The sequence below is a fragment of the Triticum urartu genome, chromosome 5, assembly GCF_003073215.2.
Source record: "Triticum urartu cultivar G1812 chromosome 5, Tu2.1, whole genome shotgun sequence".
Lineage (NCBI taxonomy): Eukaryota > Viridiplantae > Streptophyta > Magnoliopsida > Poales > Poaceae > Triticum > Triticum urartu.
Window position 1 is genome coordinate 63,363,930 of NC_053026.1, and position 72,089 is coordinate 63,436,018.

The 72,089-nt window shown below is 46.5% G+C and overlaps 1 long non-coding RNA gene across 4 annotated transcripts; it reads left to right on the top strand.

Moving 5' to 3' along the window:
* Positions 1–34,875: 34,875 nt before the first annotated feature.
* LOC125507907 lies at positions 34,876–38,165 on the top strand. Of its 4 annotated transcripts, none has more exons than XR_007283112.1 (7): positions 34,876–35,354; positions 35,596–35,705; positions 35,909–36,081; positions 36,707–36,765; positions 37,115–37,374; positions 37,611–37,768; positions 37,890–38,165. It is a non-coding gene; the product is annotated as an uncharacterized LOC125507907 (long non-coding RNA). The 4 variants fall into 4 exon arrangements; XR_007283111.1 differs by having other exon boundaries at positions 34,877–35,307; XR_007283113.1 differs by having other exon boundaries at positions 34,877–35,307; positions 37,115–37,211.
* Positions 38,166–72,089: the final 33,924 nt, after the last annotated feature.

Below are 72,089 nucleotides of genomic sequence, written 5' to 3' on the forward strand. Positions count from 1 at the left end.
AGAAGGAGGAGAAAAAAAAGAAGAGGAAGAAGAAGAAAAAAAAAGAGGACAAGAAGAAGAATAGAGGAGAAGAAGAAAAAATAGAATAATATTATTCTATTTTTCCCTCTTCTCCTCTTTTTTTTCTTCTTTTTTTCTTCTTCTCCTCTATTCCTTCTTCTTCTCCTCTTTTTTTCTTTTTCTTCCTCTTCTTATTTTTTATCGGGTATATCGTTATCGATATACCCCTCCCCGATAACTTCGACATGAGGGGGGGGGGGTCGATATACCCCCTCCCCGGTAACATTTTTTCCATGTATGTATGTCGTCATTGTGGATATACCCCCTCCCCGATAACTTCGACATGAGGGGCGTCGATATACCCCCTCCCCGATAAGATTTTTTTCCATGTATGTATCGCCGAGGGTTCGAGGGTCGAGGGGTCGAGGGTCACCGAGGGGTCAAGGGTCGCCGAGGGTTCGAGGGTCGAGGGTCGTCGAGGGGTCGAGGGTCGAGGATCATCGAGGGGTCGAGAGGTTGCCTTCTGTCAAAGTATTGAAGAAATCCATTGCTTCATCATTTGCCGGAAGTAACCGTGCCACGATGGTGCAAAGTTCTCCAAAATTATTTTGGAACGGAGTCCCGGATAGGATAATTTGCCTTTTGGTACGAATTTCACCAAAGGCCTTCCAAATAGCGATATTCGGAAGGCTCTTGCTGAACTTTGTACCAGAAAGCGAATTATCCTATCTGGGACTCCGTTCCAAAATAACTTTGGAGAGCTTCCTTCCATCATGCACCTGTTACATTCGCCTAATGATGAAGGCATGGTTTTCTTGAATCCTTTGGCACTAGACAAACGTGACATATAGAAGGTGTTGGGGAACGTAGCAGAATTTAAAATTTCCTACGCATCACCAAGATCAATCTATGGAGTCTTCTAGCAACGAGAGGAAAGGAGTGCATCTACATACCCTTGTAGATCGCGAGCGGAAGCATTCAAGTGAACGGGGTTGATGGAGTCGTACTCGTCGTGATCCAAATCACCGATGATCCTAGCGCCAAACGGATGGCACCTCCACGTTCAGCACATGTACGGTTGGGGAAGACGTCTCCTCCTTCTTGATCCAGCAAGGGGGAAGGAGAGGTTGATGGAGATCCAGCAGCACGACGGCGTGGTGGTGGATGCAGCAGGGTCTCGGCAGGGCTTCGCCAAGCACCAACGAGAGGGAGAGGTGTTGCGGGAGGGAGAGGGAGGCGCCAGGGGCTTGGGTGCGCAGCCCTCCCTCCCCCTTCTTTATATAGGGGCCCTGGGGGGCGCCGTCCCCTCTAGATCCCATCTAGAGGGGGCAGCCAAGGGGGTGCCTTGCCCCCCAAGCCAAGTGGGGCGCCCCCCACCCCTAGGGTTTCCAACCCTAGGCGCAGGGGGAGGCCCAAGGGGGGTGCACCAGCCCACCAGGGGCTGGTTCCCCTCCCACTTTAGCCCATGGGGCCCTCCGGGATAGGTGGCCCCACACGGTGGACCCTGGGACCCTTCCGGTGGTCCCGGTACAATACCGGTGACCCCCGAAACCTTCCTGGTGGCCAAAACTTGACTTCCTATATATAAATCTTTACCTTCGGACCATTCCAGAACTCCTCGTGATGTCCGGGATCTCATCCGGGACTCCGAAAAACTTTCGGGTTACTGCATACTAATATCTCTACAACCCTAGCGTCACCGAACCTTAAGTGTGTAGACCCTACGGGTTCGGGAGACATGCAGACATGACCGAGATGACTCTCTGGTCAATAACCAATAGCGGGATCTGGATACCCATGTTGGCTCCCACATGCTCCTCGATGATCTCATCGGATGAACCACGATGTCGAGGATTCAATCAATCCCGTATACAATTCCCTTTGTCAGTCAGTACGTTACTTGCCCGAGATTCGATCGTCGGTATCCCAATACTTTGTTCAATCTCGTTACCGGCAAGTCAGTTTACTCGTACCGTAATGCAAGATCCCGTGACCAACCCCTTTGTCACATTGAGCTCATTATGATGATGCATTACCGAGTGGGCCCAGAGATACCTCTCCGTCATACGGAGTGACAAATCCCAGTCTCAATTCGTGCCAACCCAACAGACACTTTCAGAGATACCCGTAGTGCACCTTTATAGTCACCCAGTTACGTTGTGACGTTTGGCACACCCAAAGCACTCCTACGATATCCGGGAGTTACACAATCTCATGGTCTAAGGAAATGATACTTGACATTGGAAAAGCTCTAGCAAATGAACTACACGATCTTTTGTGCTATGCTTAAGATTGGGTCTTGTCCTTCACATCATTCTCCTAATGATGTGATCCCGTTATCAATGACATCCAATGTCCATAGTCAGGAAACCATGACTATATGTTGATCAACGAGCTAGTCCACTAGAGGCTCACTAGGGGCGTGTTGTGGTCTATGTATTCACACATGTATTACGATTTCCGGATAACACAATTATAGCATGAATAATAGACAATTATCATGAAAAAATATAATAATGACCATTTTATTATTGCCTCTAGGGTATATTTCCAACAGTCTCCCACTTGCACTAGAGTCACTAATCTAGTTACATTGTGATGAATCGAACACCCATAGAGTTCTGGTGTTGATCATGTTTTGCTCTAGGGAGAGGTTTAGTCAATGGATCTACTACATTCAGGTCCGTATGCACTTTACAAATATCCATGTCTCCATTTTGAACACTTTCACGAATGGAGTTGAAGCGACGCTTGATATGCCTGGTCTTCTTGTGAAACCTGGGCTCCTTGGCAAGGGCAATAGCTCCAGTGTTGTCACAAAAGAGAGTGATCGGCCCCGATGCATTGGGTATGACTCCTAGGTCGGTGATGAACTCCTTCATCCAGATTGCTTCATGCGCTGCCTCCGTGGCTGCCATGTACTCTGCTTCACATGTAGATCCCGCCACGACGCTTTGCTTGCAACCGCACCAGCTTACTGCCCCACCATTCAAAACATACACGTATCCGGTTTGTGACTTAGAGTCATCCGGATCTGTGTCGAAGCTAGCATCGTTGTAACCCTTTACGATGAGCTCTTCGTCACCTCCATAAACGAGAAACATATCCTTAGTCCTCTTCAGGTACTTTAGGATATTCTTGACCGCTGTCCAGTGTTCCATGCCGGGATTACTTTGGTATCTTCCTACCAAACTTACGGCAAGGTTTACATCAGGTCTGGTGCACTGCATGGCATACATAATAGACCCTATGGCCGAGGCATAGGGGACGACACTCATCTTTTCTCTATCTTCTGCCGTGGTCGGGCATTGAGCCGTGCTCAATTGCACACCTTGCAATATAGGCAAGAATGCCTTCTTGGACTGATCCATATTGAACTTATTCAATATCTTGTCAAGGTATGTACTTTGTGAAAGACCAATGAGGCGCCTCGATCTATCTCTATAGATCTTGATGCCTAATATATAAGCAGCTTCTCCAAGGTCCTTCATTGAAAAACACTTGTTCAAATAGGCCTTTATGCTTTCCAAGAATTCTATATCATTTCCCATCAACAGTATGTCATCCACATATAATATGAGAAATGCTACAGAGCTCCCACTCACTTTCTTGTAAACACAGGCTTCTCCATAAGTCTGTGTAAACCCAAACGCTTTGATCATCTCAGCAAATCGAATGTTCCAACTCCGAGATGCTTGCACCAGCCCATAGATTGAGCATTGGAGCTTGCACACCTTTTTAGCATTCTTAGGATCGACAAAACCTTCCAGCTGCATCATATACAATTCTTCCTTAAGAAAACCGTTAAGGAATGCCATTTTGACGTCCATTTGCCATATCTCATAATCATAGAATGCGGCAATTGCTAACAAGATTCGGACGGACTTCAGCTTCGCTACGGGTGAGAAAGTCTCATCGTAGTCAACCCCTTGAACTTGTCGATAACCCTTAGCGACAAGTCGAGCCTTGTAGATGGTCACATTACCATCCACGTCTGTCTTCTTCTTAAAGATCCATTTATTTTCTATGGCTCACCGATCATCGGGCAAGTCAGTCAAAGTCCATACTTCGTTTTCATACACGGATCCTATCTCGGATTTCATGGCTTCTAGCCATTTGTCGGAATCTGGGCCCGCCATCGCTTCTTCATAGTTTGAAGGTTCATCGTTGTCTAACGACATGATTTCCAGGACAGGGTTACCATACCACTCTGGTGCGGAACGTGTCCTTGTGGACCTACGAAGTTCAGTAGGAGCTTGCTCTGAAGTATCTTGATCATCATCATTAACTTCCTCTCTAATCGGTGCAGGCACCACAGGAACATCTTCCTGAGCTGCGCTACTCTCCACTTCAAGAGGTAATACTTCATCAAGTTCTACTTTCCTCCCACTTATTTCTTTCGAGAAAAACTCTTTCTCTAGAAAGGACCCGTTCTTAGCAACAAAGATCTTGCCTTCGGATCTGAGGTAGAAGGTATACCCAATGGTTTCCTTAGGGTATCCTATGAAGACGCATTTTTCCGACTTGGGTTCGAGCTTTTCAGGTTGAAGTTTCTTGACATAAGCATCGCATCCCCAAACTTTTAGAAACGACAGCTTAGGTTTCTTCCCAAACCATAATTCATACGGTGTCGTCTCAACGGATTTCGACGGAGCCCTATTTAAAGTGAATGCGGCAGTCTCTAAAGCATAGCCCCAAAATGAGAGCGGTAGATCGGTAAGAGACATCATAGATCGCACCATATCCAATAGAGTGCGATTATGACGTTTGGACACACCATTTCGCTCAGGTGTTCCAGGCGGCGTGAGTTATGAAACGATTCCACATTTCCTTAAGTGTGTACCAAATTCGTGACTTAAGTATTCTCCCCCATGATCTGATCGTAAGAATTTTATCTTTCAGTCACGTTGATTCTCAACCTCATTCTGAAATTCCTTGAACTTTTCAAAGGTCTCAGACTTGTGTTTCATTAAGTAGACATACCCATATCTACTCAAGTCATCAGTGAGAGTGAGAACATAATGATAGCCACCGCGAGCCTCAACACTCATTGGACCGCACACATCAGTATGTATGATTTCCAACAAGTTGGTTGCTCGCTCCATTGTTCCGGAGAACGGAGTCTTGGTCATTTTACCCATGAGGCATGGTTCACACGTGTCAAATGATTCGTAATCAAGAGACTCCAAAAGTCCATCTGCATGGAGTTTCTTCATGCGTTTGACCCCTATGTGACCAAGGCGGCAATGCCACAAGTATGTGGGACTATCATTATCAACCTTACATCTTTTGGTATTCACACTATGAACATGTGTAACATTACGCTCGAGATTCATTAAGAATAAACCATTCACCAGCGGGGCATGACCATAAAACATATCTCTCATATAAATAGAACAACCATTATTCTCGGATTTAAATGAGTAGCCATCTCGAATTAAACGAGATCCTGATACAATGTTCATGCTCAAAGCTGGAACTAAATAACAATTATTGAGGTTTAAAACTAATCCCGTAGGTAAATGTAGAGGTAGCATGCCGACGGCGATCACATCGACCTTGGAACCATTCCCGACGCGCATCGTCACCTCGTCCTTCGCCAGTCTCCGCTTATTCCGCAGCTCCTGCTTTGAGTTACAAATATGAGCAACCGCACCGGTATCAAATACCCAGGAGCTACTACGAGTACTGGTAAGGTACACATCAATTACATGTATATCACATATACCTTTAGTGTTGCCGGCCTTCTTGTCCGCTAAGTATTTGGGGCAGTTCCGCTTCTAGTGTCCCTTCCCATTGCAATAAAAGCACTCAGTCTCAGGTTTGGGTCCATTCTTTGGCTTCTTCCCGGCAACTGGCTTACTGGGTGCGGCAACCTCCTTGTCGTCCTTCTTGAAGTTCTTCTTACCCTTGCCTTTCTTAAACTTAGTGGTTTTATTCACCATCAACACTTGATGTTCATTTTTGATCTCCACCTCCGCTGATTTCAGCATTGAATGTACCTCAGGAATGGTCTTTTCCATCCCCTGCATATTGAAGTTCATCACAATGCTCTTATAGCTCGGTGGAAGCGACTGAAGGATTCTGTCAATACCGCGTCATCTGGAGATTAACTCCCAGCTGAGTCAAGCGGTTGTGCAACCCAGACATTTTGAGTATGTGTTCACTGACAGATCTATTTTCCTCCATCTTACAACTGAAGAACTTATCGGAGACTTCATATCTCTCGACTCGGGCATGAGCTTGGAAAACCATTTTCAGCTCCTCGAACATCTCATATGCTCCGTGTTGCTCAAAACGCTTTTGGAGCCCCGGTTCTAAGTTGTAAAGCATGCCGCACTGAACGAGGGAGTAATCATCAGCACGCTGCTACCAAGCGTTCATAACGTCTTGGTTCTCTGGGATGGGTGCGTCACCTAGTGGTGCTTCTAGGACATAATCTTTCTTGGCTGCTATGAGGATGATCCTCAGGTTCCGGACCCAGTCCGTATAGTTGCTGCCATCATCTTTCAGCTTGGTTTTCTCTAGGAACGCGTTGAAGTTGAGGGCAACATTAGCATGGGCCATTTGATCTACAAGACATATTGTAAAGATTTTAGACTAAGTTCATGATAATTAAGTTCATCTAATCAAATTATTCAATGAACTCCCACTCAGATAGACATCCCTCTAGTTATCTAAGTGAAACATGATCCGAGTCAACTAGGTCGTGTCCGATCATCACGTGAGACGGACTAGTCAACATCGGTGAACATCATCCTGTTGATCGTATCTTCTATACGACTCATGCTCGAACTTTCGGTCTTCCGTGTTCCGAGGCCATGTCTGTACATGCTAGGCTCGTCAAGTCAACCTAAGTGTATTGCGTGTGTAAATCTGGCTTACACCCGTTGTATTCGAACGTTAGAATCTATCACACCCGATCATCACGTGGTGCTTCGAAACAATGAACCTTCGCAACGGTGCACAGTTAGGGGGAACACTTTCCTGAAATTAATGCGAGGGATCATCTTATTTAAGCTACCGTCGTTCTAAGCAAATAAGATGTAAAACATGATAAACATCACATGCAATAAAATAGTGACATGATCTGGCCAATATCATTTTTCTCCTTTGATCTCCATCTTCGGGGCACCATGATCATCGTCGTCACCGGCATGACACCATGATCTCCATCATCGTGTCTTCATGAAGTTGTCTCGTCATCTTTTACTTCTACTACTATGGCTAACGGTTTAGAAATAAAGTAAAGAAATTACATGACGTTACATGTTGACACGCAGGTCATAAATAAATTAAGACAACTCCTATGGCTCCTACCGGTTGTCATACTCATCGACATGCAAGTCGTGATTCCTATTACAAGAACATGATCAATCTCATGCATCACATATATCATTCATCACATCCTTTTGGCCATATCACATCACATAGCACATGCTGCAAAAACAAGTTAGACGTCCTCTAATTGTTGTTGCATGTTTTTACGTGGCTGCTATAGGTTTCTAAACAAGATCGTTTCTTACCTACGCCAAAACCACAACGTGATATGCCAATTTCTATGTACCCTTCATAAGGACCCTTTTCATCGAATCCGATCCGACTAAAGTGGGAGAGACAGACACCCGCCAGCCACCTTATGCAACTAGTGCATGTCAGTCGGTGGAACCAGTCTCACATAAGCGTACGTGTAAGGTCGGTCCGGTCCGCTTCATCCCACAATGCCGCTGAATCAAGATAAGACTAGTAATGACAAGATAATTGACAATATCGACGCCCACAACTGCTTTGTGTTCTACTCGTGCATAGAAACTACTCATAGACCTAGCTCATGATGCCACTGTTGGGGAACGTAGCAGAATTTAAAATTTTCTATGCATCACCAAGAGCAATCTATGGAGTCTTCTAGCAACGAGAGGAAAGGAGTGCATCTACATACCCTTGTAGATCACGAGCGGAAGCGTTCAAGTGAACGGGGTTGATGGAGTCGTACTCGTCGTGATCCAAATCACCGACGATCCTAGCGCCGAACGGATGGCACCTCCGCGTTCAACACACGTACGGTTGGGGAAGACGTCTCCTCCTTGATCCAGCAAGCGGGAAGGAGAGGTTGACGGAGATCCAGCAGCACGACGGCGTGGTGGTGGATGCAGCAGGGTCTCGGCAGGGCTTCACCAAGCACCAACGAGAGGGAGAGGTGTTACGGGAGGGAGAGGGAGGCGCCAGGGGCTTGGGTGCGCAGCCCTCCCTCCCCCCTTCTTTATATAGGGGCCCTGGGGGGCGCTGGCCCCTCTAGATCCCATTTAGAGGGGGGGCGGCGGCCAAGGGGGTGCCTTGCCCCCCAAGCCAAGTGGGGCGCCCCCCATTCCTAGGGTTTCCAACCCTAGGCGCAGGGGGAGGCCCAAGGGGGGTGCACCAGCCCACCAGGGGCTGGTTCCCCTCCCACTTCAGCCCATGGGGCCCTCTGGGATAGGTGGCCCCACCCGGTGGACCCCCGGGACCCTTCCGGTGGTCCCGGTACAATACCGGTGACCCTCGAAACCGTCCCGGTGGCCGAAACTTGACTTCCTATATATAAATCTTTACCTCCGGAGCATTCCGGAACTCCTCGTGACGTCTGGGATCTCATCCGGGACTCCGACCAACTTTCGGGTTACTGCATACTAATATCTCTACAACCCTAGCGTCACCAAACCTTAAGTGTGTAGACCCTACGGGTTCGAGAGACATGCAGACATGACCGAGATGACTCTCCAGTCAATAACCAACAGAGGGATCTGGATACCCAGGTTGGCTCCCACATGCTCCTCAATGATCTCATCGAATGAACCACGATGTCGAGGATTCAATCAATCCCGTATACAACTCCCTTTGTCAGTCGGTACGTTACTTGCCCGAGATTCGATCGTCGGTATCCCAATACCTTGTTCAATCTCGTTACCGGAAAGTCACTTTACTCGTACCATAATGCATGATCCCGTGACCAACCCCTTGGTCTCATTGAGCTCATTATGATGATGCATTACCGAGTGGGCCCAGAGATACCTCTCCGTCATACGGAGTGACAAATCCCAGTCTCGATTCGTGTCAACACAACAGACACTTTCGGAGATACCCGTAGTGCACCTTTATAGTCACCCAGTTACGTTGTGATGTTTGGCACACCCAAAGCACTCCTAAGGTATCCGAGAGTTGCACAATCTCATGGTCTAAGGAAATGATACTTGACATTGGAAAAGCTCTAGCAAACAAACTACATGATCTTTTGTGCTATGCTTAAGATTGGGTCTTGTCCATCACATCATTCTCCTAATGACGTGATCTCGTTATCAATGACATCCAATGTCCATAGTCAGGAAACCATGACTATCTGTTGATCAATGAGCTAGTCAACTAGAGGCTCACTAGGGACGTGTTGTGGTCTATGTATTCACACATGTATTACAATTTCCAGATAACACAATTATAGCATGAATAATAGACAATTATCATGAACAAATATAATAATAACCATTTTATTATTGCCTCTAGGGCATATTTCCAACAGAAGGGTAGATGTGATCAGGAAAAATAGGGACCATTTTATGCACATCCACAATGGCACCATTTTGTTAAATCCCTTGTCGGTCCGAACGTCGGACATTCATGAGAGAGGCGGTCCGGCCCAAACCATAGAAAAAACATTGTCGGTCTCATACCCCCTCCCGCCCCTACCCAACAACTCTCTCAAGATTTATAAGAGATTTATCAAGAATGCCCCCATTATGGATGTGCATAATTAAGTAGATCCATATTTTTCCTGATCTCATCTACCATTCTATATTTGCATGTTCTCTTGTGTCAAAGTATTGAAGAAATCCATGGTTTCATAATTGGCCGGAAGTAACAGGCGCATGATGGTATGAAGTTGTCCAAAAATATTTTGGAATAGAGTCCCGATAGGATAATTCGCCTTTTGGTATGAAGTTCAGCAAAGGCCATCCAAATAGCGATATTCGAAAGGCTCTTGCTAAACTTCGTACCAAGAAGCGAATTATCCTATCAGTACTCCGTTCCAAAATAATTTTGGAGAGCTTCATACCATCATGCGCTTGTTACTTCCAGCTAATGATGAAGCCATGGTTTTCTTGAATCCTTTAACACTAGACAACGTGACATATAGAAGGGACCATTTTCTGCACATCTAGAATGGCGTCAGTTTGTTAAATCCCTTGTCGGTCCGGACGTCGGACATTCATGAGAGAGGCGGTCCCGCCCAAACCCTAGAAGCATTGCCAAGGCCACCCCAAACCCTACAAGCGTTGTCGAGGCCACCCCAAACCCTAGAAATGTGGTCAAGGACACCCCAAACTGTAGAAGCGTCGAGCTAGCCAGGTCTACATTTTCCACTAATATATCCATCTGTCATGTTTGTATATTAATTGCCATGTTGTAATATTTGCAGAAACTATGGAGCACTGAGACATCGAAGCAGAATAGTTGTTGGGGGACATAATCCTCGGTGGAGGTGATGTCTTGTCATGTCTCAACGACACCGATGGTCTAGAAGGAGAGGGTGAAGCAAGCTCCGGTGATTGAACAATGGAGGTGGAAGGACATGATTACGATGGCTCCGGTGACGGAATGGCGGTGGAAGAAGGAGATCGAGATGACGGCTCCGGTGAGCGAACGGAGGAAGGAGCTGTTGCAAAGTCCGGCGAGGTATATATATTAATTAAGACTATGCAAACTAGCTAATTAATGCATTAATTCTTTTGGTATGTACACATATTAACTCTCTTCTTTCTTCTTTTCTAGCCCTCCGGATCGAGCCAAACTTTGGTAACGAGACGAGGCCCGAACAAAAGGTTGTGCCATGATGAAAGGTTCACGAGCACAGCAATCAAGGGCGATGGCCAACTGATTGAACCCAGCTGGACCAAGGAAGCATTTTTTGCTCAGTGCAGGGTTCTTGTTAGGGACAAGATCCCGATCAGCATCCACCAAAGGAATAAGCCTAAGAGCGAAGACCCTCAAGTGTCTTTTGTCAACGATAGACAAAAAGATGATCTTTGGACCGCGCTGAAGGCAAATTTCATCCTACCGCCAGAGGAGGATCCGGATAAGCTAGTTATAGAGCCATTGGTAAAGGGTCATGCTCTTAAGAAGATGGCAGATCTATTCGGGAGGTGGAAGAATGAGATGAAACCAATGTTTGTTGACAAAGGGAAGACTCAAGAATTCACCGGACGATTTGAGAAGATAAGAGATCACTGGCCCGCATCTGTGGCCCACAAGACATCGGAGAAGAGTAAGAAGATGTCAGCGACAAACAAGATAAATGCTGCAAAGAAGGAGCATCACCATCGCATGAGGTCAGGTGGCTACTCAAAGCCCGGCCATTGTGGGACAAGGCTAAGAAGGACCTGCTTGATAAGGGGGTCGAACCAGAGACATTGAACTGGCCAGACCGTTCAAGGACTTGGTCCTTCGGGGTTGTGGGAACCTTGGACCCTAAAACAGGGAAGTGCGTTTGGACGGACCAGCAACTTGAAATATCAGTCAAGAAGCTTCAGAAGTATATCGCCGTAGCATAGCAAGGGATGTTCATTCCCGACAGAGAGAACGACGAGCTCACAAAGGCCCTCGGCAATTCAGAGCACCCAGGACGAACACAAGGCACGGCAGGCTCGGTTGCGTGGAAGGTTGGGTTTCCTGGCGCAGGCGGTTACAAAACCCGGGAGAGGAGGGAAGTGGAGCATACCGAACTGTAGAAGCTGAATGCAAGGGTATGAGCGCTAGAGGAACAAGCAGTTCATAGCCAACGACCTGCCGGAGCTACCCTAGAAGCTACCCTGCCATCTCAGCGGAGAAGCAGCGTGGCTTCCACCAAGCTCCTTCAGCAGCCTGACTTCACGGCTCCTAGCTACCCCGTGGATGCTATCACAGAGGCTCAAGATTGCCACCTTATGACGCAATGGCAACACCTCAAACTCAAGGCGGCTGTCGGCTCTGTTGCACCTCCTCAACCCAACACAACTTTTCACTACCTTCCGATTCGACAAGGCTATGTTGTTGTGGTGGTGGATGAAATAACGGAGGGATTTGAGGAGCTCGAGCTTGACCACCCTACCGGTGAAGGGGAGACTCAGCTGGGTCTTGCTCTAAAGAATCCATGTCTATGGCGGAAGGAGCTCGTCAACCTTCCGAACTGGACGCCCCCGCCTCCTCCTCCTCCGGCGAGTCAGTGCACTCCGCCTCCTCCTCCGGCAAGTGATCAGGGCACTCCGCCTCCTTCTCCAGGTGCTCCACCGCTTGGCGACACTCCTCCTCCTCCGACGCGTTCGAGCAGCCCGCCTGCTCCTCCGCCTCATCAGCAACGGCGGAAGAGAGGCGCGTCGTAGCACTCCGCCTCCTTCTCTGCCTCGTAAGCAACAAAAGAAGACAGTCGTCGCCGCTCCGGCATCTAGGAGTACAGCCAGAGGCGGGAGGCAATACAGATTCGGTCCATCTCTAAAGCCTCTAGAGAAGTTACCACATGAGAGGACCATGGAGGAAAACACGGAGATCTATCAATCCTATGTGAAGGACTTCTTTGAAACGCGAAAAGCTATGAAACATCCACCTCCGGAGGAGAAGATAGATCCTGTGAAATTTCAGCGCACTGTCGATGCCCTGAAGCGACCACCACCGTTTCCGCCGCAAACCAACTATGAGCGCATTATTGAAAGGTCGTACATGGAAGCGGAGCGGTCGGGAAGTACTTGTAGTGATCGAAGGTTAGGAGAACAAAGAAGTGGGAAAAAATTCCCCAGCTCGGCGAATAAGCGAACCAATCATGCCCCCCGCTCAAGTTGTCTAGCGATATCGTCGCTAACCATCCAGGGATGGTGCCCGGTACCAATCCTGCAGATTACCTGCCCGACGATGCACATTTTGATACAATGGAGGTGGATGAATTCAAATAGTGGCACGGGAAGCCTCTCATCAAACCTGGTCATCCTCCTCTAACAACGATGATGCGAAGATTCCAGTGGTACATGGAAACCTGCAGCAAGTCTGGGAAGGATATTTAGACGCTGAGAGTTAAAGAGGAGCACAACCTTGTTAGAATTGATCTGTTGTCTATTCCATTTGAGGAGTTCTTCCAGTTTTTTCAATCAAAAGGCCCGCGATAAAATAATCGTCACTTGCTACTGTCTGTAAGTACTACGTGTGTAATTAAGTCTCTATATATAGCTCAGCTCTTTCATTGCATGTATATATAATTATCCTCACTATATTATGTAGATTGAAGATCGTCAAATGCAGAAAAGCAGAAATCTATGATATTGGGATGATTAACACAAATCTCATAGATGAATGGATGGCTAAATATGATGCCAAAGAAACCGAGGCCAACTTTCTACGATCATTGCTTCAAAATCAAAACAAAGATAAAATACTCTTCACTTACAACTTCAAGTGATTGTTACCGTCTTGTGCATATTCGGTTTCCCTTATTACTCGAGGTTATAGTAATGTAATTAATTGATGAGTTATGCATGCATGCGCAGCTTCCACTTTATTCTCCTAGATATTAAGCTTGAGCAGGGACTAGTAACTGTCTTAGACTCGAGACGAAAAGATCCCGAGGAGTATGCGGCCATGACTAAAATGCTCGAGAAGTAAGTTCAATCGATCATTATCGCACCATATCGGCAACTTTGTTCATTTCCTGATATCAAGTAATTGTTTTCTTTGTCTCGCAGGCTTTGGAAAGTATTCACCGCACAAGCTCCGGGGCTGCCGGGGGAGCTACGATTTACACACCCGAAAGTAAGTACTACTAGCTAGCTAGTTCCGTGCATCTCCCGTTGATTCTAGCTACTTTCATCAATTCCATTTATAATGCTTGATTATCAGTTTGATTGACCTCTATTTCTCGTAAAGTGCTTGTGGCAGGAACCCGGGAATGATTACTATGGATACTACGTATGCGAGTTCATCTACAATGCGACGGACAAGAATAAGTGGGGCTACTCTAAAAGACAATTTGAAGTGCGTAAGCAATAATATTCACAATTTTATTTTATTACCATCATTTGTGTTGAGTTTCATTCATATATATGTATTGACCCCCTTCTTCAAATTTGATGTGGCAGATGCGGAATGAACTCCTACCACAAGATCGCATACGAGCAATTCAAGAGGAATTGGTGGGATTCTTTCTTGACCACGTCCTCAGTAAAGCCGGAGAATATGTGACGCCCTGATAATCAAGCTAAAGTAACCTCTGCTAATGATGCCACATCATCATGATTACTGTTGCTAATCTCGCGTCAGTTCAAAACCCAGTTCAAATTTTAAAAATAAAGTCAAACAATAAAAGTTTCCAAACATTAAAACTAAAATGCTCTAAACGTGCCAAATAATGCATAGGTAATTATGGTTAAGAAACCCCATTTTTATGAAATGTTTAAATAACCTTAGGTGAATAAAACAATAGCAAAAACCAATATTTAAATGCTTTTATAATTAACAAAATACTAAACTAAATTGCTTTGGGGTAAAACCTTTTGTTGTAGTGGGTTTTAATGTATTACTAAATTAGGGATCATTTTAATATTAGGTAAAACCTAAATGAAAAAGAAACTAGAAATAAAACAGAAAAGAAAAATAAATAAAAAGTAAAAAGAAAACAAAAGAAAAGAAACCCCCCTGGCTCCCCAAGGGCCTTGGCCCACTGGCCCAGCTGGATGTCAGGCCCAAGCCGGCCCATGCCGCCCTCCCTTACTCCCTTATCCCCTGTCCCCGAACCCTAGCGCCCACTACCCCCCACCCCACCCCCACTTCTCCCCGATCCCCTTCTCCTCCCCATCTGCATCGGGCAACTGCCCCCGAGCCCATCGCCCATATCGCCAGCGCCCCTATCCCGTCGCCCCATGTTCGCCTCCTCTTCCCCCTGATCTGGATCGGGGGGCAACTACTCCAGCGCCCAGTGCTCGCCGCCTTCGCCGGACCTCACCATCACCTGAAGCCGCCCCCTACGCCGCCGAACCTCGTCGCCCCTGCCGCCGTCGACCACGCCGGCGCCGCCCCGTCCACGCCGGCGCCGCCCCGTCCACGGTCTCCTCCTCACCGGCCGACCCCGAGCCCGCTGCCTTTTCCTTACGGCCCTCGTGAGCTTCCCCTCTCCTCCCCTTTTCCCCGTGCTGCTGCTCCCGCCGGCCACGAGCCGCACGCGCGCCTTGCTCGCCCCGCACCGACTCACACGCGCGGTGGCCGCGTCCGGCTGCGCCCGTCGCCCCTCGCTGCCACTAGCTGCTGCTGCTGCCTATCCTGCACGCACGCCTACGCCTCGCGCGCCCGCGCCGGCCGCTCCCCATCACCCGCCAATGCTGCCTGCAACCATTCGTCGTGGCCACGCTGGTGGTTCGCTCCTGTATGCGCTCACCCCAACCCTCTAGTGCGTCGGGCCACGCCCGACCTCCTGGTCACGTGCCCACGCGGTGGCCTCACGCGCCCCCTGGCCCGGCCGCAGCTTCGCCGTCGGACGCCCGCTGCCTCTAGTACCCCGGCCTGACCTCGCCCTACCCCGGCCGGCGCCGTACCCGCCGGCGCCCCTCTGGGTGCTGCAGTGCACGCAAACGGGCGCCCACGCCCGCGCGCCCGCAAACCCACTAGGCTCCCCTAGGCCACAGACATGTGGGGCCCGCCCCCAGAACATTTTAATAAAAAAAGGAAAATAAAATAAAAATAAATTAATATAATTAGTTAATTAATTAGTTAATTAATTAAGTTAATTAATTAAGTTAATTAATCCTATTTAATTAACCTGTTAGTTTAATTAAATAGTAATTAGGTCAGTTAAACCCTAATTAGAGTAAACAGTCAATGACGAAGGGGACCCACATGTCAGTTGACCAGTCAACACATCTGTTGACTGCTGACGTCATGCTGATGTCAGCATGCACTGTTCTGGATAATGTTGTATTAAATTAATTAAATAACTGCTACAATTAATTTAAATCTTTTAAAATTAATATAAAATAAATCTTAGCTTGGATGGAAAAACTTTGTACATGAAAGTTGCTCAGGACAACGAGACGAATCCGGATACGCAGCCTGTTCATCCCCCACACATCCCTAAACTATCGAACTCACAACTTTCCCGGTCCGGTTCATCTGTCCGAAAACGCGAAACACCGGGAATACTTTCCCTGATGTTTCCCCCCTTCGCTAGTACCACCTTCTACCACATTAGGGCACACCTAGCACCGCGCATTGTCATGTCTTCCATCGTCATGCTTATGTTTGCATTATATTTATTGTTTCATCCCCCTCTTCTCTCATTAGACACCGAGACCGACGCCGCTGCTACCCAGTACGACTACGGTGTTGACGACCCCTTCTTGCTAGAGCAACCACGCAAGCCCCCCCCCCCTGATCACCAGATACCGCCTATTCTTCTCTCTACTGCTTGCATTAGAGTAGTATAGCATGTTATTGCTTTCCATTAATCCTATCCTGATGCATAGCCTGTCCTTGCTACTACTGTTGTTATCTTTACCTGCAATCATGCATGCTTAGTATAGGATGCTAGTATTCCATCAGTGGCCCTACATTCTTGTCCGTCTGCCATGCTATACTATTGGGCCGTGATCACTCGGGAGGTGGTCATGGGTATATACTATATACTTTACACATGATACATGTGGTGACTAAAGTCGGGTCGGCTCGAGGAGTACCCACGAGTGATTCACGGATTGGGGGCTGAAAGGACATACTTTCCCGACGGCCCTCTGTGTGGATCTTTGTGGCGGAGCGACAGGGCAGGTTGAGACCACCTAAGAGAGAGGTGGGCCTGGCCCTGGTCGGCGTCCGCGGTTATTTCATAATAACACGCTTATCGAGATCTTGGTATTTGATCTGAGTTGGATCGTTGACCTTATACGCACTAACCGCCACGTGGGACAAGATATGGGGAACCAGCCTCGTTGTATCAGTCGAAGCTCTTTTTGATGTCAGCGACTGAGCGGCGCACGCCACATTAGACCGTAAGCCCGTGCTTGTATTAAGGGGGCTAGGTCTGCTTCTGGCCGCGTACGCAATGTGCAGGTGTGCAATGGGCGATGGGCCCAGAGCCCTGCGTGCATAGGATTTAGACCAGCGTGCTGGCCTCTCTGTTGAGCCTAGGTGGGGCTGTGACGTGTTGATCTCCCGAGGCCGGACATGACCAAGGAAAGTGTGCCCGGCCGGAGGGATCGAGCGTGTCGGGTAATGTGGTGCACCCTTGCAGGGAAGTTGATCTATTCGAATAGCCGTGTCCACGGTAACAGACGACCCGGAGTTGTACCTTGACCTTATGATAACTAGAACTGGATACTTAATAAAACACACCCTTTCAAGTGCGAGATACAACCCGGTGGTCGCTCTCTAACACGGCAACCAGGAGGGGATCGCCGGGTAGGTTTATGTTATGCGATGCTACTTGGTGAACTTACCATCTACTCTCTTCTACATGCTGCAAGATGGAGGTGGCCAGAAGCATAGTCTTCGACAGGATTAGCTATCCCCCTCTTGTTCTGGCATTCTGTAGTTCAGTTCACCGATATGGCCCTTTACACATATACCCATGCATATGTAGTGTAGCTACTTGCTTGTGAGTACTTTGGATGGGTACTCACGGTTGCTTTTCTCCCTCTTTCCCCCCTTTCCCTTCTACCTGGTTGTCGCAGCCAGATGCTGGAGCCCAGGAGCCAGACGCCACCATCGACGACGAATCCTACTACACCGGAGGTGCCTACTACTACGTGCAGCCCGCTGACAACGACCAGGAGTAGTTAGGAGGATCCCAGGCAGGAGGCATGCGCCTCTTTCGATCTGTATCTCAGTTTGTGCTAGCCTTCTTAAGGCAAACTTGTTTAACTTATGTCTGTACTCAGATATTGTTGCTTCCGCTGACTCGTCTATGATCAAGAACTTGTATTCGAGCCCTCGAGGCCCTGGCTTATATTATGATGCTTGTATGACTTATTTTATTTTTAGAGTTGTGTTGCGATATCTTCCCGTGAGTCCCTGATCTTGATCATACACATTTGCATGTATGATTAGTGTACGATTGAATCGGGGGCGTCACAAGTTGGTATCAGAGCCGACTGCCTGTAGGAATCCCCCTTCCTCACTCCTTGGCCGAAGTTGAGTCTAGTCATTGAAAAAGTTTTTACTAACATGGCTGTGCGGCCCATGGGCCCACGTCGCCATTGGGTGGTATTAGGATCTTTTATTCCTCATCTATACTCTGGGACTCTGATCTCTCTTCTATTCGGGGTAAATGATTTTGCTAACTCTAACTCTAGCTTCTCGTAACTATTTCTCCCGAAGAGCCCTCATTCCGGAAGATCGCCTGCTTTGTCAGAAGATTCTGAGGATATCCCTCCATAATTTCCCGAGACCCATGTGTTCATCGCCTTTGCATTCCACTGTCACATATATATCCCTATGGATATCTGTATGCACTTGTAATTCTCTTGATCATTCCTCGTCGCTCTTGTAGTTACAAGATGCCTCGAAATATTCGCCGTTGTCCTGAGAATCCTTTGAGTTTACTGTCTTGCAATTTTATTTCGCATGAAAACCCTTACGGGTTTTTCCTCACATTTATTAAGGATCCGTTCTTCTCAATTGTTCATGTGTCTCATATAATTCTTCGGAATACTTTTCGATATTTCGAAAATCCTCTGCAGCCTATTACTCTTGAAACTCTTGCCTGCTTGCATTATGGTTAATTCCATATGACTAGTAGTTCTCGTTAACATCCCTTGTCTTAGTCATTTTGAGCCTATTGATCCAATTTGTGCATACGCACGCAGTCATCAGGTTATCCTTTTTAAAATTATCTTTCCGGCTCAGGCGTCATTCCGGACATGAGTTGGTTCTAGGCAATTCAAACCTTTATTGATTGCCCAACTAAGTGTTTTCAACTTATCCATCCTTGATCAGAGCATCTGCTTCTCATCCTTCGTTTAGGAAACCATAATTTCTTCTATTTAACCATCAGACTAATCAGGTGATTCTTGAATCTGATGCCTTTGCATTCTTTATTCCTCTGAGAGTACCGATACTCACATCAGCTCTGTTGCGGATCGCCCGATCCATTGTTGGATTGTTATCCGACGGTGTCCTTCATATTCAATCACCTTGCGAGTCCTTCCCCTGATGTGGCGACCCCGATTCAATCATACACTAATCATACAGGCAAACGTGTATGATCAAGATCAGGGACTCACGGGAAGATATCACAACACAACTCTACAAATAAAATAAGTCATACAAGCATCATAATACAAGCCAGGGGCCTCGAGGGCTCGAATACAAGTGCTCGATCATAGACGAGTCAGCGGAAGCAACAATATCTGAGTACATACATAAGTTATACAAGTTGCCATAAGATGGCTAGCACAAACGGGGATACAGATCGAACGAGACGCAGGCCTCCTGCCTGGGATCCTCCTAACTACTCCTGGTCGTCGTCAGCGGGCTACACGTAGTAGTAGGCACCTCCAGAGTAGTAGGAGTCGTCGTCAAAGGTGGCATCTAGATCCTGGGCTCCATCGTCTGGTCGCAGCAATCGGGTAGAGAAATGGGGAAAAGGGGGAACAAGGCAACCGTGAGTACTCATCCAAAGTACTCGCAAGCAAGGAGCTACACTACATATGCATGGATATATGTGTAAAGGGCCAATATCAGTGGACTGAACGGCAGAATGCCAGAATAAGAGGGGGATAGCTAATCCTGTTGAAGACTACGCTTCTGGCAGCCTCCGTCTTGCAGCATGTAGAAGAGAGTAGACTGGAGTCCTCCAAGTAGCATCGCATAGCATAATCCTACCCGGCGATCCCTTCCTCGTTGCCCTGTTAGAGAGCAATCACCGGGTTGTATCTGGCACTTGGAAGGGTGTGTTTTATTAAGTATCCGGTTCTGGTTGTCATAAGGTCAAGGTACAACTCCAAGTCGTCCTGTTACCGAAGATCACGGCTATTCGAATAGATTAACTTCCCTGCAGGGGTGCACCACATAACCCAACACGCTTGATCCCATTTGGCCGGACACACTTTCCTGGGTTATGCCTGGCCTTGGAAGATCAACACGTCGCAGTCCTACCTAGGCACAATAGAGAGGTCAGCACGCTGGTCTAAACCTAAGCGCACAGGGGTCTGGGCCCATCGCCCTTAGCACACCTGCACGTTGCGTGGGCGGCCGGAAGCAGAACTAGCCCCCTCAATACAAGAGCAGGCTTACGTTCCAATCCGGCGCGCGCCGCTCAGTCGTTGACGTCACAAAGGCTTCGGCTGATACCACAACGCCGAGTGCCCATATCTTTCCCACGTAGTTGGTTAGTGCGTATAGGCCAGTAGCCAGACTCAGATCAAATACCAAGACCTCGTTAAGCGTGTTAAGTATCCTCGAACGCCGAACAGGGCCAGGCCCACCTCTCTCCTAGGTGGTCTCAACCTGCCCTGTCGCTCAGCCTCAAAGATCCACTCGCGGGTACTCCTACGAGTCGACCCGTCTTTGGTCACCACATGTATCATGTATAAAGTATAGTATATACCCGTGATCACCTCCCAAGTGATCACGGCACGATAGTATAGCACAGCAGACAGACAAGAATGTAGGGCCACTGATGGAAAACTAGCATCCTATACTAAGCATGTAGGATTGCAGGTAAAGGTAACAACAGTAGTAACAAGGACAGGCTATGCATCAGGATAGGGTAACGAAAAGCAGTAACATGCTACACTACTCTAATGCAAGAAGTATAGAAGAAAATAGGCGATATCTGGTGATCAAGGGGTGGCTTGCTTGGTTGCTCTGGCAAGAGAGAGGGGTCGTCAACTCCGTAGTCGCACTGGGTAGCAGCGGCGTCGGTCTCAGTGTCTAGCGGAAGAAGAGGGGGGGAAGAAACAGTGAATACAATGCAAACAGATGCATAACGATGCATGACAAAGCAAAGCGTGATGCTAGGCGTGCCCTAACGCGGTATGAGGTGATACCGGTGAAGGGGGGAACATCCGGGAAAGAATCCTCGGTGTTTCGCGTTTTGGGGCAGAGGAGCCGGAGGGGGAAAGTTGCGAGTTCGATAGGTTAGGGATGCGTGGCGGACGAACGGGCTGCGTATCCGGGTTTGTCTTGTCGTTCTGAGCAACTTTCATGTACAAAGTTTTTCCATCCGAGCTACGGTTTATTTTATATTGATTTTAAAAGATTTAAATCATTTTTAGCATTTATCTAATTATTTTAATTCGAAATTGGATTTACGACATCAGCATGATGTCATGCTGACGTCAGCAGTCAACAGGTGTTGACTGGGTCAACCTGACGGTGGGTCCCGCATGTCATTGACTCATAGTAATTAAGCAGGGTAAATTAGCTTTAACTAAATGATTAGGTTAATCTAATCTGGTTTAATTAAGTTAATTAATTCTTTAATTAATTAATATTTTAATTATTATATTTATTATTTATTTTTCCTTTTTTATAAACGTTCCAGGGGCTGGGCCCCTATATTCAGTGACATAGAGGCCATAGTGGGTGCAGGCGTGGTGCCCGTGCCCGAGGCCGAATGGGGCTGGCCCCTGACGTAGCCCGCGGCGTGGGCGCCGGCAGCCAGAACGCCTACCAGTGGGGGGGCGAGCCGCGATGGACAAGGCGAGGCCAGGGACGGCGACGAGTGAGGCAGGAGGCGAGCGCGTCGAGGGGGGAGCAGGGGGCGGCCACGCGCGAGCCTCGGGCAGCGCGGGCGGCCGGTGGGCGAGCAGAGGCGGGGAAGCCCGAGCGCGGCGGGGGGCGCGAGCGCGCGATGCGAGCGCGTGCGCGGGGGCGCGTGGCCAGAGGAGTGGCGGGCCGCGCGGGCAAGCTGCGGGCGGGCGCGCGGTGCTGCGCGGTAGGGCGGCGGCGGCTCGAGGCTGCAGCAGCAGCAGCAGACAGAGTACCGCCGGCAGCCGTGGGCACACACACTGGGTGCGGCCGGCGCGCGGGTCAGGTGGCAACGGCGAGCGGCAGACGAGGTCGTGGCACACGGGGTAGAGAGGGGAGGAGGAGGGCACGGCCCTCACCGGCGTTGGAGAGCAGAGGTGGCGGCGAGGCTCGATGTGGTCCGACGGGGAGGAGGACGGGGACGGGTCAGCGGGGTCGACGACGGGGGAGAGGTCGAGGCGGCGAGGTCTCCAGGTGGCGGTGGTGCGGCGCACGGCGACGGCGCCGATGTCCAGGGGCGTTGGCGTCGCGAGGAGGGGGATGAGGACGGGGGGTCCGATGGGTGGTGCCGGTGAACGGCGAGATGGCGGGGACGAGCCGGGGCATCGGCGTCGGGTGCCCCATTCCCGATCCAGATTCGGGGGGAGCAGAGGGGGAGTGGGATCGTGGGGGTGGGGGTGTGGGGCGACGAGGGTTAGGTCACGGGGCAGTGAGGGGGTTATGGGAGGTGGGGTGGGCCGGCCTGGCGGCCTGGTGGCCTGCTGGGCCGTGGCCCAGTTGGGCCGGGGGGGTTTGCCCGTTGGTTTTCATTTTTTTTATCTTTTGTTTACTTTTCCTGGTAATTTGTTTTGCTATTTTATGTACTACACATTTTAGTTTTGTTCATTATAAAACAGCACCTAATGTAGTATTACTAGTTATACCACTGCCAATACTAGTTAGGCATTTAATTAAAATAGTTTGTAACCTTATATCTTAAAAAGGTATTTAATTAATTGTTCCAGTTGTTGTTATAGTTAATTTAGAGCACTTAAATATTTTATAAACATGTGGTTTCTCCACCATTATTACCTATGAATTATTTGTCATATCCAGAACATTTTAGTTTTGATATTGGAAAACTTTTATTGTTTGACCTGATTATTGATTTGAATTTGCTTCGTTTTCGAATCAACGCGAGTTTATCAACAGTAACCGAGGTGAAGTGGCATCGTTAGTAGAGGTTCACTATAGCTTAAGTACCGGGGCGTCACACCTGATACATAATGCCTTTGGTAAATTGTATCCTCTGCTTGGCCAACCATGCTCTGCTTTCGAGCTTGTGTATTTACTTTTGAAACTTGTGGTATATGTTACAAAGATGCCGATGGGTTGAACCTATGTCTTCCCCTAATCCGTGAGAACCCGAAAGTTTTCACAAGTCATACTCTCCCGGTGTTCTACCAGATAAATTCCAACACTACAGTTTTATCAAAGCGACAGGTGAATGAAATGTTATGCATTAAAGAAGTGGGAGTCGACCTTGAACTTTGTGTTCATGCCCATGAAAATGATGTAGAACATCTCGGAAGCTTCTTGCAAATTGATTATCCAGCTGTATGATTCGTTCGGTATTTTTGAAATTGATTCCTTACAGTTATGGTTCCGACCATGCTGTCCTGATCTGATATATCTGATGGAAATTCATTCCAGTGCCTCGTTTATTTTTGGCAAGGTTGAAGTATCTACTGTCATAGGTCAATGACCCGGTTCTACTTCTATCATGTTCTACCTTCGAGTATTACCCCCTGGTATCTCAGAGATGCCTTGCCATTGCACCACATCTTACTAACTTTGTTGAAGTAATGTCTTTCCTTGCCGTAATCACTCTACGGGTTCTGGGTTGTTGTCAACCGGGGGCACCGACTAGTAAAATTATTCCGCACTACAAATCAAATACCCATAGTATTTTTACTAGGAAATTCTGAACCCAATCTGGTCATTCCTAGACTATCGGCTGCATCCTGGTCTTTCTACTTTTGATTGTGCTACCGCGTCCTTCTCTGGGGCATGAATTCTTTAGTGTGTGAGCACGACTTACGTCGAGCTTTCAACATCATGTTGCTTGTCTTGAAAGGCAACTTTTTTCCCGAGCTTACATCTTATATATTGATCCTATAACTTGCCACTTCGTCATTTCCTTGCTTGTCGCCGTTGTTGTTTGATTGCACCCTCTTGAAACCTCCTGGCAAATGTGTCGGATCACCTTCAACACTTTGACTTCTTCCGAGATGTCAACTGTGTTCATGATGAGAAATACCCTCCTTGCCCTCAATGATTTTATTATCATCAACAACGCCCTTGACTTCCTTTCATCGCGAACTTGTCCACATTATGAATACAACTTGCTCTCCAGCTAGTGCTGTGTTCTGCCTTGAAGTATTACTGTCTTTTCTGTCGAGAATGTTGTGGGGATTGCTCCACCTCTTAGAAATTATCGATATGATGATACTTCGCACCATCACTATTCTTCCTTGGTCCCCGTGTTGTTTTTAACCAGGATACCAATATGCTAACGATGTTGTTTGAGTTCTGTACTTCTAGCAACCCTACTGCTTTGAAGTTAACGATCGACAGTTCGTTCTTAGACTGTTGGTTATTGAATCATCACTCTAACATTGATCTTGCTGCCTAAGGTCATACTTCGGGCACACCTTTCAACTAATGATTGATGGTGTATGTTTTCCTAGAGCATACAACATTATATTATTTGAATTGACAAGTGTCATCTTCTTGTTCACATTATTGTGGAAAGCCATCCGTTTGGAATTCTTGATGAATTGTCACTGAGCCCATCAACCACCTTCTCATCCCCTCCTTGGTTTAATGATGAACTATTGTTTCAGGAACCCGCTCCCATAGTTCATTTCCTGAGAATCTTGCAATGTCATTTCGTCTATTTGTGTTGCACCTTTTCTTCTCGGACATCCTGAGTCTGAGGTATCATGACACCAATCTGATCTGAATCTCAGTCAGATATGATGGTTGGGACAACTTTCCAAGAGTTATGATGTTGGTCCTTTGATGACCCGGTAACATGATGTCATGCCTAGCACCCCCCCTGGCTGGAGGATCTATCATTATAATTTCTTTTGTAAGGATAACCATTCTTCCTGGAGGAAATTGTAAGACCTATTTTATAAGTTGCTCCTGATGGATCATTTGTGTACCCAAAGTCTGGCCCTTGATTGAAACACCATATCACTGCTACCTCGAAGCATGACTATGATAATCCTCTCTTCAACAAGAACATTGGAGGCGCGATGCTAAATGTTTCTTGGTCAGCTATCCAAACACTGTTGTATGGGTAACATCTTGATTAATTCTTGCCTCTTATCTGAATGGTTGGGTACTTGCTCTCCTACCCTGTATGCCATGTTTTGCTTGTACATGGGAGGGATATACTCCTAATAATTGTGTGCAATCACAATTTTCCTTTCCATTGTTCTGTTTAATCTGATAATCGCGTTTTCCTTTCCATTCTTTTGTTTAACCTTTCCTGAATCTGACTTAACTAAGCAGAGATAATTCCCTGCTTAGGTAGGCACCTTGTTGTACCACTCTGTCTGTAAGACCCTATTACTATTGTTGATGACATTCTGGTAGCCACTGATGGACGAGAACCTTTCCTATTGGTCCGCCTCGTTCAACGAGCAGGAAAATGGTTCTCTTCGTCCCTCGCCTTGGTACCAACATTGTTGCCAACATAGCTAACAAGCTATTCACTGACATGCCTCCCTGTCGCGGCTGTGCAAGATGTCAAGACCCTTCCTACTTTCAACCCACATGGTGGGCCATAACCCACAGGTCCTAGGATTGAAACCATGTGATTCGCGAGCTGAATGCTATACCATTATTCATCCTGGAATCAGACACCATGTTATTCTCGTTGTTCAAACCCCCATTCTAGCTTATGTCTAGTCATCGAATGATTTCCTACCTGTTTGAAATTTTGGTACCATCGTATATTGCACTCAATGAATTCACTGAAATACAACTCGTGGGGTACCTTGTGTATTTCCCATTGAGTTCACCGTCAGATGCCCAGCTTTGTGGAGATGCGTTCTTCCGGAGTTTTTGCCCTTGGTCGCGTTCGTGGGACGTTGGAGATCCCGAAGAAAGGGTGACAAATTGATCATGCTGACTTGAAGTAGAGAAATGAAGACATCAACGAAAGGGATTGACCTCTTCGAGAAGAGCAACCAGCACCGAGAAGACCCGTTAGAATTTCTTAACCGATCTCTCCCCCTTACTCCCCTCCTAAATCTCGGGGCGAGATTTCTTGTAGTGGAGGAGAATTGTGACGCACGGATAATCAAGCTACAGTAACCTCTCTTAATGATGCCATGTCATCATGATTACTGTTGCTAATCTCGCGTCAGTTCGAAACCCAGTTCAATATTTAAAAATAAAGTCAAACAATAAAAGTTTCCAAACATTAAAACTAAAATGCTCTAAACATGCCAAATAATGCATAGGTAATTATGGTTAAGAAACCCCATTTTTATGAAATGTTTAAATACCCTTAGGTGAATAAAACAGTAGCAAAAACCAATATTTAAATGCTTTTATAATTAACAAAATACTAAACTAAATTGCTTTGGGGTAAAGCCTTTTGTTGTAGTGGGTTTTAAAGTATTACTAAATTAGGGATCATTTTCATATTAGGTAAAACCTAAATGAAAAAGAAACTAGAAATAAAACAGAAAAGAAAAATAAGTAAAAAGAAAAAAGAAAAGAAAACAAGAGAAACCCCCCCCCCCCCCCCCCGGCTCCCCAAGGGCCTTGGCCCACTGGCCCAGCTGGATGTCAGGCCCAAGCCGGCCCATGCCGCCCTCCCTTACTCCCTTATCCCCTGTCCCCGAACCCTAGCGCCCACTACCCCCCACCCCACCCCCACTTCTCCCCGATCCCCTTCTCCTCCCCATCTGCATCGGGCAACTGCCCCCGAGCCCATCGCCCATATCGCCAGCGCCCCTATCCCGTCCCCCCACGTTTGCCTCCTCTTCCCCCCGATCTGGATCAGGGGGCAACTACTCCAGCGCCCAGCGCTCGCCGCCGTCGCCGGACCTCACTGTCGCCCGAAGCCGCCCCCTACGCCGCCGAACCTCGTCGCCCCTGCCGTCGTCGACCACGTCGGCGCCGCCCCGTCCACGCCGGCGCCGCCCCGTCCACGGTCTCCTCCTCACCGGCCGACCCTGAGCCCGCTGCCTTTTCCCTACGGCCCTCGTGAGCTTCCCCTCTCCTCCCCTTTCCCCCGTGCTGCTGCTCCCGCCGGCCACGACCCGCACGCGCGCCTTGCTCGCCCCGCACCGCCTCACACGCGCGGTGGCCGCGTCCGGCTGCGCCCGTCGCCCCACGCTGCGCCTAGCTGCTGCTGCTGCCTATCCTGCACGCACGCCTACGCCTCGCGCGCCCGCGCCGGCTGCTCCCCATCACCCGCTGATGCCGCCTGCAACCGTTCGCCATGGCCACGCTGGTGGTTCGCTCCTGCGCGCGCTCACCCCGACCCCCTACTACGCCGGGCAACGCCCGACCTCCTGGTCACGCGCCCACGCGCCGGCCTCGTGCGCCCCCTGGCCCGCCCGCAGCTTCGCCGTCGGACGCCCGCTGCCTCTAGTACCCCGGCCCGACTTCGCCCTACCCCGGCCGGCACCGTACCTGCCGGCATCCCTCTGGGTGCCGTAGTGCACGCAAACTGGCACCCACGCCCGCGCGCCCGCAAACCCACTAGGCTCCCCTAGGCCACAGACATCTGGGGCTCGCCCCCAAAACGTTTTAATAAAAAAAGGAAAATAAAATAAAAATAATTAATATAACTAATTAATTAATTAGTAAATTAATTAAGTTAATTAATCCTATTTAATTAATCTAATTAACTTGTTAGTTTAATTAAATAGTAATTAGATCAGTTAAACCCTAATTAGACTAAACAGTCAATGACGAACGGGATCCACACGTCAGTCGGCCAGTCAACACATCTGTTGACTGCTGACGTCAGCATGCACTGTTCTGGATAATGTTGTATTAAATTAATTAAATAACTGCTACAATTAATTTAAATCTTTTAAAATTAATATAAAATAAACCGTAGCTCGGATGGAAAAACTTTGTACGTGAAAGTTGCTCAAGACGACGAGACGAATCCGGATACGTAGCCTGTTCATCCGCCACATGTCCCTAACCTATCGAACTCGCAACTTTCCCCCTCCGGTTCATCTGTCCGAAAACGCGAAACACCGGGAATACTTTCCCGGATGTTTCCCCCCTTCGCTGGTACCACCTTCTACCGCGTTAGGGCACACCTAGCACCGCGCATTGTCATGTATTCCATCGTCATGCTTATGTTTGCATTATATTTATTGTTTCTTCCCCCTCTTCTCTCGTTAGACACCGAGACCGACGCCGCTGTGACCCAGTACGACTACGGTGTTGACGACCCCTTCTTGCCAGAGCAACCAGGCAAGCCCCCCCTTGATCACCAGATACCGCCTATTCTTCTCTCTACTGCTTGCATTAGAGTAGTGTAGCATGTTACTGCTTTCCGTTAATCCTATCCTGATGCATAGCCTGTCCTTGCTACTACTGTTGTTACCTTTACCTGCAATCCTACATGCTTAGTATAGGATGAAAGTATTCCATCAGTGGCCCTACATTCTTGTCCGTCTGCCATGCTATACTATCGGGCCGTGATCACTCGGGAGGTTGTCACGGGTATATACTATATACTTTATACATGATACATGTGGTGACTAAAGTCGGGTCGGCTCGAGGAGTACCCGCGAGTGATTCATGGATTGGGGGCTGAAAGGACATACTTTCCCGACGGCCCTCTGTGTGGATCTTTGTGGCGGAGCGACAGGGCAGGTTGAGACCACCTATGAGAGAGGTGGGCCTGGCCCTGGTCGGCGTCCGTGGTTATTTCATAATAACACGCTTATCGAGATCTTGGTATTTGATCTGAGTTGGGTCGTTGACCTTATATGCACTAACCGCCACGTGGGACAAGATATGGGCAACCGGCCTCGTGGTATCAGATGAAGCTCTTTTTGACGTCAGCGACTGAGCGGCGCATGCCGCATTGGACCGTAAGCTCGCGCTTGTATTAAGGGGGCTAGGTCTGCTTCCGGCCGCGTACGCAACGTGCAGTTGTGCAATGGGCGATGGGCCCAGACCCCTGCGCACATAGGATTTAGACCGGCGTGCTGACCTCTCTGTTGAGCCTAGGTGGGGCTGCGACGTGTTGATCTCCCGAGGCCGGACATGACCTAGGAAAGTGTGCCCGATCGAAGGAATCGAGCGTGTCAGGTAATGTGGTGCACCCCTGCAGGGAAGTTGATCTATTCGAATAGCCGTGTCCACGGTAACAGGCGACCCGGAGTTGTACCTTGACCTTATGACAACTAGAACCGGATACTTAATAAAACACACCCTTTCAAGTGCCAGATACAACCCGGTGATCGCTCTCTAACAGGGCAACGAGGAGGGGATCGCCGGGTAGGTTTATGCTATGCGATGCTACTTGGTGAACTTACCATCTACTCTCTTCTACATGCTGCAAGATGGAGGTGGCCAGAAGCACAGTCTTCGATAGGATTAGCTATCCCCCTCTTATTCTGGCATTCTGAAGTTCAGTCCACCAATATGGCCCTTTACACATATACCTATGCATATGTAGTGTAGCTCCTTGCTTGCGAGTACTTTGGATGAGTACTCACGGTTGCTTTTCTCCCTCTTTCCCCCCTTTGCCTTCTACCTGGTTGTCGCAACCAGATGCTGGAGCCCAGGAGCCAGACGCCACCGTCGATGACGACTCCTACTACACCGGAGGTGCCTACTACTACGTGCAGCCCACTGACAACGACCAGGAGTAGTTAGGAGGATCCCAGGCAGGAGGCTAGCCTTCTTAAGGAAAACTTGTTTAACTTATGTCTGTACTCAGATATTGTTGCTTCCGCTGACTCGTCTATGATCAAGCACTTGTATTCGAGCCCTCGAGGCCCCTGGCTTGTATTATGATGCTTGTGTGACTTATTTTATTTTTAGAGTTGTGTTGTGATATCTTCCCGTGAGTCCCTGATCTTGATCGTACATGTTTGCGTGTATGATTAGTGTATGATTGAATCAGGGGCGTCACAGAATACCATGTGGAACTTGAGTTCAGATGTTAGGGTATTGTAAGAGATCTTATATTGTATATTTGTAGCCAGTAGCGTCGGATAGATATACGAAAACTTGTTGTTCGACCAATCCCTCAGAGAAGGAGAGGTCGATCACTTCTCTCTGTATATGTTCATGACGATCTTCTATACTTAATGGTTTCCGTCATTTGATTACTAGCTAGCATGTCGAGTCCTCTCTATACGTATAGTACGTAGCGTCGACCAAGCACGGAGATAAGAGAGGACACTTCACTCTATTAGCTAGCTAACACAATATATGAAACCCCTAAATTAACCCTACAAAACCCCCACTCCCCCCTTTCAAAAAAACAAAAACCCCAGCCCCTGGACTGCTGACGCGTGGATGCTTTTTGGTCCCGGTTGGTGCTACCAACCGGGACAAAAGGCCCTCCTGCCTGGGCAAGCCACAGCGGCCACGTGGAGCCCCATCTGTCCCGGTCGTAGGCGAACCAGGACTCAAGGTATTGGGCTTTAGTCCTGACCCTTTAGTCCCGGTTCTGGAACCGGGACAAATGGGCCTTTTTCTACTAGTGAACCTTACCATACTATGGTTAACATTGCTGCTTTTACTTTGTTTGTGACCTGTCATGTTCGTATCGTGCAACGTCTTTTACATTCGATGTGAGAACGTCGTTGATCAACCAAGTAATTCGCGTGCTAGCATTGGTTTTCTAGAATAGGAGCCCCTTAGGAACTCAATTTGTTTGCATGTGCGCTTTGTACAGACTTGGCAGTGGGCTTTGGGTAGGTCCTCAACATTTGTTAAGACTATGTGTCGCAACTCAAATGACAAGGTTGGTTGTAAACCTTTGACAAGTCGTCCTCTTTATTGGACGATGGAGGTTGGTGTGCCATGAATGCAGCCCCCAGGTCTATGTTTATAGGGTTACTGGATTCATCCCCTATACTAACTGCCGGTTGGTCCAATAAATGACGCAACCCTCGAGTCTGGTAAATAGGAAGGTCTCCTGAACCAATCAACAAACATTTCCATTTAGCAATCATATACGTGGTATTGAAACATAATGAAGTGATTGCGTGGCAAAGAACTTTTTATTCACTGTTTAATACATGATCGAGATAATATGATTAGTCCACAAAGTCTTACGGTTAAAACTTATGCTTAAGTAGAAAAAAAGAATTTAAAATTACTAAAATAGTGGTTTGTGGATGGCTCCATGATCTCTTTCTTCTTCCTGACCTCCAGGGTGATTAGGGAATAAGTGGATCTACCAATAGGTCTGTAGCCTTTGAGTTATCTGCTATTCTGAAGGCCTCCACCCCCAATCATGCGGGAGGAGCCTTGTCTGCTGTACCCGGGGAGGCCCCGCGACTATGCCTTGTCCCGTGCTGCTATTAGCATGGGCGATGCATGCGTCGGCCTGAACCACGTTCACGACCTCTTCCTAGAGGGCATGCAAGGGATTGCCATTGGCTATGATTACTTCATATGGCCCTAGCATATTCAACTTCATGTAGGCGTAGCACGATATTGCCATGAACTTGACAAATGCTGTCCTTCCGAGGACTGCAATATATTCTCCTGGAAATGGGATAACTTCAAAACAAAGGTAACCTCTGGTGTTTTTTGACCAATTGGTGCCACCTTATTTCCTAGTACTATGCCATGGAATTCTGTTGATGAAGGCCAGAGGGCTTGTAGTGGTACATCTATTCTATTTAGTGTGCTGACATATAGGATGTTGATGCCGGAGCCTCCATCCATGAGTACTTTGGGAAAATTGCAACCCCCTTTGAGTACTATGCCACCTGGGTGGTCTTCTTGGCAGAAGGAGATGGTTTGTTATGACCATTCCAGAAACCGACTATGATGCCTCGTGCACGTGTGATGATGTCGGCACATGTGCCTCGCTGGCCTCATCTCAACTATAATCATGTTAACTCGGCGTTTGTCCTTACAAAACACTCGCTTCCCTGTGTTGCGGGGCTGCTGGTCTTGGTGGGCGACCGGGACTGGCGGGGTTGCATTATGACCCCCTTTGAGTTTATTTCCCTTCTCCTTGATGATATGTTCGTTAAGCTGGCATTCCCTCGTGGGGTCTTGTGCCTTATGAGTTTCTAGCTATGGTATAAGCATGGTCCGCTCATGATTCCCTCATATGTGCGGGGAGGCCGCCGCGGCTTTCCTCCCTACCGCTACTTTTTGGCTCCGGCCTCTTTTGCCTCATTTGCTGCAACGATCAGTTCAGAGTCATGTTCCTCCTTCCATTTACGACCCACCTTTCCCTTATTGTTGCATCTTTCAGGGGCGTCTCCACCGGTAGGCTACCAGATATTAAGCCCTGGCATGGAGCGGCGGCTTGCCCAAGCGGTTTCTTCCCCTATGGCGAAGTCATTTTCTACATTCATGAGTGCTGCCATGGTGGTCAGCTTGCCCTCACCTTGCTTCTTGCCGAGCTTGTGGAGAAATATATTGTCCTGCGCCCTGCTCACTAATGCTCCGTTGGCTATTTCGTCCGAGATGTTTGTTAGTGTGTTCTTCTTTTTGGGCCATCGCACCACGAAGTCACGGCCGAAATCGTTGTCGCCTTGCATGATAATGTGGAGGTCGGTGCCTCTCCCTGGATGCTTGTAGGTCCCTACAAAATTGTTGAGGAATGCATGCTCGAAATATTCCCAGTTGAGGATGGAGTTGGGCAGGTGGCTGCTGAGCTAGGAGCACGCACGTCCAGTGAGACATAGCGGTATGTGCCATATGGCGTTGCTAATGTCTCTATTGTCCACATCGACTGCTGTGAGGTAGTCATTGAGCTAGTAATCGAGCTTTGTGTACCATTAGTACTTCTAGACACCACGAAGGGTGAATGGTTAGGGGAACGGGGGGTGTTATCACCGTGTGGCCGAAACATGCTAGTGCGATGCTTGATGTGAGCGAGTTGAAGCATGGGGGGCGGGCTCCATCACTCTTCCCATAGTATTCCTTCGCTCGTGTCTCGGGATGAGGAAGGTGAGCTCGGCGTCCTCCTGTTATCGAGCCTCTTAATTGTAGTGTTGCTCGTGTTGTACTGTTATAGCTGAAATCGGGCGCCTGAGGTTTGCAACCTCTGGCTCTAGCGCGGCCTCCAGTCGCTGTACTGATTCTTGTCTTTGCTCGTAGGCTGGGTGGTTGGCTGCAGAGAGGACATGGTCAGTGCCCGCAAGCATGTCCCTCGAGCATGACACATTGTCCTATTGGAGTACCTATGTGAGGTCGGCCAGGAGTCTGGGATCTATCGTGTAGCTTGTAGCATGTCCACTAACACCATGGTTGCCTGGAGACCTCAGGCTGGCATCAGTGCCGGTGCATTCTCCATTGGCTCATTGAATCTGATGCCATATTCCCGGCCGAGAGCCACGAGGTCAACAAGGATGGCTCATGGGAGACGGGAAGCTCGGCACAGTCGCTCATGCGTCATTGTCTCGTTCTACCACGCATCACGTGTGGTGGCCTCCAGGGCAAGCTGCTGTAATTCCGACTACGCATTCAGTTGCGACATGCGGAGGGCCTCCCGTGCCCTTGACATGGGGCCATTCCCTGGGATTGGCATTGTCAGATAGTTCATGCCGTATGCGGTGATGGGAGGCAACATTGTAGTAGCACATGTGGGGTTCATGTGTGATGCCGCCTGCCGTGGGTGCGGGGAAGCCAGGTGTGTAAATCCTAGGGCACTCGTGCTGCCTTGCTGCTGGACAGTGGTAATGGGCATTGTTGGCACTTTCGTTGTGACGACATGCGGTCCTGACTGGAGGGTGTGGGGCTATGAGCCATGCGGTTGTCATCGTGGGTGGTACTTGGGTGGTTGTGTCTGTGGAGGTACCCGCCGGTTTTGTCATCATTACTTGCTGTAGTAAGATGGCTGGTGGAGCTCTGAACTGGGAGGTCTCCTTCGAGGTGGTCTGGCAGTCCTCCGTGTCATCAGATGACTCTGACTTGCTCTAGAGGCCAAGCGTCGTGGATTCCCGAACGATGTGAAAACCGGCATTTTCGTCGTAGTTAATGAAGTGGATTGGTTCATAATCACTACTCTCCTCGCCCAAGATTGATACGATGTCAACTAGGTTGGTGCTATCGTTGGTGGTGAACCCGCTGATGACGCAATCCTCTAGCATGTGAGTGATGAGGTAATTGTCGCAGACCATCGCAACGAGCTGAAAGATCGGGCCAGGCTATTGTGATCATGTGAGGCCGGAACAACCCCTAGCCCGCGACGTCCAGCAGATGGGTGCCGCAAAGATGCCATAATCTCCCGAGGGTGAGACATGTGATGCGGGAGTTGAGTAGCCTAACTCATCCATGTCGGTGGTGACCTCCTGACCGGGTTGTATGTGTGGTGGTCGGAGGTGGCCTCTTGCTAAATGTCTACAACTTTTTGGGGGAATGGTTTTATGCGATCGTCATGGGGCTGACAGCGAAGATGTCATGGTTGCGGAAGTTGCCGTGATCTGTTGGCCCCGCAGCCTGCTCAGGTGGAGGCTGTCGTTGCTGGTGATTGCAAAGAACCCATCAGCGTTGCCTAGGTGCGCCGGTGGGTTGACATTGACCCGGCCCGCCCTATCGGCGGTGAAGGTTAGAGAAATCTGAAGGCACTACACCACGACACTGCATTCCCTACGGACGTCTGTTGGAAAAAGTCAGTTTCGCCGACCGACTGTTTGCTGAAAAAACTTCTATTAGACTGTTGGTCGGTATTACTCATATATAGCAACCAACTGTCAGTCGGGAATGCTAAAGTGTATAGCATCAAACCGTTGGTCGGTGATAACTGCGCTACTGTCACACAGTAGGTCGGCAAATATTGCTGACCGACCGTGGGTCGCCAACTGGGCCGTGCAGGCGACTTAGCGTGAAGCCCACGCCGAAATTTTCATGCTGCGTGTCCTCACAACCCACCTCCTCATTTCCCTAAAATAAAAACTCCTCATACACCATTCGGCTCGAAAAAATCAACACCACACCACTACCTCTACCCCTTATCTCCTTCCCCTCCCGATCTGAGCGGCGGCGGCGGCGATGACGTTGACGCTCGCATTCGGCGACGCTTCCCGCACTCTGTCCATCTCTTCCTTCCCACCACTCCATCACCATCCCCACATCGCTGCTGTTTTCCCATGTGGAGGTGGTCCTGTCGCGCCGATGCTCTCACCCAGCTGCCGTCGGCGGCACTTCTTGTTCGTGCCCAGGCGCCCGTTGCGGTCATCTCTCCCCTCGCTCCCATGGCGCCACTGCCCCAACCTATACCCAACTCCCTCTCCCCCCTCCCATGGTAGCAGATCTGAGCGGGGCAAGGTCCCTTCGGTCCTGGTGGTTCGGAATGAGGCAGGCGGCTTCTGCTCCCTTATCTTCTGGCGACTAGGAGTGTGGCCGGTTGGTGCCCCCATCTCTCTTAGACATCCATGGCAGCAACAACATCCGTAAGCTGTGTGTGTGTGCAGATTTTTAACTCCAACCGATTAACCTTCCATAGCCCAGTGGCTGGTGCCCCCATCTCTCTACAGATTGGTTTCTTTAAAAAAAATCAGTTCTGCTTTGATTCATGGAAATAATTAAGTTCTTGAAGCATTAAAGTTCAAACCCTAGCCATCGATTGCTATTATTGTCTATTTATATTGTGTGATTGCTAGCAGACTTAATTGGATAATGTTTTTTTTGCAGGGTGAAACGAACTTGAATAGGTTTGGTGGATGTTTGGGCAATTACTCAACTAGGAGTACTAACTAAAACAGAAGGCCACTGAAACTTTAGTAGATTTTTGTGGTTCCAGTGTAAGTATTTATTTTATTGTTTCAGCATTATACATGATTAATTCTTTGATAGTAAGTGTATGAATACATGATTGATGTACATTAATCCATGATTATTTTCTTTGGGAGATTTTCTGAAGTTGTAAGTCTGTACCTAACCAACTGAATATTATAGATGCATTTGTTACTTTTACTTGACAGCATTGACACTCTGAAGATTGCAGGGCTCAATCGACACATGGTGTGTCAGCATTTGCCTATTTACCTCAAGGGCCTGCCAAGAGTGTTGCCAATACCAGCGTGCTTTTTGCTACAGAAATGAATTTTTGAACACTTGTAGCACATGGTGTCCTGGGAATCCTGGCTATGTAAATTTCACCTGCTAGCTCATTATCAGGTATTTTTATGCATCTATTAATCATATGAACTATACAAACAGGGAGAGGATACAATTTGGAGGAACTTTGGTAGTTAAACATCCTCACTTTCAAACTGTCAATTTCTCTCTTGTGTTATGAATAGAGTGTAGTTTAATCCACATCATTTTAGCTTATCCGAATGACATAAATATGGTGTGTGTACAAGTTTAGCAAATATGATGTTTTTTGTCATAACATACATGGCATCGGAAGTGGGCATCCTAGGGTGTTGTTGGATCTCTCAAGTTGGCTGCTGTTATTCTTGTTATTTTGCATGAAAAAACAGTATTTGTGAATCACCTTTCTGCTGTTTTTTGTATAGTCGTAGTTGTATTATCCAATAGATAATAGTTTCTGTATGCCCATATCTCAACTAATTCAGTAAAGAGGAGCATAGCAGGCAATAGGCTTTGTATTTGTATACTCGTAGTTGAACTTGGCATTCAAGTTTACTTTGTCACCATAGCCCTGTGTTGATACTCTAGTAGATTGTCAGCTGTGTTTATAGAATCCTCTTGCGTAAAAGGGTGACAATTCATCCATGACTTGATGTGTTGATAAGTTAACATACTCTCTTGATTTCGTTTTTTCTCTCGTTAATAGGGGAAGTGTTGGTCATGCTAGTGTGCATACTCACTTGGGAAGAAATGGAAGTAGGAGAGGTGACCTTCAATTCCTCACCTACAATTATGTTATAATTACTGATTAGAGGCACCCTACGAGCCTTTAGGCATTAATTAGAAGGAACTGAACCATTTGTTAGGGTGAACTATATGCAGCATTGAGCATTCTAATTATTCTTCTGCATTGTTCTCTATTTAGATAACTATTGTAGTGCAGGCTGAAGTGATGGCATGTATGATTGATATAATTTCATCTCAATAATAACTATTTTCTGCATAGTATATTGGTCCCAGCCTACTTGCTTTAAATGCCTGATTTTGATGGATTTTGTTCATGGCTTTGATTATACAATCTAGAATATTTAACCTTTTGAGCCAAATTCAACAGAGCATATCATCCAATACTAAGGATTTCAATTATCATGGTGTATTCAAGTCAAAGCTAAATAGTAGTCTACGTCCGCCTACCTTGGCAAGGATTCCAGGTGAATCTACTTTGGTGTTGTAGCTTCTTTCCTTCATATTACTCTTATTTTGGGGGATTTAATTTATTCTTAATCCTATTTCCATTCTGGGTGAAAATGCTGGGAACCTTTTGGACACATGTACATTTTACGTGTTCCCCCTTCCTGCCCAAAACAATGTTAGGTGAGCTAAGATAATACTTTCAGGCATTCAGAAAGAGTCACATCTATAATTAGCTTTCAACTCCATTTATCCAGTTTGAACTACCAGAAATCTATACATCTACTGAAAGAGTCATGCTTACATATATTTAGCTTTTAGCTCACTGTATCCACTATCTTCAAAGTTGTATGTTTATTTTTTTGGAAACAAGTGTTGGAATATTGTCTGCTAGTACAGTGACTTAAGTATATCCCCAGGAACACTATATGCTCAGCAATCGTACAAAGTAAATGATGCATTTCCTTCCAAATGGATATACAAAAAGTTGATTGAGGGTTTCTATGCCACATCCATGGTTACTGCTGGAAGTCGATTGGCAGTCTTCATGTACCGATATGCTATTTTTATAGATTAGGTAAGTGTATTCTTCATTTTGTGATGTTGTGTGTGCGTAGTGCACATGTGAATTCTGCCTGCATTCAATTTCATAGATTAATTAAGCATTGTAATATTTGAGGTTTGTTTGACTTTTGTAGGAAGCAAACACAAGGATGGACTCACTATGAAGCATGAAGCCAGCGATCCACATCAACTGGATGTTTTAGCTCTCATTTTGTATATCTGATGTATCATAGTTGCATCTTTTAGCTGTCCTTCTGTGAACCTGATGTATGGTGTCTTGACGGTTATGTCTAGAACAAAGTGAAGTGTATGTACGTGACATGGTGTCTTGGTTGTTATGTCTAGAACAGACTGAAATGTATGTATGTGACAGTTAGTTAAATGGAATAAAAAATGGTTGGTGCACCTGATGTATGGTGTCTTCTTGACTATCCTTAGAAACATGAATTATATGTATGTGACAATCTGTAACATATGTTAATTAAAGTTGTGGTTGGTAACAATGGTGGTCATCAAAAGAAAACACCATCTGATTGTTGGTCGGCAAAACAAACCCTGTCTAACAGTCGGTCGGGAAAGGCTAATGCAAGCCCCAACAAAATGTTGGTCGGGAAAGGTACATGGTTACCCCAACAAACCGTTGGTCGGGAAAGGCCCATGGTTACCCCAACAGTCTGTTGGTCGGGAAAGGCCCATGGTAGGCCCAATAGACTGTTGGTCGGGAAAGATGCACCATAGCCGCCCAACAGTCGGTTGGGAAAGATATGTCGGTCGGGAAAGGGATTTCCTGTCTGGACTTTCCCCAACAGACGGTATCGGTCGGCAATACTCTTTCCCGACCGACTGTTTGTTAGCGGAAGCTGTATTTTTGACCAACCTGGCTGTTGATGATGTAGTGCTGTGGTGTAGTGAGGTTAAGCTCTCCCCCGGCGAGATACCACAGGAATATGAGGAAGATCCAATCCGAGATTGGTCTCTAGATGATGCCGCCCATGTTTGGCATGCCAACTGACGGTGCAAAATACTGCTAGATTCCTTAGTATGGGTCCAAGCGTAGCTGGAAGTCACAGATCGAATGTCTCACTAGGGTTTTACCTAGGTTCGGGCCTCTGGAGAGTAATAACCTACATCTTGATTGCTTTTGTTATTCATGGTGGAGGGACACCTCGTGCGAGTGGTTTACAATGGTGTATGAGATTGCTACATTGAGTTTCTTTTTTTTTTGCGGGACTACATTGAGTTTCTATTTGTGACTAGATGCCTATGAGAGCCTCCTAGCCTCCCCTTATATACACGATGGAGGCTAGGGTTTACATGCAAGCAGATGCAATCTTGGCTGCTGCCGTCCTTGACTTGGGAGGGAAGAAGGTCTCCAACGCCTTCTTTAGGGTTTTCTTTGACCCCCGGGCCGAATACCCAAGAATTTGGCCCAATTTTTTTAACTATACATGTATACATGCTGGAGCCCTTTAGAGCATCCCATTCCGAGTCTGAGCCACGATAGCCATGCAACTGGCCTTCGTCTCCTACTCCCCTCCCTCGATCCAGTCCCCAAAACTAACTGATGCGGCGGCGGCGGCAAGCGATTCAAGCCATCCAGGTCGGGCGATCCAGCCCTCTACCCCTCTCCCTCCCTTCCAGCCATCCCTTTCCCTATGGCCCTCCCCTCTACCCCTCCCTCCGTGGTTCTTGCGGGGATGTGCCTCTACAGAAGTAGGCTTCAGGTGTCCCCCTGGCGTCGCCACTGCTCCAAGTGCCCACAGCCTTCGGCCTTCGTCGCCGTCGGGCTTCACCGCGTTAGTACGCCATCCATCTAGTATTGCATCCATCTATAGGTACCAACCAAGTAACCACCAAGGTAATTTTCCTTTGTTTTTTAAACAAATCTGAACCTTTTTTTGTAAATTTCCACTGCCATGCCACTGATTGATTGCTACTTTGTTGATTTATTCATGTAAATTGTAATTGTTTGTCAGTGCTATTGATTGTAGCTATAGGCTGTAGTCTGAAACATTGCCACTGTCACTGCCACACTATTAGAGATATTTCCACAAAGATATTTTGCTACTATTATCGATGTATGGTCATTGAGTCATTGATTTTGCACATTTTTTGTTCTATCATATTGCTTTTGCAAAAAAAATTATAAGAATACCCAGGAGGAAATTCCTAGCTCCGCCACTGTCGTGGTCCCCTGGGTAGGCATGATGGCGGGCCTCGTGGTGAGCTACCCCCGGTGTACAACACCATTAGAGATATCCCCGATATATTTTCTTGGAAATGGAGTACCACTAGATAGTACTTGGTGCAATCTACCTACAAGATGCTGTGTGAGGCATGATTCAATTACCCATCGCTCATTGCATATGGAAGAGTTGGGCGCCGCGCAAATGCAAAATATTCATATGGCCGCGTATCCAGTATCGTGTGTGGACCTCTGATCGACAACTCCAACATGGACTACAAGACACCACTGCTCCATGCTTCACCTACTGCTAGGAGGAGGATACGCTGCAATATGTCTATGCTAGGCAGGCATGACATGCTTGTTTCACTTCTTTGGGTGTACATATCGCCATCCCTTCGATTGAGGAGAGCCTTGAGGTGTGGTGGCTAAGATCGTGCAAATGATTGCCGAAGACAAGCAGAAAGAGGTTCGATTCGCTAGTCATTCTCATTGCTTGGAGCTTGTGGAAGCAAATAAATGTGAGGGTGTTCATGAATGTGGAGCAGCGACGTAATATGCCACAACTCGTTAATCCCATACTAGATGAGGTTCATTCTTGGAGGATGGCAGGAGGGTGTTTTCAAATCTGTATGATAGAGTAGCATGTATTTGTTGGTGGGTGGGTTCTCCATGCTGGTAGCCTACTTTATTTGGCTTACGACATATCTTGTAAACATTGTTCTGCCTTTTATAAAAATAAGGTACGCAATTTGCATTTTTTTAGATAGGAAACGCTTGCCCGGCCTTAAACTGAGGCAATTTGCATATTCTTATCAATAAAAAGTTTAATCTCCACATAAAACTAATGTTTTAATTAGGCACGGCATGGATGTGTGGAAAGAAAGGGAGATGCGGGGCACTTCAACAAGCAGGTGGATAATTCAGTGTTTCTCTCGAACGAAGCATTGTAAATTGCATATCCCCAGTTCCGACTCAAATACTAGTTGCAACGCTAGCTAAGAAATACATATACACAGGCAGAAGACTACCTTTTCTTTCTTTCGAAATTAATGCGAGAGCACGTGTGTACATCCATGATACTGGTGTACAGATGCAGATCTAGTTGAGGACAACAGAATTGCACTGCATATGCAGAGATAACACGCACGTATGTGCCTTGAGTAACAGTTGCTATCATAGCAAGTATTTATACGAAAGTATTGATGATTAACTTATCTAACAGCTAGCTAATTAGGTAGCTATAACTGGAGCATGGCATCTAAGAATTTATTATCCTCATGTTGGAACCCATCTTGGCAATCTCGGACAGCAGTCATAGACATGAGTATAATACCAGCTAAAACAAAACCGACTGGAAGACAGACCGTGAAGTGCGGGAGTCGCCGACGTTAGTTAGCATCAACAAATTCTTCGCCAACACGGCGTGGGAAGCCCTCTTCCCATCATACATGTTGATGGCTGCATCATCCTCCTGCTCCGATCACTGCCCCCTGATGCTCGCTAGTGTGACAACTCCCCCAACCCGGGCAAGGTTCAGGTTCGAGGGATTCTGGCCCAAATTCCCCCACTTCAGAGAAACAGTGCAACGGGCTTAGCACCGCCCAGTAAACCAGACCTGCGCGTTTGCCAGAATCAAAACAAAGATGGAAAGAGTGGCAAACGACCTCAAGTTGTGGAGCAAGACCATCTTCAGCGATGCCAAAGTGCAGTTCCATATGGCAAATGAGCTTATCCTCAGATTTGATATTGCCATGGAGACACGACAACTGAGGCCACAAGAGTTTAGATTCAGAAAACTGCTTAAGCAACAGGTTCTTGGACTTGCAGCGGTGGAGCGGGCACGAAGAAGACAGGCGTCACGGGTCACTTGGCTGCGGCCCGGCGACGCAAACACGTCCTTTTCCAACGCCAAGATCAACTCGCGAAAGAGGAAGAACTTCATCCACCATCTCCGCACTGACACAACCCTTGCAACGGAGCATGATGACAAGGCAGAGATTATACAAGATCATTTCCACTCCATCCTGGGCACAAAAGAGCAGCGATCCTGCACCTTGAACTGGCAAGAGCTGGGACTCCCAAGGGTGGCGGCAGCAGGGCTGGATAATCCCTTCACGGAGGAGGAAGTGTGGGCTGCCGTGCTTGCCTCCCCAAGCGAGAAGGCGCCGGGTCCTGATGGTTTTAATGGAGTTTTCTACCGCTCTTGCTGGGACATAATCAAGGGCGATGTTATGACCATGTTCCAGCAGTTTCACAGCTTATCTGGAGCAAACTTTGAGCGCATAAACGATGCTCTAGTGGCTCTGCTGCCAAAGAAAGATGGGGCTGAAAGAGTTGGAGACTTCAGGCCGATTAGTCTGATTAACTCGATCCCTAAGCTTATTGCAAAGGTTTTATCCATGCGCCTTTCAATGGTTATGGACGCACTCATTTCGCCAGCCCAAAGTGCTTTCATGAAATCAAGATGCCTGCAAGACAACTTCCTTTATGTCCAAAATTGTGTCCGGTCCCTGCACCGCAAGAAGAAGGCTGCCCTCCTGATCAAGTTGGATATTGCTCGAGCCTTCGACTCCGTGTCCTGGGAATACATTCTGGAACTCCTCACAGTCTTGGGCTTCAGCGCCAGGTGGAGGGACTGGATTGCCCTCCTGCTTTCCTCCTCCTCTTCTGCTTTCATGCTAAATGGCATCCCGGGTGCCCAGATCAAACACAAGAAAGGGCTAAGGCAGGGCGATCCGTTGTCCCCTCTACTGTTCATCTTGGCTATTGACCCCCTTCATCGTCTCATCTCCAAGGCAGCCGCTGATGGGATCATTGCACCATTGTCGGGCAGAGATGTAAAGCTCAGAGTCAGTCTATATGCAGATGATGCAATAATATTTGCAAACCCAGACAAGGAGGAAATTGACAAGCTGCTACAACTCCTTAAGTTGTTCGGTGACGCCTCTGGCCTGCACCTCAACCAAGCAAAATCCTCAATAAGCCCCATCAGATGCGATGAGCTGGACCTGGATCTCATTCTGCAGAGTTTTGGAGGGCAAATCAGGCCTTTCCCAATAACATACCTTGGTCTTCCGATCAGGCTGGGACGACTACGACTTGTGCATCTGCAGTTTGTACTTGATAGGATAAGAGCTAGGCTGGCCGGCTGGAAGGGCAAGTTAATATCAATTGCTGGAAGAAGGGTGTTAGTCCGCTGTGTTCTCACGGCAATCCCCACTTTTGCCCTGTCCGTGTTGCGAGCGCCGAAAAAATTCTTCAAGGAAGTTGACAAAGCAAGGCGGCGCTTTCTCTGGGCACAGGATGATGACCTCGCCGGAGGAAAATGCAAGGTCAACTGGACGACGGTTTGCTCGCCAACGGAAAAAGGGGGATTGGGAATCCACAACTTGAGCAAATTCTCCAGAGCCCTCCGGTTGCGCTGGCTATGGCTTGCCTGGCACCACCAAGAACGCCCGTGGGCAGGCACTGAGCTGCCATGCGATCAGCAAGACATGGCTCTGTTTGCTGCTGCCACAACGGTGACCCTCGGCGACAGGAAGACGGCCTCTTTTTGGAGCTCCACCTGGCTCACCTCGCCACCGTTGGCCGCCTTGTTCCCCGACCTGTTCAAAAGATCGAGAGGAAAACAGAAAACGGTGGCGGCTGCGCTGCATAATGACTCATGGATTCAGGATCTGCGACATCGAGGCTACGACGACATCGCTACAAGCTTCCTTCTCATGTGGCAAGTCATTGCGGGTGCAAACACGCTGTTGCAAGCAAGGACCCAAGACACCATCAGATGGATTTTTGACGCCTCCGGGAAATACTCAGCAGGCTCGGCATACAAGGTCCAATTCGTGGAGACTCAACAGACGGACAACAAGGCTCTCCTATGGGAAGCTTGGGCCCCTGCCAAGGTGAAGTTCTTCTGTTGGCTGCTGCTCCAGGATAGGCTATGGTGCAACAACAGATTGCAGAGGAGGGGATGGGTAAATGGCTACTTCTGCCGGCTGTGCATGCGAAGCCTTGAATCATCAGTTCATCTGCTCTGGGAGTGCCCACTGTCTCAGGAAATTTGGCGAAAGGTTGCCTCCCTCCCGGGGTGCGCCAGTATCTTAGCCGCTCCAAACGGGCCTCCGGGATCGTCAAAGCAACGGTTCAGACGAGCCATGCGCGCAGCAGGAACGGCAAACAGGAAAAGGGTGCAGTCTACAATGATGCTGGTAGCCTGGCGTATTTGGCTAGAGAGGAATGCAAGAACCTTCAGAGATCGCCAGCGTCAGAGTGCTGAAATTCTTGCAGCAATCAGGCAAGACATGGATTCCTGGAGGCTTGCCGGAGCCGAATGCCTGGAAACACCACTTGGTGACCCAGGCTGATCTCTGTTCAATTTTTAGGCAAATGACGACCCCTCTAGTGGCGTCAACTCTGTAACCCCCACCATGATCACTTGATCATGAATTTTTTTTCCGCATGCTCCTTGCTTAATCAATGAAAAACCAGCAGTGCTGGATCTTTCAAAAAAAAAGACAGACCGTGAAGAAGCTGTAGTCATTGATCACCAGGTAATAGAAGGCGAGTATCGTGACGGCACCGCAGGCAATTAGAAGGCACATGAGGATCCACCTGCTATGCTCCTGTGGCTCCGCCACCACGGCGTCCTCGCCTACGACGTGAGCGTTGATGAGGTTGACAATGAAATCCCTCATGGGAAAGCCAGGATCCGCCCTAGCCACGGCGTCCTCTATGTCGGCCATATACCTGCTGTGCTGGATCTGAATTTGTTCTTCGGCTGTGCGTCCTCTGGCTGCCTGAACCTAGATCGATACAATAAAAACTGTACTACAAGAGGAAGAACAGGGAACTTATTATGGGATGGGAATTATATAAGCCCCGGCCAGAACTAACCGCCTAATTGACAGAATAAATTAGCGCAAAGGGCGGAAGGTAGTTACATGACCTTTTTCTTTTCTGGAAATCTTATCCGGTGACCGTTCCTGGGAGGCTAACCCAGCGAACGTCCCATCACGGTCGCTGGCATTTGTACGCGCGTCCGGTGCCAGGCATAAGTCAGCTCGAGCAGGTCGGTGCTTCAGCTTTCCCAGTGAACGTTTCGTGGGGCGCATCGCCTACTAAATACGGGCATGGGCAGCCCGGCCCGACGACCCGGCCAGAAAAACCCGGGCCTGGCTAGGCCGGGCTTGATGCTCGGGCCAGGCTCGGGTCTAATTTTGCAGCATGGAAGATAGTTCGGGCTGGGCTCGAGCTTCGCTTTCCCTGTAATTCAGGCCGGGCTTGCATGTGCTTACACTGAAAAACAGTGTTCGGGCCTAATTTCGGGCCAAGCTCGGGATTGAAAACATGGAGTATTTTGGGCTTCTGGCTGGGCTCGGGCTTGAGAAATGAAAGGCCGGGCTTTTACAAGCCCTGCCCAAAACTCGACCGGGCCTGACGTTTGCCCGAGTTTATCGCCTAACACTTGGACTATAACAGGTTTTGTGTACATTTGCATTTAAACCTATTTTTATATATCTTATGAAGCTTTTTTTAATGTTTCATTTGACAAAAAATCTGAAAAACCTAATTTTTTTCATTATTGGTAGAATAAAACCCCTTTTATTAGGAGGATTTTTTTCTTCTAAACTTGATGTGTGCATCTTTTTAGAGATTTCAAATGGACTATCACATACAGATGTATATAGACATATTTTAGATTGTAGATTCACTTATTTTGCTCTGTATGTAGTCACTTGTTGAAATCTCTAGGAAGACAAATATTTGGGACGGAGGGAGTATGTAGCACGACATTTTTCTAGGTCCTTTGCAATGCCCCACATCACATTTTTTTAAAGAGCATGGCACTTTAATAATTAATAACATGTCATTTTCTTTTATTAAGAGGATGGCAGTTTTATTATTAGTAACATGGCATTTTAATTTATCAAGAGGGATGACAGTTTATGATAAAGAGCATGACATTTTTATTATTAATAACATTGCATTTTTATTCTTTGGAGGATGGCATTTTTATTATTGAGAGCATGGCATTTTATTATTGTTGTCGTGACATTTTTTATATAGAGGATGGCATTTTTATTAGTAAGAAGATGGCAATATTTTGGCCATGGCAAAAAGAAAACACAGACATGGCATTTTTATGAATTTGTGCACAGTGCACAAAATAAAGAAAAATTACATCATAGCATTTTTTTGTAAAGTAGCATGACTTTTTTTTATAAATTAACATGGCATTTCCATAAAGTAGCATGACATTTTTCAATTGTATATGTTCATGGCAATTATACAACATTTTTTCCTGTGTTTACAAAAAAATGCACTCCCTACTATAGCAGCGTCAATTAATTTGGCTTGGAGGGAGTATTTTTTTTGTTCATGGAATTTCTTTCAAAAGAGAAAAACTGTAAACTAGGCCTCCGGGCCATTGAGGATTCGCCCTGGCCTTTCCCTGGGTGAACGATCAAGGAGGGTTGATTCGTTCACTGGGAGCAACTCGCCCCAGCGACAAAATCGTTCGATCGAACCTCCCTCATGGGGACCGTCCCAAGTTATTGGTGTCCTTTTTTATACAGGAAATATTTTGTGGCTCTCTATGTCCATAATAGAACTACGGAAGGAGAGCTGCTCTTTGCATTAAGAGTATTCAAGAAAGGTCTATCAAATATAAAGGGACAAAAATTATATTGTTGTGATCCAAGTACTAAGAAATTAGTAGGGTACTTGACCTTATCCCACAAGACTTCAACATCTCTAATAATCCCAAGGCGTGAAATGGTGTCTCTATTTGCAAGCTTAATAGTAACATCAATATCTTCAATCTTGAACGGGTGCAATTTCATTTATAACTTCTTGATAAAGAGAAAATGGAATAGCACTCACACTAGCACCCATATAACATAAACCATGATAGCAATGATCTTCAATTTTAACAGAAACACCAGGCATGCCAACTACATGTTTATTCTTGTCTAACATATCTTGTTCATTTCTAGCAGGTTTAGCAATTCTAGCAGCCTCAGAACAGAAGTAAATAACATGTCCATCAATACCATCGACCAAGAGATCTTTAACCATTGCAATGTTAAGTTATATCTTAATTTGTTCAGAAGATGTAGGTGTTCTAATATTACTCTTATGAACCATAGTTGTAGCTTTAGGGCTCCTTTGATTCAAGGGAATTATATAGGATTTTTGGAGGATTGAAATCCTTTGAAATTTTTCCTACGTTTGTCCTTTGATTCATAGGATTGAATCCCATAGGAATTTTTCCAATGGAATCTTTTGTACTATATTTCATAGGAAATCTAACATCTACTCTAACCACTTTTTACAATTCCTTTGCTTTTCCCATGAAATCAAACGCTCCTTGCTAATCCTATAGGATTCAAGTGGGCATGAAACTCCAATCCTATACTTTTCCTATTTCTGCATTTTCAAAATCATGCGAATCAAAGAGGTCCTTAGCATGTTCCCTAATACTAATAGGGAAAGGAGGTTTCTCAATATAAGTAGTAGGCACAACTGGGTCAACATTGCAAATGATTGTTTTATCTTTAGCTATAACAGGTTCCTTACAAATTTCTTCAATAGGTGGATGAAACTTAAACCACCTCTCCTTAGGGAGATCAACATGAGCAGCAAATGATTCACAGAAAGTAGCTACTATCTCAGAGTCAAGTCCATATTTTACACTAAACTCATGAAAAGCATCACTTTCCATAAAAGATTTAACACAGTCAAACTCAAGATTTATACCTGACTCAATACCTTTGTCAATTTACCAATCTCCAGAGTTGCGTTTAATTCTCTCCAGAAGATCTCATTTGAATTCAATAGTTTTCTTCATGAAGGAACCATTAGAAGAAACATCGATTATTGATTGATCATCATGAGAAAGCTGAGAATAAAAGTTTTGTATAATTATTTCTCTTGAGCGCTCATGATCGGGGCATGTGTGCATCATATATTTAAGCCTCCCCCAAACTTGAGCAATAATTTCTTCTTCACGAGCCCAAAAATTATATATGTAATTTCGATCACAATGAACCAAATGCATAGGATAAACTTTCTAGTGGAATTCTAGCTTCAACCGGCTCCAGTCCCATGTCCCGGTATCATCCAATAGGCTATACAGTGTTAATACCTTTTCCCCCAAATATAAAGGGAATACTTTCTTCTTAACTCCATCCTCAGACAAACCTGCAAGTTTAAACAATCCACCAATTTCATCTATATCGATTAAGTGCACATCGGGATGTATTGTTCCATCTCCTACATAAGGATTAGCTAGCAGTTTCTCTAACATACCAGAAGGAATCTCATAATAAATATTTTCAGTAGCTTCAGTAGGTTGAGAGGAAACTCTTATGGCTTCTGGTCGAGCTGAAGATACCCCTAACAAGTCTCTCAAAGGATTATTTTCCATATAACAAGTGACAGTAAATTTCAGCACATAATAAAAATGTTTCCTTACCAAAGGAGCTTCACTCCCCGGCAATGGGGCCAGAAAAGAGTACTGATGACAAACTAGTATAGGGGATCAATCATAGTCCTATTGATAAGTAAGAGTGTCGAACCCAATAAGGGGCAGAAGGAAATGACAAGTGGTTTTCAGCAAGGCATTCTCTACAAGTACTAAAAGTAGCAGTAACATATAGTTTTGTAGCAAGATAATTTGTAACAAGTAACGAGTAGCAATCGTAACCAAGGTGCAACAAGCTGGCCCAATCCTTTTTATTGCAAATGACAAGCCAAAACGGTATCTTATTGTAGGCAAAGCATTCTCGAGGACACACTGGAATTCTCGTCTAGTCACGTTCATCATGTTTAGTTGATTCGCATTTGTTACTTTGATAATTTGATATGTGGGTGGACCGGTGCTAGGGTGTTGTTCTTACTTGAACAAGCAACCCTCTTATGATTACCCCCTCTCGCAAGCATTCGTAACTACGAAAGAAGAACTAAGATAAATATAACCATATCATGAAATATATGGATCCAGATCAACAATTTACGGAATAATGCATAAAGTAGGGTTTAAACTTGTGTCACTCTCGCAACCCATCATCTACTTATTACTTTCCAATGACTTTCCTTAGGTCCATGTATGGTGAAGTGTCATGTAGTCGACGTTCACATGACACCAGTAAAGGAAGAACAACATACATATCATCAAACTATCGAACGATTACCAACTTCACATGATTAGTTATAACAAGACTTCTCCCATGTCCTCAAGAACAAAGTAACTACTAGCAAATCATATTCAGGTTCAAGATCAGAGGGTATTGAAAATGCTTAAGGATACAAACATTTTCCACCAAATAAACCAACTAGCATCAACTACAGGATGTAATCAACACTGCCAGCAACCTACCAATATGAGGTTTTGGGGCAAAGATTGAATACAAGAGATGAACTAGGGTTTGAGAGGAGATGGTGTTGGTGAAGATGTTAATGAAGATTGGTCCTCTCATAATGAGAGGATCGTTGGTGATGTCGGTGGTTTCAATTTCCCCCTCCCGGAGGGAAGTATCCTCGACAAAATCGCTCCACTGGAGAGCCAAAGTGCTCCTGCCCAGATTCCGCCTTGAGAGGGCTGTGCTTAGTCCCCAAAGTCTTCTCTTGGTTTTGTCCATGGCAAATAGATATAGGAGAAGATGAGCCCTAGAGGCCTGCTGGGAGTCACGAGCTTGATAACCCACAATATAGCGGATCGTTTCTAGCCTTCTTCGATAAATAAGAGTGTCGAGCCCAATGAGGAGCTAAAGGCAGAACAAATATTCCCTCAAGTTCTATCGACCACCGATACAACTCTATGCACACTTGACGTCCGCTTTACCTAGAACAAGAATAAAACTAGAAGTACTTTGCAAGAATAAAACTATGGATAAATTGCAAGGTAAAAAAGTGGATAGCTTTTGTCAACGATAAAGTCATTTGTCCCTAGACAATCGATAACAAGTACAGGTAATTATTCTTGCGATTTTATATGAGGGAGAGGCATGAGCTAACATACTTTCTCTACTTGGATCACATGCACTTATGATTGAAACTCTAGCAAGCATCCACAACTACTAAAGCTCATTAAGGTCATGAAACCCAACCATAGCATTAAGTAGCAAGTCCTCTTTATCCCATACGCAACAACCCATCTACTCGGGTTTAAGCTTCTATTACTCTCGCAACCCACCATAAGCAAATCATGAACGCATTGCAACACCCTACATCGGGGACCCCTCACGTTTGCGCTAGACGGAGAGCATCATAGGACAGCACCATAAATAAAATATACAATCATACCAACCAAGATCATGATTAACCCACAGGACAAAACAGATCTACTCAAACATCATAGGATAGCCAAATATCATTGGGAAATAATATATGGAGGTGAGCACCATATTTAAGTAGAGATTATAGCGCAGAGAAGGGGTGTTACACCGCTGCATAGAGGGGGAGAGAGTTGGTGTTGACGATAGCAAGATTGTTGATGTAGATTGCCGTCACGATCCTTGCCCCGGCGGCACTCTGGCGCCACCGGGGGAGAGGGGGGGAGAGCCCCCCTCCTTCTTCTTCTTCCTTGGCCTCCCCCTACATGGGAGGAGAGTTCCCCCTCTGGTCCATGGTCTCCATGGTGGTGGAGGGGCGGGAGCCCCTCTGAGATTGGATCTCCCTCTCTGTTCTCTTCTGTTTCGTGTTCCCCAGATCTGGCCCTTCACAGTTTCTTAAATTCCCGGAGATCCGTAACTCCGATTGCGCTGAAAATTTTACACAATTTTTTCCATAAATTATCTTTCTTGCGCCAGACGAAGGGCCCTAACCGACCTTCGAGGAGGGCACAAGATACCTGGCCGCGCCTAGCACCCCCAGGCGCGCCCTGGTGGGTTGTGGGCATTGTGGGCCCCCGTTTGTGTTGATTTCACCTCCCAAAATTCACATATATTCCAAAATAATTCTCCATAAATTTTTATCGCGTTTGGACTTCGTTTGATATGGATTTTCTGCGAAACAAAAAACATGCAGAAAACAGGAACTGGCAATGGGCACTGGGTAAATAGGTTAGTCTAATAAATCATAGAAAAAGTTGCCAAAAATATGTGAAAGTTGTATAATATTGGCATGAAACAATAGAAAATTATAGATACGATGGAGACGTATCAGCATTCCCAACCTTAATTCCTGCTCGTCCTCGAGTAGGTAAAGGATAAAAAGGATAATATTTGACGTGGGATGCTACCTAGCATAAACTTCATCATATATCTAATCATGGCATGAATATTAAGACATAAGTGATTCAAAGCAATAGTCTATAATTTGACATAAAGACATCAATACTCAGGCATCCCGACAAACAATCGTGTCTTTCAAAATATAAACGCTAAAGAAAGCTATCCCTACAAAATCATATAGTCTTGTCATGCTCTGTCTTCTTAACACAAAGTATTTATCATGCACAACGCCGATGACAAGCCGAGCAATTGGTTCATACTTTTTAACGTGCTTCAACCTTTTCAACCCTCACGCAATACATGAGCGCAAGCCATGGATATAGCACTATATATGGAATAGAGTATGATGATAGGGTAAATATAGAGAAGACAAAAAGTTAAGAAAGTCTCACATCGACGCGGCTAACCAACGTGCTATGGAGATTCCCATCAATTGATATCAATGCACGGAGTAGGCATTGCCATGCAATGAAAGCACTAAGAGTTATAAGTGTATGAAAGCTCCATATGAAAACTAAGTGGGTGTGCATCTAGTCCTATAATGAAAAAATTCCCACTAGTATATGGAAGTGACAACATAGGAGACTCTCCATATGAAAAACATGGTGCTACTTTAAAGCACAAGTGTGGAACTAGCATGCCCTGTAATACCCCGGATATGATTTTCCTATTATGTACTCCAACTCTTGCCGTTTACGGCCTTACGTTATTTTATTTTCTCGGGTTCGGGTTTTTGTCTCCGTGTGTTGTTGTCGTTGTCATGCATCTCATATCATGTCATCATGTGCATTGCATTCGCATACGTGTTCGTCTCATGCATCCGAGCATTTTCCCCGTTGTCCGTTTTGCATTCCGGCGCTCCGTTCTCCTCCGGTGGTCATTTCTACCTTTCTTTCATGTGTGTGGGTTAAACATTTCCGGATTGGACCGAGATTTGTCATGCGGACTTGGTTTACTACCAGTAGACCGCCTGTCAAGTTTCGTACCATTTGGACTTCGTTTGATGCTCCAACGGTTAACCAAGGGACCGAAAAGGCCTCATGTGTGTTGCAGCCCAACACCCTTCCAATTTGGCCCAAAACCCTCTCCATCATCTAGAGCGTTCGATCATGATCGCGTGGCCGAAAACCGCACCTTATTTGGACTCTCCTAGCTCCTCCTATGTCTATTTAAAGACCCACTCCCGAAAATTTCGGATCTCTCCCCCGAAACCCTAGCCTGCGTCTTCCTCCGCGCGCTGGACAACGTCCGCCGGCGCCGGACGTGTTCGACTTCCACCCCGCCGCCACGTGGCACGCCCCCATTCGCCGCCGCCGCTCCGGCCCGGGAGGCCCGGATCGGACCCCCGAGGCCCATCGCCACCTGCGCCGCCCGGGGTCTTCTTCCCCGCGCCCGGTCCGCCGCACCTTCGCCGCGGCCGCTGCCTTCCCTTCCGCCGGCGCTCGACTGGCCGCTCGCCGGCGCCCGCACTCGCCGCGCCTACCGAGGCCGGCACCGCCAACCACCGCCACCCGCCGGCCGCCGCTCCGGTGGCCGTATCCGCGCCGCCCCGGCCCGCCTCTCCAAGATCCGGCGGCCCCAACCGCCAAGTCCGGCGAAGTCCCCATCTCCGGCGAGTTCCCGGCCAACCTCGGGAGACGTGCCCCGGATCCAGATCTGAGGAGCCATAGGGGTTGACTTTTGCCTCCGTTTTCAGTATTTTTATGCAACTTCATCATGTCGTAACTCCGCATCCGTATCTCCGTTTTGGGCATATAGCATATCAAAATGTTCGTATCAGAGAGCACATCTCCCGAGGTTGTTCGGGAACTCGCCGGAGATGGGGACTTCGCTGGACTTGGCGGTTGGGGCCGCCGGATCTTGGAGAGGCGGGTTGGGGCGGCGCGGATCCGGCCACCGGAGCGGCGGACGGCGGGTGGCAGCGGTTGGCGGCGCCGGCCTCGGTAGGCGCGGGCGCCGGCGAGCGGCTAGGCAAGCGCCGGCGGAAGGGAAGGCGGCAGCTGCGGTGGAGGTGCGGCGGACCGGGCGCGGGGAAGAAGACCCCGGGCAGCGCGGGTGGCGATGGGCCTCAGGGGCCCGATCCGGGCCTCCCGGGCCGGAGCGGTAGCGATGTTGGCGCGAGGCGGCGGCGAATGGGGGCGTGCCACGTGGTGGCGGGGTGGAAGTCAGACACGTCCGGCGCCGGCGGACGTTGTCCGGCGCGCGGAGGAAGACGGAGGCTAGGGTTTCGGGGGAGAGATCCGAAATTTTTGGGAGTGGGTCTTTAGATAGACATAGGAGGAGCTAGGAGAGTCCAAATGAGGTGCGGTTTTCGGCCACGCGATCATGATCGAACGCTCTAGATGATGGAGAGGGTTTTGCTGGGTTTTGGGACAAATTGGAAGGGTGTTGGGCTGCAACACACATGAGGCCTTTTCGGTCCCTCGGTTAACCGTTGGAGCATCAAACGAAGTCCAAATGGTACGAAACTTGACAGGCGGTCTACCGGTATTAAACCAAGGCCGCATGACAAGTATCGGTCCAATTCGGAAATGTTTAACCCCCACACATGAAACAAAGGTAGAAATGACCACCGGAGGAGAACGGAGCGCCGGAATGCAAAACGGACAACGGGGAAAATGCTCGGATGCATGAGACGAACACGTATGCGAATGCAATGCACATGATGACATGATATGAGATGCATGAAAACGACAACAACACACGGAGACAAAAACCCGAACCCGAGAAAATAAAATAACTTAAGGCTGGAAACGGCAAGAGTTGGAGTACATAATAGGAAAATCATATCCGGGGTGTTACAACACTCCACCACTACGAAAGGATCTCGTCCTGAGATCTAGGACTGTAAGAACGCCGGGTATTCAGAACGGAGGTGATCCTCGCGTTCCCAGGTAGCTTCACGGTCGGAATGGTGTGACCACTTGACTTTGAGGAATTTGATTGACTTGTTGCGAGTCTTGCGTTCAGTCTCTTCAAGAATAGCAACGAGGTGCTCACGATAAGTGAGATCTTCTTGGAGCTCAATGTCCTCGAAGTTGACGGTGCGGTCAGGGGTCTTGTAGCACTTTTGGAGCTGAGAGACATGGAACACGTCATGCACATTTGCAAAGTTTGAAGGAAGCTTGAGTTGATAGGCGAGATCGCCTCTCTTGCTGACGATCTTGAAAGGTCCCACGTATCTAGGGGCAAGCTTCCCTTTGATACCGAAGCGACGAGTACCTTTCATAGGAGAGACGCGGAGGTAAACATGATCTCCGATCTCGAAAGCCAAATCATGGTGCTTACTATCATAGTAGCTCTTCTGGCGGGATTGGGCTGCTTTGAGGTTATCTTGAATGACTTTGCACATTTCCTCTGCCTCTATGATTAAGTCATTTCCCAGAAGTTGACGTTCACCGGTTTCAGACTAGTTGAGAGGGGTACGACACTTCCGGCCATACAGAATTTCAAATTGGGCCTTGCTCGAACTTGCTTGAAAACTATTGTTGTAGGAGAATTCAGCATAAGGAAGACAATCCTCCCACTTCATGCCGAAGGAGATCACACAAGCCCTGAGCATATCTTCAAGAATCTGATTGACACGCTCGACTTGACAGCTCGTTTGAGGATGGAAAGCTGTGCTGAAGCGGATGTTGGTGCCCATGGCCTTCTGAAAAGAATCCCAAAACTTGGAGGTAAAGATGCTGCCACGGTCTAAAGAGATCACCTGTGGAATACCGTGCAGCGAGACAATTCGGGAGGTATAGAGCTCCGCCAATTGAACTGCAGTGATTGACTCTTTGATAGGCAGAAAGTGAGCCACTTTAGTGAGTTTGTCGATGACAACGAATATAGCATCATTGCCACGTTTGGACTTTGGAAACCCAGTCACGAAGTCCATCTCAATGTGGTCCAACTTCCATTCTGGAATGGCAAGAGGTTGGAGGAGACCAGCTGGCCTTTGGTGTTCTGCGTTCACTCTTCTCCAGACATCACATTCATTCACGAACTGAGCAATCTCGCGCTTCATTCGAGTCCACCAATAAGCCTGCTTGAGGTCCTGATACATCTTCGTGCTCCCAGGGTGGATGGAGAGGAGAGAATTGTGAGCCTCGTTCAAGATCACTTTACGAAGGTCACCTTTGGGCACGACAATACGATCCTCGAAGAAGAGAGTATCCTTGTCATCAAGGCGGTAGCACTTGTACTTGGGTTGACTCTTGGAAATCCCAATCTTCACCTTTTTCACCATAGCATCAAGAAGCTGAGCTTGGCAAATCTGGTCTTCCAAGGTAGGAGAGACTTGAAGGTTGGCGAGGAAACCTTGAGGAACAACTTGCAGATTGAGTTTGTGGAAAGCTTCACAAAGCTCGGGTTGATAAGACTTGAGAATTAGGCTGTTGCAATAAGCCTTTCTGCTGAATGCGTCAGCAATCACATTGGCCTTGCCTAGAGTATACTCGATACTCAGATTATACTCTTGAATCATTTCGACCCATCGAGTCTGCCTGAGGTTGAGATTAGGCTGAGTGAAGATGTACTTGAGACTCTTGTGGTCAGTGAAGATGTCCACTTTTCTTCCCAATAAGAGATGTCTCCAAGTCAAAAGAGCATGCACAACTGCCGCCAACTCGAGGTCATGAGTGGGGTAGTTCTTCTCGTTGGGCTTCAACTGGCGATAGGTATAAGCCACAACTTTCTTCTCTTGCATCAACACTACGCCAAGACCTTGGAGAGAAAGGCATCGCAAAAGACCTCGTACGGTTTGGATTCATCAGGAGGAGTCAGAACTGGAGCAGTGACCAATTTCTCTTTCAAAGTGTTGAAAGCAATGCCACACTCCGGAGACCAAACGTACTTGACATGCTTCTGGAGAAGATTTGAGAGAGGCTTCGCGATCTTAGAAAAGTTTTCAATGAATCTTCGACAGTAGCTTGCGAGACCAAGGAAGCTACAGAGTTGCTTCACATTCTGAGGTGGTTCCCAATTCACAATTGCGGACACCTTCTCAGGATTCACCGCAATGCCCTTGGCAGAGATGATATGACCAAGATAAAGAACCTCATCGAGCCAAAATTCGCACTTGGAGAACTTGGCGTAGAACTTGTGTTCCCTGAGCTTATCGAGTACCAAACGCAAGTGCTTCGCATGATCTTCCTTGTTCTTCGAAAAGACCAGAATGTCATCGAGTACCAAACGCAACAGCGGAAGCGTTAGCACAACGCGGTTGATGTAGTCATACGTCTTCACGGCCCGACTGTTGGGGAACGTAGCAGAAATTCAAAAAATTTCCTACGTGTCACCAAGATCTATCTATGTAGAAACCAGCAACGAGGGGAAGGAGAGTGCATCTACATACCCTTGTAGATCGCTAAGCGGAAGCGTTCAAGAGAACGGGGTTGAAGAAGTCGTACTCGTCGTGATCCAAATCACCGGAGATCCTAGTGCCGAACGGACGGCACCTCCGCGTTCAACACACGTACAGCCCGGTTACGTCTCCCATGCCTTGGTCCAGCAAGGAGAGAGGGAGAGGTTGAGGAAGACTCCATCTAGCAGCAGCACAATGGCGTGGTGGTGGTGGAGGAGCGTGGTACTCCAGCAGGGCTTCGCCAAGCACCGCAAGAGACGAGGAGGGAGAGGGTTAGGGCTGCGCCAAGAAGGAGAGGAACTCGTGTGTCTTGGGCAGCCCAAACCTCAAGTATATATAGGGGGAGGGGAGGGGCTGCGCCCCCACCTAGGGTTCCCTCCCTAGGGGTGGCGGCAGCCCCCAGATCCCATCTGGGTGGCGGCCAGGTGGAGGGGAGAGGGAGGCGCACCAGGCATGGGCCCTAAGGCCCATCTGCCCTTAGGGTTTGCCGCCCCTCCTCCCCTTAGGCGCCTTGGGCCCTTGTGGGGGGGCGCACCAGCCCACCTGGGGCTGGTCCCCTCCCACACTTGGCCCATGCAGCCCTTCGGGGCTTGTGGCCCCACTTTGTGGACCCCCGGGACCCTCCCGGTGGTCACGATACGTTACCGATAAACCCCGAAACTTTTCCGGTGACCAAAACAGGACTTCCCATATATAAATCTTTACCTCCGGACCATTCCGGAACTCCTCGTGACATCCGGGATCTCATCCAGGACTCCGAACAACATTCGGTAACCACATATATCTATTCCTTATAACCCTAGCATCATCGAACCTTAAGTGTGTAGACCCTACGGGTTCGGGAACCATGCAGACATGATCGAGATAACTCTCCGGCCAATAACCAACAGTGGGATCTGGATACCCATGTTGGCTCCCACATGTTCCACGATGATCTCATCGGATGAACCACGATGTCAAGGACTTAATCAATCCCATATACAATTCCCTTTGTCTAGCGGTACGATACTTGCGCGAGATTCGATCGTCGGTATCCCGATACCTTGTTCAATCTCGTTACTGGCAAGTCTCTTTACTCGTTCCGTAACACATCATCCCGTGATCAACTCCTTGGGTCACATTGTGCACATTATGATGATGTCCTACCGAGTGGGCCCAGAGATACCTCTCCGTTTACACGGAGTGACAAATCCCAGTCTCGATTCGTGCCAACCCAACAAACACTTTCGGAGATACCTGTAGTGTACCTTTATAGCCACCCAGTTACGTTGTGACGTTTGGCACACCCAAAGCACTCCTACGGTATCCGGGAGTTGCACAATCTCATGGTCTAAGGAAATGATACTTGACATTAGAAAAGCTTTAGCATACGAACTACATAATCTTGTGCTAGGCTTAGGATTGGGTCTTGTCCATCACATCATTCTCCTAATGATGTGATCCCGTTATCAACGACATCCAATGTCCATGGTCAGGAAACCGTAACCATCTATTGATTAACGAAACAGTCAACTAGAGGCTTACTAGGGACATGGTGTTGTCTATGTATCCACACATGTATCTGAGTTTCCTATCAATACAATTCTAGCATGGATAATAAACGATTATCATGAATAAGGAAATATAATAATAACCAATTTATTATTGCCTCTAGGGCATATTTCCAACAGTCTCCCACTTGCACTAGAGTCAATAATCCAGTTCACATCGATATGTGATTAACACTCAAGGTCACATCCCCATGTGACTAACACCCAAAGAGTTCTGGGTTTGATCATGTTATGATTGTGAGAGAGGTTTCAGTCAACGGGTCTGCAACATTCAGATCCGTATGTACTTCGCAAATTTCTATGTCATCTTGTAGATGCAACTACTACGCTACATTTGGAGCCATTTCAAATAACTGTTCTACTTGGAGCTATTCTAAATTGTTGCTCCATTATACGCATCTGGTATCTCTACTCAGAGCTATCCGGATAGGTGTTAAGCTTGCATCGATGTAACTCTTTGCGTCGAACTCTTTATCACCTCCATAACCGAGAAACATATCCTTATTCATCTAAGGATAATTTAGACCGCTATCTGGTGATCTACTCCTAGATCACCTTTGTACCCTCTTGCCAAATATGTGGCAAGGCACACATCAGGTGTGGTACTCAGCATGGCATACCGCATGGAGCCTATGACAAAAGCATAGGGGATGATCTTCGTCCTTCCTTTTTCTTCTGCCGTGGTCGAGCTTTAAGTCTTAACTTCATACCTTACAACTCATGCAAGAACTCCTTCTTTGACTAATCCATCTTGAACACCTTCAAGATCATGTCAAGGTATGTGCTCATTTGAAAGTACCATTAAGCGTTTTGATCTATCCTTATAGATCTTGATGCTCAATGTTCAAGTAGCTTAATCCAGGCTTTCCATTGAAAAACACTTTCCAAATAACCCTATATGCTTTCCAGAAATTCTACGTCATTTTTGATCAACAATATGTCAACAACATATACTCATCAGAAATTCTATAGTGCTCCCACTCACTTCTTTGGAAATACAAGTTTCTCATAGACTTTGTATACACCCAAAATCTTTGATCATCTCATCAAAGCATACATTCCAACTCTGAGATGCTTACTCTAGTCCTTAGAAGGATTGCTGGAGCTTTGCATACTTATTAGCATCTTTCAGGATTGACAAAACCTTCCGGTTGTATCACATACAACCTTTCCTCAAAAATCATCGAGGAAACATGTTTTGACATCCTATCTGCAAGATTTCGTAAATAATGCAGTAATCGCTAATATAATTCCAACAGACTCTTAGCATCGCTACGAGTGAGAAAGTCTCATCATAGTCAACTCCTTGAACTTGTCGGAAAACATCTTAACGACAAGTCAAGCTTTCTTAATGGTGATACTTACCATCATTGTCCATCTTCCTTTTAAAATCCATATGTACCTAACAGCCTTACGACCATCAAGTAGTTCTTCCAAAGTCTACACTTTGTTTTCATATATGGATCCTCTCTCGGATTATATGGCCTCGAGCCATTTTGGAATCGAGGCCCACCATCGCTTCTCCATAGCTCGTAGGTTCATTGTTGTCTAGCAAAATGACTTCCAAGACAGGATTACGTACCACTCTGAAGTAGTACGCATCCTTGTCATCCCACGAGGTTTGGTAGTGACTTGATCTGAAGTTTCATGATCACTATCATAAGCTTCCACTTCAATTGGTGTAGGTGCCACAGGAACAACTCCCTGTGCCCTGCCACACACTAGTTGAAGAGACGGTTCAATAACCTCATCAAGTCTCCACCATCCTCCCACTCAATTCTTTCGAGAGAAACCTTTCCCTCAAGAAAGGACCCGATTCTAGAAACAATTCCTTATTGCTTTCGGATCTGAGACAGGAGGTATACCCAACTGTTTTGGGTGTCCTATGAAGATGCATTTATCCGCTTTGGGTTCGAGCTTATCAGCCTGAAACTTTTCACATAAGTGTCGCAGCCCCAAACTTTTAAGAAATGACAGCTTAGGTTTCTCTAAACCATAGTTCATATGGTGTCATCTCATCGGAATTACATGGTGCCCTATTTAAAGTGAATGTGGTTGTCTCTAATGCCTAACCCATAAACTATCATGGTAATTCGATAAGAGACATCATGGTATGCATCATATCCAATAGGGTGCAGTTATGATCTTTGGACACACCATCACACTATGGTGTTCCAGGCTGTATTAGTTGTGAAACAATTTCCACACTGTCTTAATTCTGTGCCAAACTCATAATTCAAATATTCATCTCTATGATCATATCATAGATCTTTTATCCTCTTGTCATGACAATCTTTCAACTTCACCCTGAAATTACTTGAACCTTTCAATAATTCAGACTCGTGATTCATCAAGTAAATATACTCAACATCTACTCAAATCATCTGTGAAGTAAGAACATAACGATATCCACTACACGCCTCAGCACTCATTGGACTGCACACATCAAAATGTATTACTTCCAACAAGTTGCTTTCTAGTTCCATTTTACTGAAAACGAGGCTTTCAGTCATCTTGCCCATGTGGTATGATTTGCATGTCTCAAGTGATTCAAAATCAAGTGAGTCCAAACGGTCCATTTGCATGGAGTTTCTTCATGCATATACATCAATAGACATGGTTCGCATGTCTCAAACTTTTCAAAAACAAGTGAGCCCAAAGATCCATCAACATGGAGCTTCTTCATGCGTTTTATACCGATATGACTTACGTGGCAGTGCCATAAGTAGGTGGTACTATCATTACTATCTTATATCTTTTGGCATGAACATGTGTATCACTACGATCGAGATTCAATAAACCATTCATTTTAGGTGCAAGACCATTGAAGGTATTATTCAAATAAACAGAGTAACCATTATTCTCCTTAAATGAATAACCGTATTGCGATAGACATAATCCAATCATGTCTATGCTCAACGCAAACACCAATCTTGATGGTAGAGGGCGATGCTTGATCACATCAAGCTTGGAAAAAACTTCCAACACATATCGCCAGCTCACCTTTAGCTAGTCTCCGTTTACTCCGCAACCTTTTATTTCGAGTTTACTAACACTTAGCAACCGAACCGGTATCTAATACCATGGTGCTACTAGGAGTACTAGTAAAGTACACAATGTATATCCAATATACTTCTATCGACCTTGCCAGCCTTCTCATCTACCAAGTATCTAGGGTAATTCTACTCCAGTGGCTGTTCCCCTTATTACAGAAGCACTTAGTCTTGGGTTTGGGTTCAACCTTGGGTTTCTTCACTAGAGCAGCAGCTGATTTGCCGTTTCATGAAGTATCCCTTCTTTCCCTTGCCCTTCTTGAAACTAGTGGTATCACCAACCATCAACAATTGATGCTCCTTCTTGATTTCTACTTTTGTGGTGTCAAACATCGCGAATATCTCAAGGATCATCATATATGTCCCTGATATATTATAGTTCATCACGAAGCTCTAGCAGCTTGGTGGTAATGACTTCGGAGAAATATCACTATCTCATCTGGAAGATCAACTCCCACTCGATTCAAATGATTGTTGTACTCAGACAATCTGAGCACAAGCTCAACAATTGAGATTTTCTCCCTTAGTTTGCGGGCTAAGAAAATCGTCGGAGGTCTTATACCTCTTGACATGGGCACGAGCCTGAAATCCCAATTTCAGCCCTCGAAACATCTCATATGTTTCGCGACGTTTCAAAACGTCTTCGGTACCTCAACTCTAAACCGTTTAACTGAACTATCACGTAGTTATCAAAATGTGTATGTCAGATGTTCGCAACATCCACAGATGACATTCGAGGCTCAGCACACTGAGCGGTGCATTAAGGACATAAGCCTTCTATGAAGCAATGAGGACAATCCTCAGTTTACGGACCTAGTCCGCATAATTGCTACTATCATCTTTCAACTAAATTTTCTCCAGGAACATATCTAAACAGCAGAACTGAAGCGCGAGCTACGACATAATTTGCGAAGACCTTTTGACTATGTTCAGGATAATTAAGTTCATCTTATGAACTCCCACTCGGATAGACATCCCTCTAGTCATCTAAGTGATTACATGATCCGAGTCAACTAGGCCGTGTCCGATCATCACGTGAGACGGACTAGTCAACATCGGTGAACATCTTCATGTTGATCGTATCTACCATACGACTCATGCTCGACCTTTCGGTCTCTTGTGTTCCGAGGCCATGTCTGTACATGCTAGGCTCTTCAAGTCAACCTAAGTGTTTTTCATGTGTTCCGAGGCCATGTCTGTACATGCTAGGCTCGTCAACACCCATTGTATTCGAACATAAGAATCTATCACACCCGATCATCACGTGGTGCTTCGAAACGATGAACTTTCGCAACGGTGCACAGTTAGGGGGAACACTTTCTTGAAATTTTAATGAGGGATCATCTTATTTACTACCGTCGTTCTAAGCAAATAAGATGTATAAACATGATAAACATCACATGCAATCAAATAGTGACATGATATGGCCAATATCATATTGCTCCTTTTGATCTCCATCTTCGGGGCTCCATGATCATCATCGTCACCGGCATGACACCATGATCTCCATCATCATGATCTCCATCATCATGTCTTCATGAATTTGTCTCGCCAACTATTACTTCTACTACTACAGCTAATGGTTAGCAATAAAGTAAAGCAATTACATGACGTTTATGTTGACAGGCAGGTCATAAATAAATTAAGACAACTCGTATGGCTCCTGCCGGTTGTCATACTCATCGACATGCAAGTCGTGATTCCTATTACAAGAACATGATCATCTCATACATCACATATATCATTCATCACATCCTTTGGCCATATCACATCACATAGCATACCCTGCAAAAACAAGTTAGACGTCCTCTAATTGTTATTTGCATGTTTTACGTGGCTGCTATGGGTTTCTAGCAAGAACGTTTCTTACCTACACCAAAACCACAACCTGAATTGCCAATTTCTATTTACCCTTCATAAGGACCCTGTTCATCGAATCCGATCCAACTAAAGTGGGAGAGATAGACACCCGCCAGCCACCTTATGCAACTAGTGCATGTCAGTCGGTGGAACCGGTCTCACGTAAGCGTACGTGTAAGGTTGGTCCGGGCCGCTTCATCCCACGATGCCGCCGAATCAAGATAAGACTAATAACGGCAAGATAATTGACAATATCGACGCCCACAACTACTTTGTGTTCTACTCGTGCATAGTAACTACGCATAGACCTAGCTCATGATGCCACTGTTGGGGAATGTAGCAGAAATTCAAAAAATTTCCTACGTGTCACCAAGATCTATCTATGGAGAAACCAGCAACGAGGGGAAGGAGAGTGCATCTACATACCCTTGTAGATCGCTAAGCGGAAGCGTTCAAGAGAACGGGGTTGAAGGAGTCGTACTCGTCGTGATCCAAATCACCGGAGATCCTAGTGTCTGAACGGACGGCACCTCCGCGTTTCACACACACGTACAGCCCGGGGTGGTTGTTCTATCCTAATTGGATTTACCCATGTTTTGGTGGAAGTCTCCCAGCCTTATCCAACAAGGAAGAGGGAGAGGTTTGAGAAGCTCCATCTTCTGGTACTGCTGCACGCCACAACTTGTGGTGTGTGAAGTGTGGGAGTCGCTGTGTAGCATCTAGCAGAAGCTTCTGCCAATGCACCGCAAGAGAGCAGGAGGATGGAGGGTTATGGCGTTCTCTCCGATAGGTCAGTGAAGAAACGTGTGATCTGCATCTTCGCCAAACCTCACTCGCTGTCTAATATATAGGAGTGGATGGGGAGGCTGGCCCCCACCTAAGTTCCTCTCACCATAGAGGTTGGGTGGTGCGGCAGCCCCCAATCCCATCTGATAGGGTGTTGCGGCCAGTGGAGGGTGGTAGAGAAGCCAGAACCAGCCATGGGCGCCTAAAAAGCCGCATCTGCCTTAGTTTTGCCCCCCTCCTCCCCATTAGCTGCGCTTTGGCACACTTGGCTCCGTGTGCGGGGCTGCTTACCAGACCCACGTTCTCCTTTGGCTCGGTCCTGACCCAGCACATGCCCCGCAGCCCTCCGGGCTATCTGGGTGTCCCACTTGTGAGTACTTCCCCGTCCCTCAAAGCCAGTTGTGTCCAAGTATTCATTAATACCGTATTCAACTCCCACAAAATATACTCTTTGTTCCTATTGTGTGTGACAACGAATTCCCATAATAATATAATCTTAACGTTACGCTGTCATCTCCTGTCTTGTCCATCTGAAAATCTTCCTCGTGATACCGTGAATGCGTCCTATGCCTCATATCTAGGCGCGAATACTAGATCTTACTACTTTTTATGGTCTGGAGTGATAGGTTTGATCGTGGCGTCTACACCACGTAATCTTAGCTTCTGGTCAATACCCATCGATCGCTTAGTATATATATCACATCCATCTTCGTCCAGACTCTGATCAATGGTGTGATTTCAGCGCCTAGGTGAGAACGCGCGTCATCTGTGAACACCATCGGAATTGCGACTGACGATCGACCGACGATCTATACTTCGTGACGAATTCACCTTGCGGTGTCACGGCAACTACGGAGCGTGCATCAGTAGAATGAAGCTGATATAATAGGATCTGGCATACCCATGTTGGCTCCGTCACTGTTCCACGATCGTCCAATCGCTCGATGAACCACGATGTCAAGGACTAATCAATCCCGTATACAATTCCCTTTGTCTATCGGTATCGATACTTGCCCGAGATTCGATCGTCGGTATCCGATACCTTGTTCAATCTCGTTACCGGCAAGTCTCTTTACTCGTTCCGTAACACATCATCCCGTGATCAACTCCTTGGTCACATTGTGCACATTATGATGATGTCCTACCGAGTGGGCCCAGAGATACCTCTCCGTCACACGGAGTGACAAATCCCAGTCTCGATTCGTGCCAACCCAACAGACACTTTCGGAGATACCCGTAGTGTACCTTTATAGCCACCCAGTTACGTTGTGACGTTTGGCACACCCAAAGCACTCCTACGGTATCCGGGAGTTGCACAATCTCATGGTCTAAGGAAATGATACTTGACATTAGAAAAGCTTTAGCATACGAACTACATGATCTTGTGCTAGGCTTAGGATTGGGTCTTGTCCATCACATCATTCTCCTAATGATGTGATCCCGTTATCAATGACATCCAATGTCCATGGTCAGGAAACCGTAACCATCTATTGATCAACGAGCTAGTCAACTAGAGGCTTACTAGGGACATGGTGTTGTCTATGTATCCACACATGTATCTGAGTTTCCTATCAATACAATTCTAGCATGGATAATAAACGATTATCATGAACAAGGAAATATAATAATAACTAATTTATTATTGCCTCTAGGGCATATTTCCAACAATTCCATAAAGGGTCGGATAGTTATTGAGACAGGAAGCTTCCGAATGTCGACTAACTACCTGCAACCTACTCCGAGAGTTTCCTAGATTCGTCAACACGAACGTCAGTTCTCGTCATAGATGGAACGAATCCCCACGGTATTTTCGCGAAGGCCACGTGCCAGCAAGTTTAGTCGGCCGAATTTGTGCGAAGACTGCTCAATCCTTAATGGTAGGTGGTAGAGTGTCCCCTGGTCATTGTGCAGTCTGGACGTGTGCGGGATATAGGGCGGACCATGGTATGAGTAGAGTGGCTATCTGGATGTCTGGGATTACGAGATCTTTGAGTGTACTGGACATGATTCCGTCGGTTCAGGAGCTTGCGAGCCTGTTATATGATGCACCCTCAGCATACGTACATTTATCTTTACGTCGTACCAGGTATTTTGTACAGAGCCCTTTTCCATGACCCTTTATGTGGTGAAAAGGCCGGGCACCCATAACAAACCGGCCTCAATGAATGCTTTATCACGCTGTCAGATCAACTTGTATGCTGGTTGTCTGCCCCATGCCCCCCGGATAAATAAGGAGGCAAGGGGAGGAGCCGGCCGACCCGCTTCGATCTGTGATTTGTGCGCCTCTGTAAGTAAGGCCATGCCCTCCTCCTGAGTAGGTACGATTGTGAACTACCGTATCTAGGAGGAGGAATAGGAGATGCCCATTTTGGCAAGATCTGACTTAGGTTAAATGTTGGTTGTAAGTGGGAGTAGAAAGGTATCCATTATCTGGTGAGCGTCCGAAGCTCGCCACCTCGTCTACCTGAGCTCCAGAAAATCTGACCAGTAGGTTGAGAGAAGAAGTAGCCTGACACGACCCTACTCCTGACTAAGCTCTCTCTCATCTCATCATTACACTCTCTATCATGCACGTGATACTCAAGCCTACGGAGCGTATATGAAGTCCCGATATATCTTTCTACTTCTGAATGAAGGCGGCTGTTGTAAGCGCTGCTATTCCTATCTTACGTCTTCTCTCTCGGCTGCTGGGAGTCCTGGTTTTGCTTCCAGTACTCCATGCAGCGCCACTGGATATTGATACCACTATCCTCCACTGTTCTCGTAAATGCCCAATATTTCCAAAGAATCGTCTAAGATGAGTATCAATCTTTATGATTAACCTAGCATCCATTCAAGTAGGCATACCTCGTATCAGTTGACTCGCTGTAGATCACATCCGGTGACTCCTGAACACGTAACAATTCTGATAGTACATGATCAAAAAGTCATGAGAACTCATATATAAGCGTGTCATCAGAAACCTCTTTAAAGCGTTTGCGGCGAACCCTACAGTACGTCTCGGAAACAACTAGACCATGGATTACTGAGACACGTCCGTCGGAGTATGTCCTTGTTGTATACAACCTCAAAATAGCAGAATCGGCTGTGTGATGGCTTCATTATTGCTTCGCCACAAGCATATTTGCTACGAAGAGGATCTTTGATCGGGAGCTGCTACCGCTACTTAATTCAATATATTAATCTCCTGGATGTAGCCCCGGTTCTCCTTGATGCATCGATATTTTTACTTTCCCTATATCGATCTTCGTAGATGTCAGCATGTGTGATAATCTAGATTTGTAGACATGGTATTTCGACGGTTTGGAGTATACCTGTTCAACCAATGGGTGCGTCCTACTGCGCTAGCCGTCTCCGATTACTGTCAGTTTCGTCAATACTATCATTACGCTAACTAATCTGCACAGCTAGGGTAACGTGCTGCAGAGGCTATGTCACTGCTGCAGTATGTTATATCTTGTTAACGAGAGGGACAGACGAATAGCCTCTGCCGCTCGTCATGATCTCTAAAGGTCGACACACATGCCAATTTGTATCTAAACATTTCTAGCTTGCTAAATGCACGACCTAACTCAGCACATCTCAGATACTCTGTGGATCGCCTGTGTTAGAGCTCACTCTTGATATATAATCGACCCAGTTACGTTGTGATGTTGTAGCACACAAAGTGTTCCTCCGGTGAAACGGGAGTTGCATAATCTCATAGTCATAGGAACATGTATAAGTTCATGAAGAAAGCAATAGCAACATACTAAATGATCGGGTGCTAAGCTAATGGAATGGGTCATGTCAATCACATCATTCTCCTAATAATGTGATCCCGTTAATCAAATGACAACACATGTCTATGGTTAGGAAACATAACCATCTTTGATTAATGAGCTAGTCAAGTAGAGGCATACTAGTGACGTTTGGTTTGTCTATGTATTCACACAAGTATTATGTTTCCAGATAATACAATTCTAGCATGAATAATAAACATTTATCATGATATAAGGAAATAAAATAATAACATTATTATTGCCTCTAGGGCATATTTCCTTCAGTCTCCCACTTGCAATAGAGTCAATAATCTAGATTACACAGTAATGATTCTAACACCCATGGAGCTTTGGTGCTGATCATGTTTTGCTCGTGGAAGAGGCTTAGTCAATGGGTCTGCTACATTCAGATCCGTATGTATCTTGCAAATCTCTATGTCTCCCACCTGGACTAGATCCCGGATGGAATTGAAGCGTCACTTGATGTGCTTGGTTCTCTTGTGAAATCTGGATTCCTTTGCCAAGGCAATTGCACTAGTATTGTCACAAAAGATTTTCATTGGTCCCGATGCACTAGGTATGACTCCTAGATCGGATATGAACTCCTTCATCCAGACTCCTTCGTTTGCTGCTTCCGAAGTAGCTATGTACTCCGCTTCACATGTAGATCCCGCTACAACGCTTTGTTTAGAACTGCACCAACTGACAGCTCCACCGTTTAATGTAAACACGTATCCGGTTTGCGATTTAGAACCGTCCGGATCAGTGTCAAAGCTTGCATCAACGTAACCATTTACGATGAGCTATTTGTCACCTCCATATATGAGAAACATATCCTTAGTCCTTTTCAGGTATTTCAGGATGTTCTTGACCGTTGTCCAGTGATCCACTCCTGGATTACTTTGGTACCTGCCTGCTAGACTTATAGCAAGACACACATCAGGTCTGGTACACAGCATTGCATACATGATAGAGCCTATGGCTGAAGCATAGGGAACATCTTTCATTTTCTCTCTATCTTTTGCATTGGTCGGGCATTGAGTCTTACTCAATTTCACACCTTGTAACACAGGCAAGAATCCTTTCTTTGCTTGATCCATTTTGAAATTTTTCAAAACTTTGTCAAGGTATGTGCTTTGTGAAAGTCCAATTAAGCGTCTTGATCTGTCTCTATAGATCTTAATGCCCAATATGTAAGCAGCTTCACCAAGGTCTTTCATTGAAAAACTCTTATTCAAGTATCCCTTTATGCTATCCAGAAATTCTATATCATTTCCAATTAGTAATATGTCATCTACATATAATATCAGAAATTCTACAGAGCTCCCACTCACTTTCTTGTAAATACAGTCTTCTCCAAAAGTCTGTACAAAACCAAATGCTTTGATCACACTATCAAATCGTTTATTCCAACTCCGAGAGGCTTGCACCAGTCCATAAATGGATCGCTGGAGCTTGCATACTTTGTTAGCTCCCTTTGGATCGACAAAACCTTCCGGTTGCATCATATACAACTCTTCTTGCAGAAATCCATTCAGGAATGCAGTTTTGACATCCATCTGCCAAATTTCATAATCATAAAATGCGGCAATTGCTAACATGATTCGGACAGACTTAAGCATCGCTATGGGTGAGAAGGTCTCATCGTAGTCAATCCCTTGAACTTGTCGAAAACCTTTTACGACAAGTCGAGCTTTGTAGACAGTAACATTACCGTCAGCGTCAGTCTTCTTCTTAAAGATCCATTTATTCTCAATTGCTTGCCGATCATTGGGCAAGTCAACCAAAGTCCATACTTTGTTCTCATACATGGATCCCATCTCAGATTTCATGGCTTCAAGCCATTTTGTGGAATCTGGGCTCACCATCACTTCTCCATAGTTCGTAGGTTCATCATGATCTAGTAGCATGACTTCCAGAAGAGGATTACCGTACCACTCTGGTGCGGATCTTACTCTGGTTGATCTACGAGGTTCAGTAGTATCTTGTTCTGAAGCTTCATGATCATCATCATTAGCTTCCTCACTAATTGGTGTAGGTGTCATAGAAACTGGTTTCTGTGATGTACTACTTTCCAATAATGGAGCAGGTACAGTTACCTCATCAAGTTCTACTTTCCTCCCACTCACTTCTTTTGAGAGAAACTCCTTCTCTAGAAAGTTTCCGAATTGAGCAACAAAAGTTTTGCCTTCGAATCTGTGATAGAAGGTGTATCCAATAGTTTCCTTTGGATATCCTATGAAGACACATTTCTCCGATTTGGGTTCGAGCTTATCAGGTTGAAGCTTTTTCACATAAGCATCGCAACCCCAAACTTTCAGAAACGACAACTTTGGTTTCTTGCCAAACCATAGTTCATAAGGCGTCGTCTCAACGGATTTTGATGGTGCCCTATTTAACGTGAATGCGGCCGTCTCTAGAGCATAACCCCAAAACGATAGCGGTAAATCAGTAAGAGACATCATAGATCGCACCATATCTAGTAAAGTACGATTACGACGTTCGGACACACCATTGCGCTGTGGTGTTCCGGGTGGCGTGAGTTGCGAAACTATTCCGCATTGTTTCAAATGTACACCAAACTCGTAACTCAAATATTCTCCTCCACGATCAGATCACAGGAATTTTATTTTCTTGTTACGATGATTTTCAACTTCACTCTGAAATTCTTTGAACTTTTCAAATGTTTCAGACTTATGTTTCATTAAGTAGATATACCCATATCTGCTTAATTAAGTCATCTGTGAAGGTGAGAAAATAACGATATCCGCCACGAGCCTCAACATTCATCGGACCACATACATCTGTATGTATGATTTCCAACAAATCTGTTGCTCTCTCCATAGTACCGGAGAACGGTGTTTTTGTCATCTTACCCATAAGGCACGGTTCGCAAGTACCAAGTGATTCATAATCAAGTGGTTCCAAAAGCCCATCAGTATGCAGTTTCTTCATGCGCTTTACACCGATATGACCCAAACGGCAGTGCCACAAATAAGTTGCACTATCATTATCAACTCTGCATCTTTTGGTTTCAACATTATGAATATGTGTGTCACTACTATCGAGATTTAATAAGAATAGACCACTCTTTAAGGGTGAATGACCATAAAAGATATTACTCATATAAATAGAACAACCATTATTCTCTGATTCAAATGAATAACCGTCTCGCATCAAACAAGATCCAGATATAATGTTCATGCTTAACGCTGGCACCAAATAACAATTATTTAGGTCTAATACTAATCCCGAAGCTAGATGTAGAGGTAGCGTGCCAACTGCGATTACATCGACTTTGGAACCATTTCCCACGCGCATCGTCACCTCGTCCTTAGCCAATCTTTGCTTAATCTGTAGTCCCTGTTTCGAGTTGCAAATGTTAGCAACAGAACCAGTATCAAATACCCAGGTGCTACTGCGAGCATTAGTAAGGTACACATCAATAACATGTATATCACATATACCTGTGTTCACCTTGCCATCCTTCTTATCCGCCAAATACTTGGGGAAGTTCCGCTTCCAGTGACCAGTCTGCTTGCAGTAGAAGCACTCAGTTTCAGGCTTAGGTCCAGGTTTGGGTTTCTTTTCTTGATTAGCAACTTGCTTGCTGTTCTTTTTGAAGTTACCCTTCTTCTTCCCTTTGCCCTTTTTCTTGAAACTAGTGGTCTTATTGACCATCAACACTTGATGCTCCTTCTTGATTTCTACCTCCGCAGCTTTCAGCATTGCGAAGAGCTCGGGAATAGTCTTATTCATCCCTTGCATATTATAGTTCATCACGAAGCTGTTGTAGCTTGGTGGCAGTGATTGGAGAATTCTGTCAATGACGCAATCATCTGGAAGATTAACTCCCAATTGAATCAAGTGATTATTATACCCAGACATTTTGAGTATATGCTCACTGACAAAACTGTTCTCCTCCATCTTGAAGCTATAGAACTTATTGGAGACTTCATATCTCCCAATCCGGGCATTTGCTTGAAATATTAACTTCAACTCCTGGAACATCTCATATGCTCCATGATGTTCAAAACGTCGTTGAAGTCCCGATTCTAAGCCGTAAAGCATGGCACACTGAACTATCGAGTAGTCATCAGCTTTGCTCTGCCAGACGTTCATAACATCTGGTGTTGCTCCAGCAGCAGGCCTGGCACCCAGCGGTGCTTCCAGGACATAATTCTTCTGTGCAGCAATGAGGATAATCCTCAAGTTACGGACCCAGTCCGTGTAATTGCTACCATCATCTTTCAACTTTGCTTTCTCAAGGAACGCATTAAAATTCAACGGAACAACAGCACGGGCCATCTATCTACAATCAAACATAAACAAGCAAGATATTATCAGGTACTAAGTTCATGATAAATTTAGGTTCAATTAATCATATTACTAAAGAACTCCCACTTAGATAGACATCCCTCTAATCCTCTAAGTGATTACGTGATCCAAATCAACTAAACCATGTCCGATCATCACGTGAGATGGAGTAGTTTCATTGTGAACATTGCTATGTTGATCATATCTACTATATGATTCATGCTCGACCTTTCGG